At 42.1% G+C, this 67690-nt stretch overlaps 1 protein-coding gene across 1 annotated transcript; it reads right to left on the bottom strand.

Moving 5' to 3' along the window:
• Positions 1-26092: 26092 nt before the first annotated feature.
• Positions 26093-51970, bottom strand: ARG1 (arginase 1). Its single transcript, XM_073671252.1, has 8 exons — positions 51796-51970; positions 48223-48295; positions 39159-39333; positions 37873-38032; positions 37023-37117; positions 32759-32863; positions 30536-30672; positions 26093-28969 (listed from the first exon to the last, which is right to left on the bottom strand). The coding sequence occupies exons 1-8, from the start codon at positions 51853-51855 to the stop codon at positions 28803-28805; spliced, it is 972 nt and encodes a 323-aa protein (XP_073527353.1). The 5' UTR covers positions 51856-51970; the 3' UTR covers positions 26093-28802.
• Between the last annotated feature and the right edge of the window lie 15720 nt (positions 51971-67690).

Here is a 67690-nt window from a genome sequence, read left to right as displayed (position 1 = left end):
TACTGAAGGGAAGATGGATGAGGTCATGTATCGCGCAATTTTGGCCAACAACCTCCTTCCATCAGTAAGCGCATTGAAGATGGGTCATGGCTAGGTCTTCCAGCAAAACCATGACCCAAAACATACAGCCAAGGCAACAAAGGAGTGGCTCAAAAAGAAGCACAGTAAGGTCATTGAGTGGCCTAGGAAGTCTCCAGACCTTAATATCATAGAATACTTATGGAGGGAGTTGAAGCTCCGAGTTGCCAAGTGACAGACTGAAAATCTTAATGATTTAGAGATGATCTGCAAAGAGGAGTGGACCAAAATTCCTCCTGACATGTGCGCAAACCTCATCATCAACTACAAAAAACATCTGACTGCGGTTTTGCCACCAATTAAGTGTTGTTTGCCAGAGGGATCAAATACTTATTTCACACTGCAAAATACAAATAAATTTATCTAATTTATACAATGTGATTTTCTTGTATTTTTTTTTTTTTTGGGGATATTCTATCTCAATGTTAAAATGAACCTACCCTTAACCGCTTCCCGACCGACCACTGTAGATAAACGTCCGCGCTGCCTGGGCTCTGCAGCGCGGACGTTTAAAAACGGTGGGTGGTCGCAGCGCTCAGGACCCCCAGGGTCCTGCAAGCGGTGCAGAGCGATAGCTCTGACAGGGAACATCATCGGGACCTGATTGGATCAGGTCCCAGTGATGTTAACCCTTTGCGGTCTTCTATATGCCGCGATCTATAGTGATCGCGGCATATAGAAGACAGCAGGAGGAGAGGGGGTCGTCCACTTACCTCTACGACGACCCCTGATACCTTCCAGGACCTTGGGTTGCTATGGCAGCTGGAGGTCACATGACCGCCTCCAGCTCTGCCATATATGGTGTCCTGCCTGGCTCAGCCTGCAGCTGAAGCCTGGCAGGAGACTCTGACTGTGAAACAGTCAGTGAAGATCTCATGTAATGTGATATATGTCTATTACATTACATGAGATAAGGGATCAAAAAAATAAAAATTAATGTCCCATACAGGGACTAAGTAAAAATGTAAAAAAAAAAATGTTTTGCAACTGTTAAAAAAACAAAAAATAAAATAAATTAAAATAAATAAATAAAATATTAAACCGATAAATCCGTATATTTATGCAAAAATAAAAAAAGTACACATATTTGGTATTGCCGCGTCCGAAACAACCCGAGCTATAAAACTGTCACACTAACTCCTTCTGTGCACACCGTAATAAAAATAAATAAAAAACGGAGCAAAAAACTATGCTTTTTCCTCATATCGCCAAACAAAAAGTGGAAAAAAAATGCGATCAAAAAGCAAAATAGAAATAAAAATGGTACCGCTGAAAACGTCATCTAGTTCCGCAAAAAAAAAGCCGCCATACAGCTCCATCAGCCGAAAAATAAAAAAGTTATAGTGCTCAGAATAAAGCAATGCAAAAAAAATATTTTTTCTATAAAATTGTTTTATTGTGTAAAAGCGCCAAAACATAAAAAAAAATATACAGTAAGTGTAGTATCGCTGTAAACGTACTGACCCGTAGAATAACGCTGCCTGATCACTTTTACCACACGCAGAACGGCATAAAAAAAAACCTCAAAAAACAATTCCTGAATTGTTGGTTTTGTTAATTTTACCTCCCAAAAAACGGAATAGAAAGCGATCAAAAAATGTCCCGTACCCAAAAATGGTACCAATAAAAATGTCAACTCGTCCCGCAAAAAACAAGCCGTCACATGACTGTCGGCCGAAATATGGAAAAATTATAGCTCTCAAAATATGGCTAGATTTTGCAAAAAAAAAAGCGTCTTAGTGTGTGACAGCTGTCAGTCATAAAAACCCAATATAAATCTGGTATCTCTGTAATCGCACCGACCCGAAGAATAAAGTAATCTAATCAGTTATATCACACTAGGAACGGCGTAAAAAATAAATAAAACCAATTCTTCACCTGCTACTGATTTGTTTATTATGTCTCCCAAAGATCGCAGTATGGCTCGCCACACATTTATCCTGCGCTCTGCGCTGAGCACTTATGCCAGAGTTTCCGTGTAAATCTCTGAAATATGTGATTCAGCCGGAACCCATGACGGAAGATTCCCTGTAATGAGGCAGATATAGGCCACTGTGGATGCCGTCTGGCCTGTGATCCCACGGTGTCATTTGTTTTAGGCGTGCATAAAAGTGTGGTTGGCCACAGTTTTGTGCACTTCTGAAAAAAAGGACACCACTAAACAGAGGCCAGACGGAGTCCAGAGTAACTCTGCTGCCTCATTACAGTGAATGGATCCCGCAGGGGTTTCATCTGAATTACATCACTTGGAAATTTAGATGGAAACCCCGATGTAAGTGCTCAGCCTAGAGCGCCGGATAAATGTTACGTAAAATGTTCCCAATAAAAGCTTCAACTCGGTCCTCAAAAAAAGCTAGTCCCCACTCGGGTCCGTCATCTGTTAAAAATATAAGGGACTTCCAAGTTACTGGTAGCAGAAAGGCTCTGGAAAAGCAAAATGGCCCTTGACCCCCAAAAGAAATTCAGAAAATTTTGTGCTCCCAAATCCAAATGCCTATTCTACAATAATTTGTTCTCCAATTGTCAAATAGCGCTCCGTCCCCTCCAGATCTCGCCGTATGGCTGAGCGGTACGATACAGCCACATATGGGGTATTGCCACTTTTTGAAGAAATTGTGTGACACATTTCGGCACCATTTTTACCCATTGCCCTGTGTGAAAATGTAAAATCTGAGGGTAAAACATTTTTTTGTGGTAAAAATATAATTATGCTTTTTTCACTGCCCAATGGTATAAATTTAAAAATTAAAAAATACTCACTACTTCCCTAGATGAATTCCTTGAGAGGTGTAGTTTACAAAATGGGGTCACTTGTGGGGGTTTCTGCTGTTTCGGCATGTCAGCGACTCTTCAAATGTGACATGATGTCTGCTGCCTATCCCAGCCAACATAGCGCTCCTTTCTCTTCCGAACCCTGCCGTACACCAAAGCAGTGGTTTTCCCCCACATATGGGGTATCGGCGTACTCAGGAGAAATTGTACAACAAACTTCATGGTGCAATTTATCCTGTTACCCTTATGATAATGCAAAATTAGGGAATGAAAAACATTTTTTGTGGGAAAAATGTGAAAAAAATTGTATTTTTACAGCTGATTATTATAAACTTCTGTGAAGCACCTTGGGGTTCAAGGTGCTCACCACACATCTAGATAAGTTCCCTAAGGGGTCTAATTTCCAAAATGGTATCACTTGTGGGGGGTTTCCACTGTTTAGGCACATCAGGGGCTCCCCAAATGCAACATTGCGTCCGCTAATTATTCAGACAAATTTTACATTCAAAAAGTCTAATGGCGCTCCTTCCCTTCCGAGCCCTGCTGTGCGCCCAAACAGTGGTTTTCCCCTCACATATGGGGTATCAGCGCGCTCAAGAGAAATTGCACAAAAAATTTTGGGGTCCATTTTTTCCTGTTACTCCTGTAAAAATAAAAAAAATTGGGTCTAAAGTAACATTTTTGTGAAAAGGGTTAATAAAGTTCTTGAATGTGGTTTTGAGCACCTTGAGGGGTGCAGTTTTTAGAATGGTGTCACTTTTGGGGTATTTTCTGTCATAAAGACCCCTCAAAGTGACTTCAAATATGATATGGTCCCTAAAAAAAAAATGTTTTTGTAAATTTTGTTGGAAAAATGAGAAATCGCTGGTCAACTTTTAACCCTTATAGCTCCCTAACAAAAAAAAAATTTGGTTCCAAAATTGTGCTGATGTAACGTATACATGTGGGAAATGTTATTTATTAACTATTTTGTGTGACATATCTTTCTGATTTAAGGGCATGAAAATTCAAAGTTTGAAAATTGCAAAATTTTCAAAATTTTCGCCAAATTTCCGATTTTTTTCACAAATAAACGCAAGTGATATCAAAGAAATTTTACCGCTATCATGAAGTACAATATGTCACGAAAAAACAATCTCCGAATCAGGAGAATCCGTTGAAGCGTTCCAGAGTAATTACTTCATAAAGTGACAGTGGTCAGAATTGAAAAAATTGGCCCGGTCACGAAGGCAAAAACAGGCTCTGGTGCGAAGTGGTTAAAATTATAGACTTTTCATGTCTTTGTCAGTGGGCAAACTTACAAAAACAGCAAGGGATCAAATAATTATTTACTTCACGATATGTATATATTTGTATTTTCATTTTTTTTGTTTGGTTCTGTAAATATTCTATTTCTGATAGTGATAAGGTGGCTATGTGTCTGTATGTATGTCAATATATAATACATATTCAAACAATTTATTTGTCTATCACCCATGTAAATACACTGCTCAAAAAAATAAATGGAACACTTAAACAAGAGAATATAACTCCAAGTAAATCAAACTTCTATGAAATCAAACTGTCCACTTAGGAAGCAACACTGATTGACAATCAATTTCACATGCTGTTGTGCAAATGGAATAAACAATAGATGGAAATTATTGGCAATTATCAAAACACCCTCAATAAAGGAGTGGTTCTGCAGGTGGGGACCACAGACCACATCTCAGTACCAAAGCTTTCTGGCTGATGTTTTGGTCTCTTTTGAATGTTGGTTGTGCTTTCACACTCGTGGTAGCATGAGACGGACTCTACAACCCACAGAAGTTGCTCAGATAGTGCAGCTCATCCAATATAAGTTTCTCAATTGGTGCATATTAAAGATAATATATATACTGCTCAATGGCTAGCACCTAATGGTGGAAATATAGGTTAAGTCGCTCAACATAGATAAATACTTGAAGAAAGGAAATACGACCATGTCAACCGAAAATAATAACAAAAATTAACTTTTATTCATAAATAGTATAAAAAGTTTACTCCATAATCAGTATCGGGCACAGTGCAAAAATACAGAAAAGCACATATCATGTAGGATGACCATCTAACAAGGGACGATCCGGTCCACATGTTATAGGGTCCGAGGCACCACAGCAAAAAAGCATATATATAGTACTTCATATGACAGACCAATAAAGAGGATTACCAAATGACCACAGTACAATACCCATATGGTAGTGCATATAACAAGTATACATATAGAAATAATATCAAATACTTGGCAATACCTCATAGGGAACTCATAACCTATACTGTCAGGGTGCCATATATCAACAGCTAGGATATACATTCATCATATCAAATGCCACATAAGGGACACTAGTAATAGCCACTATAGCACTAGTATAGTCAAAGTATGACAGCTAGGAGGGTTCAACTAATAGAGCTATGTTGACAGAGTGTGTTCCAGGCAAGCATAACGATAGGTAAGTAAAAAGCAAGTGCTGCGTTATGTAGGGGAGAATTACCTGGGCCAAAAGCTGTGATGTCAGGGTACCCTCACGTGGACCGCTCGTCCACCCCAACGCACGTTTTGGCATTTGCCTTCTTCAGGGGGCGTCCAATATAACTCCAAGTAATTCAAACTTCTATGAAATCAAACTGTTCACTTAAGAAACAACACTGATTGACAATCAATTTCACATGCTGCTGTGCAAATGGAATAAACAATAGATGGAAATTATTGGCAATTATCAAGACACACTCAATAAAGGAGTGGTTCTGCAGGTGGGGACCACAGACCACATCTCAGTACCAATGCTTTCTGGCTGATGTTTTGGTCACTTTTGAATGTTGGTTGTGCTTTCACACTCGTGGTAGCATGAGACGGACTCTACAACCCACAGAAGTTGCTCAGATAGTGCAGCTCATCCAGAATGGCACATCAATGCGAGCTGTGGCAAGAAGGTTTGCGGTGTCTGTCAGTGTAGTGTCCAGAGGCTGGAGGCGCTACCAGGAGACAGGCCAGCACACCAGGAGACGTCGAGGGGGCCGTAGGAGGGCAACAGCCCAGCAGCAGGACCGCTACCTCCGCCTTTGTGCAAGAAGGAACAGGAGGAGCACTGCCAGAGCCCTGCAAAATGACCTCCAACAGACCACAAATGTGCATGTGTCTGCACAAACGGTTAGAAACCGACTCCTTGAGGGTGGTATGAGGGCCCGACGTCCACAGATGGGAGTTGTGCTCACAGCCCAACACCGTGCAGGACACTTGGCATTTGCCACAGAACACCAGGATTGGCAAAGTCGCCACTGGCGCCCTGTGCTCTTCACAGATGAAAGCCGGTTCACACTGAGCACGTGACAGACGTGACAGAGTCTGGAGATGCCGTGGAGAGCGATTTGCTGCCTGCAACATCCTTCAGCATGACCGGTTTGGCAGTGGGTCAGTAATGGTGTGGGGTGGCATTTCTTTGGAGGGCCACGCAGCCCTCCATGTGCTCTCCAGAGGTAGCCTGACTGCTATTAGGTATAGAGATGAGCTCCTCAGACCCCCTGTGAGACCATATGCTGGTGCGCAATTGCACTGTATTGCACAGTTAAATTTAGGACATGCTGCAGATAGATCCTAATTACTGGATGGTGCCCTCTTAATGTGTTAGTTGGTACCATATGCTGGTTCGGTTGACCCTGGGTTCCTCCTAATGCAGGACAATGCCAGACCTCATGTGGCTGGAGTGTGTCAGCAGTTCCTGCAAGATGAAGGCATTGAAGCTATGGACTGGCCCGCCTGGTCCCCAGACCTGAATCCGATTGAGCACATCTGGGACATCATGTCTCGCTCCATCCACCAACGTCACATTGCACCACAGACTGTCCAGGAGTTGGCGGATGCTTTAGTCCAGGTCTGGGAGGAGATCCCACAGGAGACCATCCGCAACCTCATCAGGAGCATGCCGAGGCATTGTAAGGAGGTCATACAGGCACGTGGAGGCCACACACAATACTGAGCCTCATTTTGACTTGTTTTAACCCCTTAAGCCCCGCGGGTGGTTTGCACGTTAATGACCGGGCCAATTTTTACAATTCTGACCACTGTCACTTTATGAGGTAATTACTCTGGAACGCTTCAACGGATCCCCCTGATTCTGAGATTGTTTTTTCGTGACATATTGTACTTCATGATTGTAGAAAAATTTCTTCGATATCTCTTGCGTTTATTTGTGAAAAAAACGGAAATTTGGCAAAAATTTTGAAAATTTTGCAATTTTCAAAATTTGAATTTTTAAGCCCTGAAATCAGAGCGATATGTCACACAAAAGAGTTAATAAATAACATTTCCCACATGTCTACTTTACATCAGCACAATTTTGGAACCAAAATTTTTTTTTGTTAGGGAGCTATAAGGGTTAAAAGTCGACCAGCGATTTCTCATTTTTCCAACAAAATTTACAAAACCATTTTTTTAGGGACCACATCACATTTGAAGTCACTTTGAGAGGTCTTTGTGACAGAAAATACCCAAAAGTGACACCATTCTAAAAACTGCACCCCTCAAGGTGCTCAAAACCACATTCAAGAACTTTATTAACCCTTCAGGTGCTTCATAGGAATTTTTTGAATGTGGAAGAAAAAAATGAACATTTAACTTTTTTCACAAAAATGTTACTTTAGACCCAATTTTTTTTATTTTCACAGGGGTAACAAGAAAAAATGGACCGCAAAATTTGTTGTGCAATTTCCCCTGGGCACGCAGATACCCAATATTTGGGGAAAAAACACTGTTTGGGCGCACTGTAGGGCTCGGAAGGGAAGGAGCGCCATTTGACTTTATGATTGTAAAATTTGCTTGAATAATTAGCGGACACCATGTTGCGTTTAGAGAGCCCCTGTGTGCCCAAACATTGGAGATCCCCCACAAGTGACCCCATTTTGGAAACTAGACCCCCCAAGCACCTTTATAGATGCATAGTGAGCACTTGGAACCCCCAGGTGCTTCACAAATTGATTCGTAATAATGAAAAAGTGAAAAAAAAACACTTTTTCATTTTTACGAATCAATTTGTGAAGCACCTAGGGGTTCCAAGTGCTCACTATGAATCTAGATAGGTGCCTTGGGGGGTCTAGTTTCCAAAATAGGGTCACTTGTGGGGGAGCTCCAATGTTTGGGTACACAGGGACTCTCTAAATGCAACATTGTATCCGCTAACAAATTGAATGGAAAATCGGCTCAAATTGTTAGCGGACACCACATTGCGTTTGGAGAGCCCCTCTGTGCCCAAACTTTGGAGCTCCCCCACAAGTGACCCCATTTTGGAAACTAGACCCCCCAAGGCACCTTTCTAGATGCATAGTGAGCACTTGGAACCCCCAGGTGCTTCACAAATTGATTCGTAATAATGAAAAAGTGAAAAAAAAAACACTTTTTCATTTTTACGAATCAATTTGTGAAGCACCTAGGGGTTCCAAGTGCTCACTATGAATCTAGATGGGTGCCTTGGGGGGTCTAGTTTCCAAAATGGGGTCACTTGTGGGGGAGCTCCAATGTTTGGGCACACAGGGACTCTCCAAATGCAACATGATATCCGCTAACAATTTGAGCCGACAATTTGTTAGCGGATATCATGTTGCATTTGGAGAGTCCCTGTGTGCCCAAACATTGGAGCTCCCCCACAAGTGACCCCATTTTGGAAACTAGACCCCCCAAGGCACCTATCTAGATTCATAGTGAGCACTTGGAACCCCAGGTGCTTCACAAATTGATTCATAAAAATGAAAAAGTGTTTTTTTTTTCACTTTTTCATTATTACGAATCAATTTGTGAAGCACCTGGGGGTTCCAAGTGCTCACTATGCATCTAGAAAGGTGCCTTGGGGGGTCTAGTTTCCAAAATGGGGTCACTTGTGGGGGAGCTCCAATGTTTGGGCACACAGGGGCTTTCCAAACTCAATGTGGTGTCCACTAACAATTTGAGCCGATTTTCCATTCAATTTGTTAGCGGACACCATGTCGCGTTTGGAGAGCCCGTGATGTGCCTAAACAGTGGAGCTCCCCCACAAGTGTCCAAACTATACCCCTCAAGGATTTTATTAAGGTGTATAGTGAACATTTTGAACCCAGAGGTACGGCACAGAATTTGTTTACATTAGGTCATCATATTGAATAAGTTGTCATTATTCTTGAGCGCAAGTGCTCGCTACTTGAGTTTGCATCGGGTACTCAGGTATGCACCATGTACAGCGTGTGCTCGAGTGACATGCTCGAGTCCCTGCTCCGCATGTTTCACGGTTATTAGACACCCAAAAAAAAACATGCGGGGATCGCTCGTGCATGGCAGGCAATCCCCGTAAAGTTTTTTGGCCGCGAAGCCTATGGGGCAGAGACTCGAGCATGTCACTCAAATACCCACGATACCCGATGCAAACTCAAGTAGCGAGCACTTGCTCTCAACACTAGTCGCCATATCGTCATCTTTTTTTTCTTATTTTTGAAAAAAATCCCAACCCCAGCCCTAGCCCCAGCACAACCCTAGCCCCAGCACAACCCTAGCCCCAGCACAACCCTAGCCCCAGCACAACCCTAGCCCCAGCACAACCCTAGCCCCAGCACAACCCTAGCCCCAAACCCAGCCCTAACCCAAGAGTTTATTTTTGACGCCGTTCCTTGTGCGGTATAAGTGATTAGACGACTTTATTCTTCGGGTTGATGTGATTACAGCAATGCCAGAATCATGTGGGGTTTTTATGACTGACAGCTGTCACACACTAAAAGACGCATTTTTTGTAAAATCTAGTTTTTGCATCGCCATATTTTGAGAGCTATAATTTTTCCAGATTTTGGCAGACAGTCATGTGACGGCTCGTTTTTTGTGGGATGAGTTGACGTTGTTATTGGTGCCATTTTCAGGCACGTGACATTTTTTGATCGCTTTCTATTCCGATTTTTGGGAGGCAGAATAAACAAAAACCAACAATTCACGAATTTTTTTTTTTTTTTTTTTATTCTGTTCCGCGTGTGGTAAAATTGATGAGGTAGCTTTATTCTTCGGGTCAGTACGTTTACAGCGGTACCACATTTGTATCATTTTTCTATGTTTTGGCGCTTATACACAATAAAAGCTATTTTATAGAAAAAAATATTTTTTAGTATCGCTTTATTCTGAGAGCTATGACTTTTTTATTTTTCGGCTGATGGAACTGTATGGCGGCTTGTTTTTTGCGGGACGAGATGACGTTTTCAGCGGTATCATTTTTATTTATATGCGTCTTTTTGATCGCGTGTTATTCCACTTTTTGTTTGGCGGTATGGTGATAAAGCATTGTTTTTTGCTTCGTTTTTTTTTTTTTTTTTTTTTACCGTGTTCACTGAAGGGGTTAACTAGTGGGACAGTTTTATAGGTCAGGTTGTTCCGGACGCGGCGATACCAAATATGTGTACTTTTATTGTTTTTTTTTAATTTTTTTTATAATAATATTTATTTATGGGTACATTATATTTTTATTTTTGGTGTATTATTTTTTTTATTTTTTTTATAATATTTTTGCACATTTTTTTTTTTTTTTTTTTTTCCATTTTCACACAGTTTATACACTTTATTACTTTGTCCCACTCTGGGACTTTCACTTTTTTTTTTCTGATCGCCTGCATGGCACAGGAATGGAGCACCATCCCTATGCCATGAAGGCTGTCAGAAGTGCACAGTGTGAAGATTGCTTGGAGATGCACTGCGCATGTCCAAGCAATCTTCCTGCTCTCTGGTGACCCGGATGTTGTCATGACGACATCGGGTCGTCATGGCAACACCCGGGAAGCCTTTTCAGACTGCGCTGGAAGCCGGAAGAGGAGGTGAGTATCGCCGATCACCTCCCCTTGCCCCCGCAATGCCGCGATCGACTTCGATCGCAGCATCGCTGGGGTTAATGTGCTGGGAGCGGTGCAGGACCGCTCCCTGCACATAGTACCGGGTGTCAGCTGTGACAATCAGCTGACACCCGGCGGCGATCGCGCCCGCACAGCCTGTGTGCGCGCGCGATCGCGATGACGTACTAATACGGGTCTGGCTCTTAAGTCCCAGGGCACAGACGCGTATTAGTACGTCAGATGTTATTAAGGGGTTAAGGACATTACATTAAAGTTGGATCTGCTTGTAGTGTGTTTTTCCACTTTAATTTTGGGGGCGACTCCAAATCCAGGCCTTCATTGGTTAATAAATTAAATTTCCATTGATAATTTTTGTGTGATTTTGTTGTCAGCACAATCAACTTTGTACAAAACAAAGTATTCAATGAGAATATTTCATTCATTCAGATCTAGGATGTGTTATTTGAGTGTTCCCTTTATTTTTTTTGATCAGTATATATATCAGGTTTTTTTGTAGGTTTGGCAAATGTCTTGTTTTATGACAGGAATGGAGACTGGCATATATGTCACATATATGAATCCACTGCTATCCTATTGATTTGTGTTGCACCCATCCCGTTTCCATGACTCAGGAATGTCAAATATATTTACCTGCCATAACCCTCCTGATTGCGCTCAGTCTACTGTACGCTTGCTCATCCCTGGGTGTGTCTTCCGGATTGCCGCTCCGATCATCTGACCTGACTTGGGCTCACGTGATTCATGTGGGCAGTGATTCGCATCCTGTGACTGGACCGCCCTCCTTGACGTGCTTTTGGTATGCACCCTCCATAGCTCGTCAATGTTACGTGCTCCGACATGGAACGGTGTCTCTGCCACACCCTGGGTGGACACCATAGGGTGATCTACTGTAGGTGTGTCTTGCACAAATATCAGCAGTGTGGGTCTTTATTGACTTGGGGTGCGGCTTCCTTTGATGAATAATCAACTGTGGGTGGGTTTCTGGACACCTAGGGACTTATGTCTCTGCCCTTGGAGGTATAATCTAATCTTAGCTTAGCTTATGGTCATGCCAGCAATATCCATATTTAACTGAGCCTGCCCTCTTTGGTTGTGTTGACTATAATTCATTTAAGTATCAAGTTCCTTCTGATTCCACCTACCTTTAGACATAGCCAAGTTAACTAATAATTAAAACCTTGTGTATCTTTTGTGCTCATTGATCTCATACATGTATAAGCACATGCTCCTGTTGGTGTGATGTCACCCCAGAAGGTAGTATGCCGAAATGTGCGTCGGGCCCTGCACCACATCCCACAGAAGGTAAGGTATTTCTTTGCATACATCTTTGGTTTTCTTCTTAGTTCCTTTGTTCCTGTTGGTTTTAAGCTGCTCTTGTCTGGTATGTTTTTGATATTACATGACTTAAATGCATATTACCTTCAGGGAACTTTTTTTTTCGTTTATAACAGTCATGTAATATAAATAAACAAACATATATGCTTTAACTTGCCTCCGTGTCACATATTTCATGTGGAATTATGGCGCCATCTTTTTATCAATTTTAAAGGTATGATTTTTTTAGTTTTGTTGTAACCAATCAAATTTGTCTTTGTTTTTGCTACATATGGTTCTCCTCGGGGCCAGATGGCCCGGTCCAGCTGTGGGCTGCATCAGTTGCGACTGTTGGCTTTATCGGCAGTACTGTTAACGGTTGTGACATAGCACAGAGCCGCCGGCTCCATACTCAGTCACCAACTCCGGAAGGCCGCAGGATGCTTCTGGCCTGCTGCCTGCAGGAGGCCGGCACCATGCTGGTGACAACACTGTATCGTGCTGTTGGTGTCCACTTCATTAAAGGATTGAGTATTGAATACCTGCTGCGGTGGATGCGAAGGCTGGATTAGGTGAGTAATAGTGTTTGTTTGTTTTTTTTTGAGTTGTACCGATAATCTGTGTGGAGGGACAATCATACTATATAGCTACCTGTAGGGGTACCATCATACTATATGGAGGGCTGTGTGGTGGGGGGAACCATCATACTGTCAGGTCTGTGAAGTAACTATTATAATGTGTGGGGAAACCATCATACTGTGTGGGGGTCAGTGGTGACCATCATGTGTGTGAGAGGCTTTTGTGGACACCATACTGGTGTGGTGAGGCTGCAGTGACCATCATTCTGTGTGGGGGAGCTGGGTGACCATGTTACTGTGTAGGGGCGGGGGTGACCATTTTACTGTGGGGCTTGTGTGGCCATCACACTGTAAGTGGAGAAATGTGGGAGGTTCATCCTTTTTTTTGCGGCATTATCTGTAGGGGCCATGGAAGGAGTATCGTAGTGGGCGGGAACACTAAGGGGCTTCAATAGGGGCAAAATAGCTGTGTAAGTGCCGCAGTAGATATCCCTCTGTGTCTTAAAGTTGGGAAGTGTCCTTCTGTGACTGCGCCTATATGCCATGATAAGACTTCTGCAAAGGGTTCCTATGATTTTCTATGTGCTCGCCTCTTCAGAAACATAATTATAAAGAGGCACAGTAGAGGGGGGCATTATTATAAGGAGGCACACTAGTTAATCTTTGTCATCAATTCCCTCCTCTGTCCCCCAGTGCCTCCTCCCTCTCCTCTTATTTCAGCCGAAGACTTTGCCTCATTCTTCAAGCAGAAGATTGACACCATCAGACAAAGCTTTTGCCTAAAGCCCCCACAGCCCCTCCCCACACCTACTCAACCCTCTTCCTCCAAAACCACTTTCTCCACCATTTCTGAAGATCAAGTTTCCTCTTTACTCTCCAAATCACACCTCGCCACCTGTAAACTTGACCCAATCCCGTCCCACCTCATCCCAAACCTTACCACTATCTTCATCCCAGCCCTAGCCCACGTCTTCAGCCTGTCCCTAAGAACTGGTGTCTTCCCCTCATGCTTCAAACATGCCTCAATCACACCCATCCTCAAAAAACCCTCCCTTGACCCATCCTCTCTGACTAGCTATCACCCCATATCACTTCTCCCCTATGCCTCAAAACTACTGGAACAACACGTCCATTCTGAACTGTCCTCCCACCTCTCCTCCTGCTCCCTCTTTGACCGTCTACAATCTGGTTTCCGACCGCACCATTCTACTGAAACTGCCCTGACTAAAGTCACCAACGACCTACTAACCGCCAAATCCAAGCGACACTACTGTCCTCCTCCTAGACCTGTCATCTGCCTTCGACACAGTGGACCATTCCCTCTTACTACAAACTCTCTCATCTCTCGGCATCACAGACTTGGCCCTATCCTGGATCTCCTCATACCTAACAGGACATTCAGTGTTTCCCACTCACGCACCACCTCCTCATCTCGTCCCCTATCTGTCGGTGTCCCCCAAGGTTCAGTCCTAGGACCTCTACTCTTCGCCACCTACACCTTAGGCCTGGGGTAGCTCATAGTCTCACGGCTTTCAGTATCACCTCTATGCTGATGACACACAGATCTACCTCTCTGGACCCGATATCTCCTCCCTACTAACCAAAATCCCACAATGTTTGTCCGCCATTTCATCCTTCTTCTCTGATAAGTTCTAGAAATCTATCATGGACAAAACAGAATTCATCATCTTTCCGCCATCCCATTCACCCCCGCCCCCCCCAACTGACCTATCGATCAATGTCAGACTGTCCACTCTCCCCAGTCCCCCAAGCTCGCTGCCTTGGAGTAACCCTGGACTCTGATCTCTCCTTCAAGCCACATATCCAAGGCCTTTCCACTTCCTGCCGACTCCAACTCAAAAATATCTCCCGGATCCGCACATTCCTCAACCATGAATCTTCAAAAACACTAGTGCATGCCCTCATCATCTCCCGCCTCGACTACTGCAACCTCCTGCTCTGTGGCCTCCCTTCTACCACTCTTACACCCCTCCAATCTATCCTAAACTCTGCTGCCCGACTAATCCACCTGTCCCCCCGCTATTACCCGGCCTCTCCTCTCTGTGAATCTCTTCACTGGCTCCCCATTGCTCAGAGACTCCAGTTCAAAACCCTAACCATGGCATACAAAGCCATTCACAACCTGTCTCCTCCATATATCTCTGACCTAGTCTCCCTTTACATACCCGCACGCAACTTCCGATCCTCACAAGATCTCCTTCTCTTCTCCCCTCTTATCTCCTCCTCCCACAATCGCATACAAGATTTCTCCCGTGCTTCCCCCCTACTCTGGAACTCTCTACCCCAACACATCAGACTCTCGTCGACCGTGGAAACCTTCAAAAGGAGCCTGAAGACCCACCTCTTCCGACAAGCCTACAACCTGCAGTAACCACCACTGCATGACCAGCTCTACCCTCACCTAATGTATCCTCACCCATCCCTAATAGATTGTGAGCCCTCGCGGGCAAGGTCCTCGCTCCTCCTGTACCAGTCGCTGTCACATTGCGTTCAAGATTATTGTACTTGTTTTTGCTATGTATACCCCTTTTCACATGTAAAGCGCCATGGAATAAATGGCACTATAACAATAAATAATAATAATAATTATAGGGAGAGAACACTAGTCATTATAAGAATGCATCGGGGTGGTTGTATTTTATAAGTAGGTTTGGTGTAATTATAAGGTGTCAAGGGCAATTATTATAAAGCACTGGAAACCTTATTACTATGAGGAAGTACAGAAAGAACCTTATTACGGTGATATTTCTGTACAGGGCACAGAGGAGCATTATTACATTCTGTGGCACTGGTTATAGAACTATATTGTTTCGACAGAGGTGGGTGAACGTGAGGAGGGGGCTGAAGAGTCAGGAATGTTTGTGTTACATTTTGCAGTTTTGAGTTATGGGTGGAAGACGTCATGGCGGTTTGGGCTGAATAAAAAAGAAAAGGGAAATTGTCATTCAAAGTACATGCATATATGGTCTACAGAGCACTGGTGTAGATCTAATATTACCATTATATGATCGCTACATGGTGGTGATATTAGTCCTAGTACAGAGGTTTTGGCTAAATTATAGTAAGGTGGTATCACCACTGTATATCTGATAAATGCTTGTTATATTGCAATGTTATCATATAGAGCTATTATTGGAAATATCAGTAGTAGTCTTGATTTATTCGTTCACCCATGACTGCACCACGAGAGAGGGGATCCGCCCCCCAAGGACAGGAAACCTACAGGTTAAAAAGGCAGCACCTCTCTCTCTCTCGCCTCAGTGTGGCTTCATGTACTTGATTGGAACCCTGCAGGCTTACCCAATGCTGAAGATTGAAGAAAGCCTCCTGTCCAAGGTCGGCCGGTCTAGGCAGGGATATCTTCTCTTCCTCCGTTGGTCTGGATTACCTGGAGATGCCACGGTAGAGCCCAGGGGGCTGCTCCGTGTGCGTTGGGTAGCAGCGGCGTCCCCTGCATGGGGTCGGCCGCTCGCGCGTGGCCCAAACTGTGGGATAAAGCGCGTGTCTGGAGACTGATTCCCCCCATCTACGCTAACAGGAAGTTAGAGTTTGGTTTATCCACCAGTACCCTGAAGGTCCAGGTCTCAGCTCTGGGAGCCTTATTCTTCCATGATTTAGCAGCTAATTACTGGATCTCCCATTTCATCAAAGCATCATTTAGATTTAGACCCATTGTAAAAACCAGACTAATGCCTTGGGACTTAAACCTGGTCCTGACTAAACTTACTAACCTGCCTTTCGAGCCCTTAGAGTCAGCGTTCCTAAAAATTGTTACCCTGAAAACAGCCCTATTGGTCACCTTATCAGCCAGAAGAGTAAGCGACATCCAAGCTCTGTCCACGGCCCCTCCATTTACCCAAATTTTAGAGGATAGGATAATCCTTAAACTAGACCCGGCCTCTCACTTTCACAGAACTGAGGAGATAGTCCTTCCCACCTTCTGTTCTTCCCAAAGGAACGAGAAGGAAGAAAAACTTCATACATTAGTGATGGAAAGATATGTCTCCATTGAGGATATATGTAAGGCTGCTACCTGGTCCTCACCTTCCACTTTTTATAAACACTACAGACTAGACATGGGTGTTTCCACTCACCTCACTTTTGGTAGGAGGGTGCTCCAGGCTGTGGTCCCTCCCTAGAAATTTCTTCTCTGCAATTCTCTCGTGGTGCTGTCATGGGTGAACTGGTAACGGGATTTTTCAGAACCCATGACAGCACCCTTATATTCCCTCCCTTCACATTGTGGAAGCACTCCTGTTAGGTTTCCTGTCCTTAGTGGGCGGATCCCCCGTCTCTCGTGGTGCTGTCATGGGTTCCGAATAATCCCGTTACCGGTAAGCAACTAAGACTTCCCTGCAGACAGAGTACTATAAGTAATAGAGATCCCCATCTGGGGAAGGGGGTGGGTACAGCATGGGACTGTGTACTTTCAAATGTCAGTGCTGAATTGTAGTCCCAGTCTGTCCCTGGTTCTCGTGTACAATTTTTTATATGATATATTCTAGCTGTACTGAACCTGTTATTTACTCCATGTAGAGTTCTTGGGACTGTAATACCAATTGTTGTTCTAATATGTGCTGTTACTGCTGACATTCTTTTTAAACTTTATTTTGCTGTGTATTTTTTAGAAAATTTGTTGCAGCCACCATGGATTTCATGGACTCATCCTGGCTTTCAAAACTTGAAAAGGTTTTTAACAGTGAGTCTCCAGTAGTGGGATCAGACATCCAGAGGAATATAAATGAACTCCAAGAAACCACCAAACATCTCTTGCAGAGATGTATGAAAATATGATGGAATAAAGCGTTTTTGGAAAATTATTTTATGCAAATGATTCCAGGTGGCCTTAGAATCCAGGTTTTCCCTTTGTTTCAACAGTTCTTTTAAGTTTATAGAGTTATTAATGAGCCGTAATCAGTTGGTTATTGAAAATACAGAAAAGGATCTTGTTGAAACATATTCACAATTAAAGAATTTAATTACCCTTGAAAAATGTTTTTTCATTTCACATAGAAGCAAGTTCTGACTAATGGGAGCAGCAAATCCATCTCCCTTGCACTACGGGAGCCTCATAATGGTTCCTTGAATTTCTATTCCACAGATATACAGGTGCATCTCACTAAATTAAAATATCATCAAAAAGTTAATTTATTTCAGTTCTTCAATTCAAAAAGTGAAACTCATATTATATAGTCATTACAAACAGAATGATCTATTTCAAGTGTTTATTTCTGTTAATGTTGATGATTATGGCTTACAGCCAATGAAAACACAAAAGTCATTATCTCGGTAAATTAAAATAATTAACAAAAAACACCTGCAAAGGCTTCCTAAGCATTTAAAAAGGTCCCTTAGTCTGTTTCAGTAGGCTCCACAATCATGGGGAAGACTGTTGACTTGACAGATGTCCAGAAGGAAGTCATTGACACACTCCACAAGGTCCTAGAGTTCCAATTTTCATTTGGAAATCAAGGTCCCAGAGTCTGGAGGAAGAGTGGAGAGGCACACAATTCAAGCTGCTTGAGGTCTAGTGTGAAGTTTCCACAATCAGTGATGGTTTAGGGAGCCATGTCATCTGCTGGTGTAGGTCCACTGTGTTTTATGAAGACCAAAGTCAGCGCAGCCATCTACCAGGAAATTTTAAAGGACTTCATGCTTCCCTCTGTCAACAAGCTTTTTGGAGATGGAAATTTTATTCTCCAGCAGGACTTGGAACCTGTCCACACTGCCAAAAGTACCAATACCTGGTTTAAAAACAACAGTATCACTGTGCTTGATTGGCCAACAAACTCGCCTGGCCTTAACCCCATAGAAAATCTATGGGCATTGTCAAGAGGAAGATGAGACACCAGACCTAACAATGCAGACGAGCTGAAGGCTGCTGTCAAAGCAACCTGAGCTTCCATAACACCTCAACAGTGCCACAGGCTGATTGCCTCCATGCCACGCCCCATTGATGCAATAATTGATGCAAAAGGAGCCCCCACCAAGTATTGAGTGCATTTACTGAACATACATTTCAGTAGGCCAACATTTCAGCTTTTAAAGACCTTTTTCAAGCTGTTGTTATAAAGTATTCTAATTTACTGAGATAATGACTTTTGTGTTTTCATTGGCTGTAAGCCATAATTATCATTAACAAATAAATACTTGAAATAGATCACTCTTTTTGTAATGACTCTACATAATGAGTTTCACTTTTTGTATTGAACTGAAATTAACTTTTTGATATTCTAATTTAGTGAGATGCACCTGTACCTTGACAAAGGCCTTAGATGGCCGAAACGTTGTCTCTATCTGTGAATATATGGATTTGAAAAGCAAATTCAAGACCTTTAGTCAAAAAAAACTGGGATATGACTGACTTTATTGACAAAAAAAAGTATACAGAAGGAGACGACAGACATTAGTCCAAAAATAAGTGATCAGAATCTATTTCATCCATCTCAGCAGGTGAAAACTCGATGTTTCACATTCGTCACATGCCTCTGAGTACCTGTTTTGGGAAAAATACGAAATGCAGTTGGGAACCTAAACAGACAGGAGACACATGTAAACAAACCAAAAATATGCACCAATCCAATGTACCAAAGGTAATCAATCTATCTGATCATTGTTTTTCTGAAGTTGATCTATCGTTGTCTAGAAGTCTTACTTTTTCACCCAGCTCATTCTTTGACCCTTTCACAGCTGCATAGGATCTCCACATCTTTGCAAGATCCCTCATGTTTAAGAAATTGCTTCATAATTAAGAATTACAAATGCTGTTTCCGACACCCACGGAACAATTGGCGTTGCAGAACCTGGGGGAACTCTCTCGACAGAGAGAGAGCAGTAGACCACCTGTCTGGGTAAGATACTTTCTTGTACAGAAAATCGCAGAAGGTCCCACCCTTAACTGCATGTCCTAATATTGTGCTATTTGTACAGCTGATTTCTGAATAATGAGGTTATCCCAAGTGGGATTTACATGGATAACCTCACATCTGAAGAACATAGCAATCTCAATAAACTGAAAAAAAAAATAAAGAATGTGGTATATACACCTGCGGACAAGGGTGGGGGATACATTGTGGTCTGGCCTTGTAAGATGTGCGAGGCAGAGGTCTACCACCAGCTCAGAGATAAGCAATGTAATTGCAAGTTGATGTTTAATCCATTGTCTTCATATAGTGATCTACTTCTAAGTATCCTTGCCTCAGCTTGTAAAAGGAAAATTGTATTTAAACAAATGCACGATGCTCTAATAGTGTTGGAACCTATGGTCTATATCTACTCCCTGAAGTACACAAGGACTGTAAGACACCACCAGGCAGGCCAATTGTGTCCAGAGTGGGAAACTTCCAGGAAAATGTCTGTAAACATATAGATGGTACAGTTAATACCTTTGGTTGAAACCCTGCCGTCAAACACCCGTCACACAGCGGATTTTTTTTTACAACAAATCTATTCCCTACATGTGGAGGAAGATGCAATATTAGTGACCTGTGATGTCGAGTCACTTTATACGAGTATTCAACATCGGTAATGGTTGATTGTTAGCGAGACATTTTGTTTCTCAGATCGGCAGTGACATATCGACATTGACATATCGAAGTGTGTATATAGATGTCTTGCTGCTATCTGTGTTACCTTACCCAGAGTGATTTTTCTAATTCTTGATCACTAGTGCATGGTGGACCAGGATCTGAACTCTTTTGACTCTTACATTTTATGAGAAAAGGGTGGGCCTCCATCTTGTGACAAATGTTATATATACCTTAGAAGTCGCCCTTTTTCCCTTTTTTAGGCAGCACTTCTGTTTCATTTTAGTGACCCATTAAAATTTACATTTTAATTTTGCGCACATATTGCTTTACTGTACTTAACACTGAGGTTCTGTGAATTTTGAGATGAGCATTACTTCCCACTCTACTTCTTTTCCTCTGAGACTCGATAGTGCCTAAACAGCAGAAACCCCCCTGACAAGTGACCCCATTTTGGAAACCACAACCCCTAAAAAATTATCTAGGGTTGTGGTGATTAAGTTGCTTCGCAAAAGTTTATAATATTGTGGCGCACAAATAGAGAAACTGGACCACACAATTTGTTACACAATTTCCCCAGAACGAGGAAATACCTCCTATTTTAGTTGCAAACTACTGGTTTGGCATGGCATGGAAGGAAAGGTGCATGATTTTGACTTTTCCCTTCACCCATGACAGTACACCTGAGAGAGGGATCCGCCCTGCAAGAACGCCACATCAATTTCTTCCCTTTCCTTGATGTGAACCTTGTGCTGAGATACGGCGGTAAACATTAAAGAAAAAGTTACCCAGCTCTTTCCTGGTGTCCAAAGCAGCAGGCTGCATGCCTGTGGCACCAGCCTTCAGGTACCTGGAAGCGTCGTTCACGGGTCACATGAGGGCTCTGGGCGCGAGGCAGCAGAGACAGATGCAGGGCTTGTCTCGGACTGCCGCGCTGCACTTCTCGTGCCTGCTCTCTCCGCTGGTCTCAGCATGATGGAGCGTCCGGGAAGCAAATCTGGTAGCGTGCACCACTGATGTCACGAGCGCAAGGCACGCTGGGAATGGCCGTGCCCGAATGACATTAAGGGATTTTATTCCCCCCTTCTTTTTGTTAAAAAAAAAAAAAACAACGGATGGCACATTCAGGACCATCATCAATCTGAACAGGCTCAATCCCTGGATAAAAATATCACACTTTCAAGATGGAGTCTGTGAATTCAGCCATAAAATTTCTTCACCACAATTGTTTTATGGTGGTTGTCAATTTAAAGGATGCTTACTATCACATTCTGATTCATCCAGACCATCAGAGATACCTAAGAGTAGCCCTATACATACAAGGAAAGATCAGACATTTTCAATTCAGAGCCCTTCCATTCGGGTTGTCAGTAGCTCCGAGGGTATTCACCAAGTTAGTAGCCGAGATGACAGCATTTCAACTTATCCGAAACTGTCATCATTCCTTACCTAGACTACTTCCTCTTAATAGGAAAACTGGAGAACCACTGTGCTACACAGTTGAAAGAGGCGACAGTCGTCTTACAAAATCTGGGCTGGGTGGGGAACACTCAGAAATCAAGGCTAAAACTAGTAAGCGTTCAGACCTTCCTGTGCCTTGCTCAGAACTCCGAGCTTAAGACTTGTTTCTTACCCGAGGTCAAGGAGAACAAGGTTGTAAACCTGGCCTCTGCAGCCATAGAGCTTCCAAATATGACCTTAAGGGAAGCCAAGTCCCTGTTAGTAAACCTAACATCCTGCATCCCAGCAGTCAGATGAGTTCAGTTCCACACGAGACCGCTTCAGTGAGAAATCCTGTCTGCGCAAAGATTGCTAAAAGGGCATTTAGAAGGAAAGGTTGCACTTTCTTTAGAGGTCAGAGACTCCCTCTCATGGTGGACACAGGGCAAATTTAGCTTCAGGGGTCCAATGATTGAGGCCAGTAAACAACATAACAACTAATGCAAGCAACTCTGGTTGGGGGAACACGCCTGAGGAGTCCTACAATTCAGGGGTCTTGGACACTCCCCGAGAAAGGAAGGTCATCAAACGTAAAAGAATTGTGGGCAGTGGGAAAGGCTCTAGAAGGCTTTCTTCCTCTCCTCCTGGGTCGCCATGTCCGAGTTATGTCGGACAACCGAGCTACGGTGGCATATATCAACCACCAGGGGAAAAGAAGGTCCCACTCCCTAATGGAAGCAGTGAACAGACTTTCAGGTAGCAGAGCAACATTTTTTGTCCCTTCCAGCACTACACATCAGGGAAGCAGAAAACACCAAGGCAGACTTCCTAAGCTGCAACAAGCTGAAATGGGGAATGGTTCCTAAACTCCTGTTCATCTATGGGGGTTGCTGGAAATAGATTTGTTTGCCAAAAACACAACATAAAGGTAAAAAAAAATTCTGTTCACTAGACCCAAGGGAAAACCTGTATGCAGTAGATGGCCTCCAGATTCCCTGGGACTTCAATATTGCTTATGCCTTCCCTCCGATAGCGATGATTCCAGCAGTTGTGAAAAAGATCAGAGAGGATCAGGCGAGAGTGATTGATTGCCCCTTTCTGGCCAAAGAGACCATGGTTCTCTCTACTGAGAATGTCACGGTCAGATCCATAGATCCTGCTGTAGATCGCAGACCTTCTTACACAGGGGCCAATATTTCACACTCAAGTAAAGGGCTTCAATCTAGCAGTGTGGAATTTGAAAGGGCAATATTGAGTAACAAAGGGTTTTCACCAGGCTTAGTTTCTGCTTTGCTAGGAAGTAGAAAACATATAACAACAAGAATTTACAGCAGGACATGGAAAAAATTCTTAGAGTTTTTAGGGAAGCCATTGGGTCCAAAGCCTCCTGTCAGTCCCATCCTGGAGTTCCTTCAAATGGGGTTCGAACTGGGGTTAGCTACTAGTACTTTCAAGCTCCATGTATCAGCTTTGGGGGCATTATATAGTTGTAATCTCATGGCCAATAAGTGGATATCAAGGTTTATAAACTCCTGTGATAGGTCCAGGCCAGTCACATTCCCTAGGGTCCCCCATGGGATCTAAACCTAGTGCTAGAAGCATTGACCAAAGACCCATTTGAACCCGTGCAAGAGTTGTTGGCCAAGTATCTTACCCTCAAAACAATCATATTGGTAGCTTTGACCTCAGCCCGTAGGGTGAGTGATATACAGGCCCTTTCTACAAACACTCCTTATACACAGATATGAGGATAGTCGTGTTAAGACCTGATTCGGCTTATCTTCCTAAAGTCGCGTTAATTTTTCAGATGAAATATTATCCTGCCCTCCTTTTGTAATAACCCTAAGAATTCAGGGGAGGTATAATTTCATAATCTTGATGTTAGAAGGGCACTGCTACAGTATGTCTATCACCAGCCAGTGGAGGAAGGCCCAGTCCCTGTTTGTAGCCTTCAGAGTAATAGGAAGGGTTACGGGGTAACAGAAGGCACCATTGCAAGATGTATTAGGGAGGCCATTAGTTTAACCCACTCTTCTAGTGGTGCTCCGATCCCAGACAGCATCAAGGCTCACTCCACCAGAGCTATGGCGACCTCCTGGTTTGAGAAAACGGAGGTATCAATTGATCAAATTTGTAAGACCGCTACCTGGCCTCACCATCTACATTCTTTAAACACTACAGGCTGAATCTGTCCTCCTGTGCTGACTTAACCTTTGCTAGAAGGGTGCTGCAAGTAGTGGTTCCTCCCTAAGATGTCTTAAATTCTCCAGAAATCTCTCAGGTGTGCTGTCATGGATGAAGGGAAAACATTGAGGTTACTTACTGGTAGGCTGTTTTTCCAGAACCCTTGACAGCACCCGTATATAATCCCCCTTTCTCACCATATGGGTGTGCACTATAGATTGGTTGATTGTGATGTGGGATATATATATATATATATATATATATATATATATATATATATATATATATATATATATATATATATATATATATATATATATATATATATATATATATATATATATATATATATATATATATATATATATATATATATATATAATAAATATATATATATATAATAAATATATATATATATATATATATATATATATATATATATATATATAATAAATATATATATATATATATATATATATAATATATATATATATAATATATATAATATTTTGGCTGTCCTCTCATGCTCTCTAACTCAACTGATGCAGGGTAGAGGTACCGCCCTTTTAGTGCAGAAGGTTTCCTGTCCTTGCGGGGTGGTTCCCTCTCTCGGGTGTGCTGTCATGGGTTCTGGAAAAAACGGCTACTGATAAGTAACTTCGGTGTTTTGAGCGCAAATTTGACAGTAGTACATTTCAACTGTCATATTTGTAGAGACCCGGAGGGATTGAAGCAGCAGAAACCCTAACCCACCTGCACAAGTGATCCCATTTTGGAAATTACACCTCTCATTGAACTCCTCTAGGGTTGTAGTGATCATTTTGGACCAAAAGGTGTTTCACAAACGTTTGTAACATTGGGATGCAAAACAAGAAAAAAAAAATGTTCCCCTTAAAATGATTTAGCCCCCATTTTTTTTTTTTTTTTTCACAAAGGGTAATAGGAAAAAATGGACCCCAAGGCTGTACCCAATAATTTAATTAAACTATATACAGATATATGAACACGAATATTAGCATTAGAATAACGGGTTCACCTTGTCGTGGTGGGATAGCTTTCATACTATTTTTGATCAAAAACAGTGTTACTAAGAACCCTATTTTATTTAAATGCACTTGCATTTTATTTATTTACAGCAGGGTTTATGTTCATTTTGCTTTATGTAGGTTTTTCTGATTCATGGCCATTGTGAAACATGCATTTATGTGCTGCATGTATACCATTTTAAACCAAGCTCAAATTTTGTTTTTTCTTTAGATGTATGAACATGTTGCTCTTGCAAAGACAAACCTAGCCATACCTTTACCTAGTCATTCCATCCCTCCATTACTGAGAAATTGGTGTTTGAGTAGATATCCAAATGAGGCTAAAATGCTTTTGGCTATGTGGAAGCACATCTCAAGTCTGTCCCTCTAGCTCTATTCCCTGCCCACCATTGCCTCCTCCTGCTTGACTTAAGCCCCCGTCTCACATAGCGAGATCGCTGCTGAGTCACGGTTTTGGTGACGCAACAGCGACCTCATCAGCGATGTCGCTATGTGTGACACTTTGCAGCGATCAGGCCCCTGCTGTGAGGTCGCTGATCGCTGCAGAATGTCCTGGACCTTTTTTTGGTCGTTGCCCTCCCGCTGGTCAGCACACATCGCTGTGTGTGACCAGCGGGAGCAGCGATCAGGCTGGTAACCATGATAAACATCGGGTTACTAGGGGCACACGCGCACTTAGTAACCCGCTGTTTATCATGGTTACCACTCTGCTACGGTGAGCGGTAACCTCCCGCTCACCGTAGCAGATTGGTAACCGTGATAAACAGCAGGTTACTAAGTGCGCGTGTGCCCCTAGTAACGCGCTGTTTATCATGGTTACCAGCCTGCTCCTGCTTCAGCAGACTGGTAACCAGGAGCAGGACATCGTGGAAAGATTCTTTCCACGATGTCTCTGCTACCCTGATCATTGGTGAGCCTGCCTGTTTGACAGCTCACCAGCGATCACATAGCGACGCAGCAATGATCCCTGACAGGTCGTATCGTTGTCGGGATCGCTGCAGTGTCGGTAAGTGTGACGGGGCCTTTACAGCTCCGTTGTTGTGAAACTTCAAGCCTTGTTTGCATATAGATTCAAACACCATTGTGGTTTTTACTGATGAAGTGTGACACTTCGAAATGCATAGACTAATAAACTGCATTCCTGGATTTCCCACTCATCACAATCCTTATTAGCCGGCAGTGCAGAGTTACCCCATTTTACTCCAGTCTTTTGAGAGTATTAGACCTGTCAGGTTACTGATGAAAATAAGGCATCATAACATGAGAAATCTTTTTAAAAGTAAATATTTAATCTGATCTATATTAACAAACACACATAAAAATAAGAAACATTTAAACAGACATAGACAGTAAATGGTTAGGTTGTAAGCGGCCTAAAAAGTAAATGCCAGTAAAAATTCACCTTGAAACACCATTTGGTTTACACATATCATTTTGACTGTGTTGCATTTATGTTGAACAGATTATGCTATGCATGTGTTATAGTCAAGAGCAGCATTCACAATTCTTCACACCTCAGACATGAAATATTGCGCCACTCCTTGCTGATCTACTGTATGTGCAGAACATGCTATAGTTTTTTTTCCTCTTTTTGGGAAGTGTCCTCTTTACTTTAAGGCACTGTATATAAAAACCAAGTTCCTTCCCAGCTTGAAACTAGTCTAAAAATCCACACCAGAGTCTCAAATGCATTAATATTTTGACATGGATTTTACCTTTTAGGATTTATTCACACATCAGTATTTGGTCCTTATTTTGCCTGTTTGTATGCCAAAAGCAGGAGTGGCACTTATAGATAAAAACTATAATTGAAAGATTGAAACCGGAGTTGCGTTTGGGAGCCACTCCTGGTTTTGGCATAGAATTACTGATGTGTGAATAAAGCCTTACCCATAATCAAATTATTACTCTGCACAGTATCCAAGTTGTTTGACATTGTAATACAGAACCCAATGAAATGCATGGTTGCTTACTGTACCCACATATACCTCACATTTTAGGCTGATGCAAGGGATGGACAATTATATTTTAACATGGCCACGTGACCATTTTTGTGCAGGACCTGAAGCAAAGAGGACAGAGCTGAAGGAAAATAAGAGTCCCTATGTAAGTTGCCGTGTGTATAGGGTCTATATTTGTTTAAAGACTTTAGTCTAGGATCTGTAGGATGGTCTTGTCGAAGTCTAAATGTATTTAAGGGTTTTCTTTTTTAGGTCACCTGTATTTATTCTAGGGTTTGGTCTCAGTTCTGTAATTTTTGGTTTAAAATCTGTATGTTTGGGTTGTGGTTTGCAATCTCTATTTATTTAGTACTCAGGAGTCTGTATTTTTAATGGGTTCAGGTGTATGAATTTATTTTTAAGTCTAAGTTCCAGGTGTGTTACTTGTCTTTGATGAAGGAGTCATTAGCACTGCTTGTGATGCAAATGCATTTGCAGAGTTTGAAGGTATGGTGTATGTAAATTGGTATTCACATGATAAAAAAGTGCATTGCTATAAGATTTCTTTTTGGAATGTCCTTGATGCCCACAATCCAATGTAGAAGAGCATGGTGTGTGAATAAGCTGTATTGGTGTGCAAACCTGTCTTTATGTAAGGACTCATTCACACAGCAGTATTCTGCTACTAATTATGCATGACGATTTGTGGCAAAATTAGGCAAAAATTCAATCTATGTTTTGTTTCATATGTCTAATTACAGGAGTTGGCTTAGTCCATTTTCTACCATGTTGGATACCTTCTTTTTAGCTCTTGCAGTGGGAATTATTTACTACATTGTTTAAATATGTGATTTGACTTTGAATTATTTTTGGTCTCGCTGTATATGTTGTTTTTATTGTATGTCACTTATATCTGGAAAATGGGGTCGCTCCAGCTTATAACACTGGTGATTTTAATGTTGTCTGTGATTACAACAAAGAATATTATTGTGTGCTTCATTTATTTGTGTGTTTCCATATTCCTCCCTAGTCTTTTTCTTTGTGGTCTTGCAAAATATTGTGTGAAAGCAACCTATTAATCACCGCGTTCCTGGCTACATTCACACATCCATGTGACACATTCGTGTGTAGTCCATTTTTTTTTTTTGGACAGCCCACAGACCCATGGAATTTCCTTTATTCCATACATACATCCGTTTTAAAAACCAAGTGTCTGATCCATGGGACTCAGAGTATTTCCTATTCTCATCCATTTTGCAGATCAGACTCTGCCATATAAAGATCTGTATAAAACAGGTGAAACATGGAAGACAAACTTTGTACTTCAGCATTCCATCTGTTTTTTAATGATCCATTGTCAAGAGTCCATGGGTAAATAAAAGTTAGGCTTACCTACAATGTGCCTCCTTCACTTTTTAAAAATGGATTCGAAAAATAGACGCAATACAGATGACACGTGGGAAAAAAATAGTCCATCTTTTTCACTTCTACAAGCCTAGATGTGAAGAGCAGTGCTGGAGCTTGAGGATGTGAGTAAACCAATGGACGACCACTACTTGACTTTGAAAAGTTCCTATTAATTCCTCGGATACTAATAACCCAATTATTGCCACTCTGAATTTCTGCTGTATCAAGGTTGGGGGAGGGTATAATTCGCCTTATCTATTTAGTATATTAAAGTGTCTTGTTGCAGTACTACTCTGATTTAATTCGCTATATCCCTGTAGAAGCAAGGTAACTCAGGAGAGATACAGAAGTATTGCGATGCCTTTACACAAGCTCAATCTTTTATGTATATTAAATCTCCATATATCTGCCCTGTAAAACGGTGAGCATAAGTTTTCTTCCAGTTTATGCAGTCAATTTTCAAAAATGAATACAATTGCCATGATGTAAAAATAAGCTGCAGGTTGGTTTCACATCATTGTTTCAGCTAAAGTCTATTATTATGCAATATGTGTCTTGTATTGGATGCGTCTTATTGATTTGTAAGCAGAAAATGATTAGAGTATGATGTGAAAATAGCGGATGGTTAAGGGTCTAGCAGATATCTGGGAGATAAAGTGTTGATGCATGAAATCCTTCCCGTGCTTTTCCAAAGCAGGATAATATCATATTGAGAGCGGTGTTTACAGTCAGCTGAGTATCCCTTTCTGTTTCCCCACGAGTTGGGTTGACTTCCATCATATCCACAGCAGACAATAAACCTGAATTACATACATTTTCAGAATTTAGTTTCAAGTTAAGACAATTTCACAAAATTAAATTTTTCTTTTTAGAAAAAGCATTTGCAGTAATTATGTCTATCCAACACATAGTAAAATCAGAGGCACAGTGTGTATGTGCGGAGCCCTACATCAAAAGCTTTCCTGGTGACCTGCAAATGACCTCCCATGCCACTGTTTCCAATGCTGATATTACATATATTAATTTTTTTTTAAGGCTGGGTGGAATGGAATGACTGATGCTGATTAATCCTCTTTAACCCATGAGTGAAATTATGTTTTACATATAAATTCAGTTTAAAGTGGCTTTCATTATATTTTTCTATCTAATGGATTACTTACTATAACAGTAACATCGCAATCACTATGGGGCACTTGGAGAAAGGGGTGCCTAGCCCTGATTGGTATCACTGTCTTTGGTACTGGATGGCAAAACTTATAGAAGACAGATTGGAGTCTTGGGCCATGGCCCCACTATCAGTATGCAGTCAGTATTTTTTCTCAGGAGTGGGAGCCAAAACCAGATGAGGAGCAATCAGGGAAAAGGTATAATAGAAACAAGTCACCAATTCTGCATTTATCACCCACTCCTGGTTTTGTCTCCCACTCCTGAGAAAAAATGCTGACCGAATACTGACCAAATACTGATAGTGGGGCCGTGGCCTTATACAGGTTCTCATAACCCAGTAGTAAAGAGATTGATGCCAACCAGGATTGGGCACAGGTCTGTATTTAAAGTTCATGCTGCTCTCTGCATTATTTGTGCTTGCATGGCTATTGATGATTTGAGCAAATGCCAGTTTTACACATCCATGTAAAGTTGGCAATGTACAGCCTGGCTTTGGGATTCCTGAACCAAATTCGACAGGTATGACGCTGTCAAATTCTTGACCTAAATTCATCAGCCTTGAGGCTATTAAGTTCTGTTTAGTAGACCAGGGGCCAGTATTCATTGTCTGTTCGCAGATGCACAGATGAGTGAAACCAGCCTTAAAATTGCATGTGGTGTTATGGGAAGGGTGGAGGGTGATTGAGACAAAACAGACACCAAACCACTCAAATGCAGCCATCAGTATTCCTCATAAACTGACCTGCACTTCTGTCCATAAATGACTTCTGGTGGAGGAGCTTGTGACCAGACCTGTCCATCAGCCGCCTCCAATAGAAAATCAGCTTTCCCATGGGAGGTGTTTTTCAAATTGAGGAGGCTGATGGATTTATCTGGTCACATGCTCCTCCATCAGCAGCCATTTTCTGGACAGAAGGGCTGGTCAGTTTGTGTAGAAAACTGCACAAACAAGAGAAAGAGGTCATGCCCTTTAAGTGGCAAACAGCAAGGACTGGAGCTTACTATATAAAACAGCCGACAGTTACTGTATATGGAGCGGGCTCGGCTCCTGAGGCTGTAATCTTGTAGCAGCTGGAGTGCCACAGGTTGGTGACCAATAATCTGATGTTTTTGACTTCATGTATAAAATAATCTTAGCAAAATAAAAAAAATATATATTTTGCCAGTAGAAACCAATGAGAGCAGAGCTATTAGTTTACCTGTGTTATAAACTTGTTCTGTAATGTACATGCCCTCCCTGTAAGTCAGTCCACCATGGACAGGTGTGCCAGTAGCTGGTGCCACGCTGGGGTCCAGACCATCTATATCAAAGCTTAAATGGATTGGTCTTTTCTTCCTTAAAAGATGGAAAAAAGAATTGTTAATGTTTTATAATGGTGGAAAAGTAAAAAATGTAACCATAACAATTGTAATATTCATTCAAGAGGGAATTCATGCTTAGGTTGCCCTTGACTTAGCATGCACACCCAGATATAAAATAACGTTAAACTAAATAACATTTCATCTTTAAGTCATGTAAAATGTATCATCGCAAAAATGCAGAGAAATATATCTACCATGTCTCAGCGAATGTCTGGATCATAAATTACATTGCCAAGGAATATAACACAACAGTAACTAACATCGATTGAATGTGATTTTACTACAATTTTGTTCTTTTATTTTATCTCTCCGTTCACCTATTTTGTATAATATACGATGCTTCTTGTATATTATTATATATTATAGCTCCATTTATTCCATGGCGCTTAACATGTGAAAAATGGGGCATACATAGCAAAAACAATTCCAAAAATCTTGAACAAAAATGCAATGGCAAACCGGTACAGGAGCAGAGAGGACCCTGCTCGCGAGGGCTCACAATATATACGTGCAAATAGATTCCAGCATTCACTTGATGAGAAATAAAGTCACAGTTTCATTAAATCCCTGCTCATCTGATGGCCAATATTAAAATGTGCTTCATTTGCCTAAAATAATGTTTTCAGCATGAAAAATAATTCAGCGGAGAGGTTCTCCTAGGTGTCTGCCTTCTGTCTAACTTACTGTCCACTGACTGCTTATACAAGTAATCTGGCTCTAGACGTAAAGTCAGATTACAGGTAGTGGGGTGGATCTTTATCTTTCTCCTGCTCTTTTATTGCTCAAAACTGCATACAGTCACAACAAAGAGGAGGTCATTAACTTTGGTGCAAACATGCCATTGGACAATGACAGGCGTAATGCATGCTGGGAATTAAGGGAAAGGATATCCCAGCACATATAATGCTGGCAGAATGTAGATAAATAGGAATTGCCCACACAGGATGGCAAATAACACTACATGAAAAGTGAGACAATTTCTGGACATTATTAGACTGGAACATGCACCAAAAGCAGTACTAAATTGTTATAGGGGAATGAATGCAGCACGGCCACAGTTTTTGTATGAAATGAACGGTACACTTTATAGTTAATTTGTCCCAATGTTGTCAAACCTCTAATAATTATTTTTAGAAGTACAACTTATCCATATGTGTTGATCATAGAGGGCCACATGTGCAACAGTAGAGACTCCGTGTGCCCTTCTCTAATATTTGCACGAGGCCCAATACAGTAAGGCTCCAAGACCTCTTGCCTTGTCTTAGTCAATGACATCTGAAAACTACACACCAAGATTTTAGAACTCTTATAATTATACCACTTTCACCTTTTGTAGGTGCAATTAGTTGTAACAAAACCTTTTCCATCGGATTATTTGCTTTTCTGTTTATTTTATGTTGCTGCATTTATTGGACATGATGTGATATTTTAAACTGATTCCACACCACGTTCTACTGTGTATGTTACCTACAATAGGAAACAAGGAAATGTTATATATATGGTATTTAAGGAAACCTGCCTGCATATTGAAGAGGTGGTCTAGCTGTATAGGAGCTTGTCCCCCAATAAAAGTACCTTTTTGGTAGAAATCCGATATGCCATTCATAAGAAATCAAGCACAGAACCAGTATGTAAATCACACTGAGTGTGTACTAGGGGTGTGTCAATGCCTATAGAATACCTCCTCCAAGAGCACTGACCCACCCCCAGTGTAACTTCGGCCTGATTTGCATATCACTTCACTAAATTTTTCTTGACTAGCATGTTGGATCTCAACAAAAAAAAATTAAAATTTTTATTGGTAAGCAAATGCCTACACAACCACACCACTGCTTCCTTATATAAAAACGTGCTGACAGGTTGCCTTTAAACCCCAAATACTCAAAGTTAATGCTTGTTTGTGCAGGATATGAAGTATCCCCATGTTAACTCTATTCAAGCCAGACAAGTTCATTGGCGGTTTTTCATTTCTTTAACATAGACCTTGACTTAGGTTAATTGCATGACAAAACTATTGAAATTATCTTTCCCACCCACCTATTCATTATTTGCATACTTACTTTCCCACTAAGTATTCAATAGTTTCATCCATCACTTTGTTAATTGTCAGTCTATCCACATCAGACATTGAATAGGCCTTTATACCCAATGTCGTCAGAATCAAACTATAAAAAAAGACAAGTACGTTATCGCATGTCATACTTTATAGGATGCATTCAGTTGGTATCTTTTTTTTTTTTTTTTTTGCTGGATAGTAATGGTTAATATGTCTTTCAAATTTTTTTCTTAAGAAGCTTTCATTATTCCTGTGATATTTTGTCATTTACTGCAATAGGGACAACCAACACCAAGGGAATATATAATAAAAAAAAAATTAAGAAATTCTGTATTCTGTCACTGTTTGTTGCCATTTCCTCCTTATTCTTCTAGTCTAACTTCTGACAACAAGTCTGTGCATCATGGAGATGAAGTCTTTTGTACAGCAATGACCAATTACCAAGTATGTAAACACAAACCACCAGTGGAAAATGTGAAGGGGTGTTGTATATACAAAACTGTAGCTCACAATACTTTAAACTGTAATGATATTTTCTGATATACATCTTATTTGAGGGGGCTCACCTACTCTGACACAGCCTCTCCAGCTGCACTTTCATATAGCAGATTCCACCTTTCCCACCCACCCTGCCCCAGTGGCAAACATGGTGGAGGAGTTGGTTTTCTCCTGTCAGACAATTACTCCTTCTCATATATCCCAGTGACACCCTCCCTTACCCCCCTCCCCTCTTTTGAAGTGCACTGCATGTGCACTTACTCCCCCTCCAACTAGCTGTCATTTATCGCCCCCCAGGGCCAGCCACCACCTTCTTAGACCATTTCACCACCTGGCTACTTCACTTCTTTTCTGCTGACATCCTTATTACCATCATGGGCGATTTCAACATCCCAATTGACACTTTCCACTCATTTGTCTCTAGGCTTCCATCCCTCACTTGCTCCTTTGGCCTTGCTTAATGGTATTCAGACCACACTCACAAAGATGGCCACACACTGGACCTCATCTTCACCCGCCTCTGTCACCTACACTCACTCTCTGAATCCCTCCTCCCTCTTACAGACATAAACACCACAACAGCTGCAGGTCTTGAATCGGTCGCCCCCCTCACACATACCAAAGCTCGCACAATCAACAGGAAACCCTGGCACACCAGTCTGACTAAAGAACTGAGACGGGCTTCCAGGGTTGTTGAATGGAGATGGGAAAGGTCCCACTCCAATGAGCACTTCATCACATTCCAACAAGCCCTCACTACTTTCAGGTCCACACTCACTGCAGCAAAACAAACATACTTCTCATCTCTCATATCTTCCCTGTCTCACGACCTTAAACAGCTATTCAGTACTTTCAATTCTCTCCTGCATCCCCCAGTTCCCCCTCCCTCTCCACTCATCTCAGCTGAAGACTTTGCCTCATTCTTCAAGCAGAAGATTGACAACATAAGGCAAAGCTTTTGCCATAGGTCCCCACAGTCCCTCCTCATGACTATTCAACTCTCCTTCTCCAAAACCAACTTCTCCACCATCACGGAAGATCAACTTTCCTCTTTACTCTCTCTAAGACACATCTCACCACCTGTGAACTTGACCCAATCCCATCCCACCTCATCCCTAACCTTACCACAGTCTTCATCCCAACACTAACCCACCTCTTCAACCTGTCACTAACAACTGGTGTCTTCCCCTCATGCTTCAAACATACCTCAATCACACCCATCCTCAAAAAGCCATTCCTTGATCCATTCTCTGTCTAGCTATCGCCCCATATCACTTCTGCCCTATGCCTAAAAACTACGGAACAACACGTCTATCTTGAGCTTTCCTCCCACCTCTCCTCCTGCTCCCTCTTTGATCACCTCCAATCTGACTTCTGACCGCACCATTCTACTGAAACTGTCCTGACTAAAGTCACCAATGACCTACTAACCGTCAAATCCAAGCGACACTACTCTGTCCTTCTCTTTCTGGACTTGTCATCTGCCTTTGACACAGTAGACCATTCCCTCTTACTACAGCCTCTCTCGTCTCTCTGCATCACAGACTTGGCCCTATCTTGGATCTCCTCATACCTAAATGACAGGACATTCGGTGTCTCCCACTCACACACCACCTCCCCATCTCGCCCCCCTATCTGTCGGTGTCCCCCAAGGCTCAGTTCTAGGACCCCTGCTCTTCTCCATCTACACCTTCGGCCTTGGACTGCTCATAGTCTCACAGATTTCAATATCACTTCTATGCTGGTGACACACTGATCTACCTCTCCGGACCTGATATCACCTCCTTACTAACCAGAATCCCACAATGTCTGTCCACTATTTCATCTTTCTTCTCTGCTAGATTCCTGAAACTTAATATGGATAAAACTGAATTCATCATCTTTCCACCATATCGCTCAACCCCCCCACCTGACCTATCAATCAAAGTCCATGGCTGTCCACTCTCCCCAGTCCCGCAAGCTCGCTGCCTCAGGGTAACGCTCGACTCTGATCTCTCCTACAAACTTCACATCCAAGCCCTTTCCACTTCCTGCCAACGCCAACTCAAAAATATTTCCCGGATCAGCACATTCCTCAACCATGAATCTGCAAAAACACTAGTGCACACCCTCATCATCTCACTCCTCGACTACTGCAACTCCTTCTAACACTCTCGCACCCCTGCAACCTATCCTAAACTCTGCTGCCCGACTAATCCATCTGTTCCCCTGCTATTCCCTGGCCTCTCCTCTCTGTCAATCCTTTCACTGGCTTCCCATTACCCAGAGACTCCAGTTAAAAATTCTAACTATGGCATATAAAGCCATCCACAACCTGTCTCCTCCATACATCTGTGACCTAGTCTCCCAGTACATATCTGCACTCAACCTCTGATCCTCACAAGATCTCCTTCTCTACTCCCCTCTTATCTCCTCTTCCCACAATCACATACAAGATATTTCCCATGCTTCCCCCCCCCCCCCCCCTACTCTGGAACGCTCTACCCCAACACATCAGATTCTCGCCTGCCATGGAAACTTTCAAAAGGAACCTAAAGGCCTACCTCTTCCGACAAGCCTACAGCCTTTAGTAACTCTTGCTCCACCATACCGCTGAACAACCAGCTCTACCCTCACCTACTGCATCCTCATCCATCCCTTGCAGATTGTGAGCCCTCGCGGGCAGGGTCCTCTCTCCTCCTGTACCAGTCACTGACTCGTTTTTGTTCAAATTATTGTACTTGTTGTTTGCTATGTATATCCCTTTTAAGCATGTAAAGATGGAATTAATGGCGCTATAATAATAATAATTTTATTTCTCTCCTCGAATTCTTAATGTAAATGTTACTAGCACTGGGGTTGCCATGAAAGCATTTGCGCACCCAGGGTGAATAAACACGATTTTCAAAGCTTGCATTGTTAAATACTATGTCTCATGAATGGATAATGAAAGGCTAGCAATCAGCCAAAAGAAGATAAATAATCATAAACAATTACCGCATTGTGTGATTTGTGTATGTAATTGATTAATAGCTGCTGTAAAAAAAAAGATTATATTTGGTGACAAGTGAGAAAAGAATTGCCCCACTTTTCTGTTGAAACGCTGAATGATTTTTTTATACACTCGTAGGAACCTACCCTTAATGAAGCACTGGAATAAGTTGCACAAAATTCATCAAGTAAGTGTCCACCTCGTTAATGATTTTGATGCATCTTTCAGCTGCCATGTGCCACCGCCAGAAATGTACGCCATCCTCTTTGGGATGTAAATTAGAATGAACTTGTTGGGCGTGCTTGCTGTTCCGCTTTGTTTCCCAAATGGTGGAATTGGCCAAGATTGACATAAAAATGTCAAAATTACTCAAACTTTTGCAAAACTTTTAGTTACCTCAAAATTGTTTTGATTTCAAGCAGTTTTTCGCCAGAATGTTGATAAAAACTCCTTGATTAATCGGGCTTATATCTACTGTTATGAATGTATTTTTATGAGAAGTGGTCACTTTACAGGATGATAGGGCCGCAGTGATACCCTGGGAAAACTATGAGCATTAAATAAATAACATAAACTAATATTTAGCAAGTGGACATTAGTAAGTGTTAATTTCAATAAAAATCTTTTGGGTTTCTTCTAAAAATCAATAACACTTTAACTAAAACTGCACTAGGGCACGATAATTTTGGACTTTGCACAGGTATGTAAATGTGGATTCTATGTATACAAGCTATCAAATATTACTAAATAGAGAAAGTAGTTAAAGAAACTGGATGTTCTGACAGGAAGATGAACTTACTGCTCTCCAGGGTCCACGTCTCTCAGTCCTATGTAGACTATGTCTTTAGCAGACAGGCATGGTCTCACCCAAGAAAATCCTGGGATGTCTGGGACCTAAGAGACAAATGTTTTGTAAGAATTTAAACTAACTAAAGAACTAAAATGTATTCTACTAAACTGCTTATTGTGTAGTAAGAAGTTTACATTCAGCATCCTGTAGTCCAACAATGTCATATGTCTAGCACAAAACGGTAAAATAATTGTATCTTTCTGGACAGGATACTGACAAGCGAACAAAAATGATCTATGGATCCCATTTTAAATCTCAATATTTTTAAATTCACACAAAATATTGGGGAAACTAGAGTTTCATCTAGAGATGAGCGAGTCAATTCACAGGACCCTGGTCCAACAACAACAGTAGCAGTCCATGGCCACCGGACGGGAGTCATTACAACTGCCTTATACCTGCTGGAATCCCCAGTGTAAGTTGTGATTTGTAGGCCCAGAACAATGTCCTGCTGGGCCTAAAAATCAGATGAGGTGCTGGAGATTAAGGCAGGTAGAAGGCGGTATGTAGGTATCCTGTCCGGTAGTTCGGGTCCACTGACTTGGCTATTTAGCTCATCTCTAGTCAGATCCATTGCAGTACACTATTATGCTATTTGTGCTGTAAGCATAGAAGTCTGAATTCTGCACTGGGACTGGGAGAAGCTATACCAGTTGCGCAAGTGCCCATGAAATAAGTGATGATAGTGTACATATATTTTGTTTTCAAAAGGATGGTGGTGTAAAAAAAAAAGCTAGATAAACCTCTATCAGTACTGTAACTTGAAAATTAGGACATCATGACCAAAGTTATAATTCACCTTATTTTGCAGTTCTTTTATTAGGAAAGAGACAGGCTGTCCATGAAGGTTGCCACTTGGTGATGTCAATGGAGTGTTGATATCAGCATGGGCGTCCACCCAAACTACACACAGATCAGGGTGAACCTTAGCATGACCTGCGATGGTCCCAACTGCCAAGCTGCATCAGCACAAACAAAAGGTATGGGTAAACAATCAGAATTTCACAATCTTCTCATTCAGGACATCTAGTCCATGTGTGACTAAAATTCTACTGTTGGAACATCATGTGATTGCTTATGAATGTGCTTATATTACATTTCTACTATGTCCCTTACATCAGCACAACAGATATCATCCGCCCTGCGAGGTGATTGGACAGGTGGAAATTGACCCCCTAACACCATATAAAGTGCCCCAAATTCTGCTTCCTTTCTATATATTGTATATATACACATACAAAGTCGTGATACTTTTAAAAAGCCATGTGTGCAAAGGCAACGTTTCGGAAACGTTACAAATAGAAATTTTAATTGCCACCTTATCAGCTCTCAGGGCAGAGAATGTCCCCAAGGGTTGTGCTGCTGACGGGACTCTGGGAAACAGAATTACTTTCTCAATCATCACTTTTACAGGGTTAGACATTAAGGATAACTATAAGCAGTCCATTTTATAATATAATTTTGTAGATCTTGGTGTAGTTGTAAGATGTAGTGCTTGAGGAAGATTATATATGAGGCACATTAGCACCCTCTGATATATTCTGGCAGAGTGTGATAATAGCTGCACTTGTCTGTATGATACAGACTGCTGGGCATAAGAACATTTTCATTTTTTTAACACCACTTTGTACTAAGTTTGCAGCTACCTTAAATGGGTATTCCCATCTCCAACAACCTTTCCCAATATGTAGTAGGTGTAATAATAATAATATTAGCAAATACCTCCAATTAGAAATGTAGTATAGTTTTTCTGATAAGCTATGTCTCTTTCCTCATGTGCAGGCATTGCAGGACCTTGGGTATCCATGTTTACGACCACTAGCAGCTAACTAACTGTGACTTTATCATGGACGTAACCATGGATACCCAAGGTCCTGCGATGCCTGCACATGAGGAAAGAGACATGGCAAATCAGAAAAACTATACTACATTTCTAATTGGAGGTATTTGCTAATATTACTATTATTACACCTACTACATATTAGGATAGGATCTTGGAGATGGAAATACCCCTTTAAGGTAAATAATACTGTTTTCCAAATTAAAAATTTCAGTTAATATATAAAAAATCCAACAAAGCCAGACCTGTGGTCACCACCGAGGGTCAGGCACACTCTGCCTGTCTTCTTGACGTCAGCAACTACATTAGCAACCTTCTCAGTAGCTTGACCAACAGTTCTGGGGTTTTTCACATTTTGAAATTGTTCATCATTGGGTAACTCAGGAAAATGCAGATCACCAAAATCCTTCACATCATATTCTGCAAGAAAACAAAAGAAACTTCAGATTAATACTTTATTGGAGATATTATGGAAGACATTTAGGGGATTTTCCAAATTTTTTTTAATGCATGGAACATAGCTGCATTTGCTAGTCAGATTTATGTCTTAATATGTAGGACGTTCTTGACTTTAATACGGAATGAACTGTCTCAAACCTATTTGCATTCACTGCTTCTGATGTATGTAAAAATGGTTTGGAAACAGTTGTGTTTCACAGCTTTGCACAAGATCATTTTATCAGTACATTCATGAATTTTTTCATTAGTTTTATTTAAAGGGGTTGTCCAGTATTTTTATATTGAAGGCTTATCTTTAGGATACAGTATGACATCTGGAACCCCTTCTAATCAGCTGTTCCCGGTGCCAACTGGTGACTAGATATGATCAGTTGCAGAGCTGCACAGCAACGTCAACTATAATAGTGGCTGCGGCCAGGTACTGCACATATGCCCCTATTTGAATGAATGGGAGTGGATCTACAGTACCCACTATGGCCACTGTACAGTAGTCAGAGCTGTGTTGTTTCATGCCACAACTGATCAAATTCACCGCTGGCATCGGGAACAGCTTATCTGTGAGGATGCCATGTTATGCACCCCAACTACAGATGGAGCAGCATGAGAACAGGTTCGGGCAGTATATGTCAAGCTGCCCGACCTATTCTCACCGCTGGAAAAAGTCACTGTTGCATCACTGGTGCCCAACCTGATGTCACGCTCACAGCTACTTAGTGTTCAGAGCACAGCAGTCACATTATACCCAGCTGCTGCGCTCTTCATATTGAACATACTGTAAAATTTGCAATGTCTACCATATAGAGCCATAAGGAATTTCTCCAACCTAACTGTATTTCTTATGCCCTGCTCTATGTTACATGTTAATACCTGTGCCCTGTGTTATGTTATCTGGTAATACCTGTGTCCTGTGTTCTGTTCTGTATTACCTGTGCCATGTGCTATATTATCTGGTATTATCGGTGTCCTGTTTTATGTACCAGGTATAACCTGAGCCCTGTGTTAGGATATCTGGTATTACCTATGTCCTGTGTTTTGTACCTGGTATAACCTGTGCCCTGTGCTTGGGTATCACCTGTGTCCTGTACCTGCGATTACCTATACTCTGTGCTATGTTATCTGGTAATACCTGTGTCTTGTGCTGTATTACCTGTGCCAGGTGCTATATTATCCAGTATTAACTGTGCTTTGATACCTGGTATTACCTCTGTCCTCTGTTATGTACCTGGTATAACCTGTGCCCTGTGCTATGATACTTGGTATTACCTGTGCTGTTATCTGGTAATACTTGTGTCCTGTCCTGTATTACCTGTGCCAGGTGCTATATTATCTCACATTACCTGTGCTGTATTACCTGTGTCCTGTGTTGTGTACCTGGTATAACCTGTACCCTGTGCTATGACAATTGGTATTACGTGGGATTACCTGTGCCCTGTTTTTTGTACCTGGTATTACCTGTGCTATGTGCTATGTTACCTGGTATTACCTGTCTCCTCTGTTATGTACCTGGTATAACCTGTGCCCTGTGCTATAATACTTGATATTACCTGTGTTGTGTACCTGGTATAACCTGTGCCCTGTGCTGATACTTGGTATTACTTGTTCCAAGTGCCATATTGGCTCATATTACCTGTGCTATGTTACCTGGTATTACTTGTGCTGTGGTACCTGGTATTACCTGTGTTCTGTGTTGTATACCTGGTATCACTTGTGCCCCGTTTATGATACCTGGTATTACCTGTGTCCTTTGTTGTATACCTGGTATAACCTGTGCTATGTTACCTGTTTTATGTTACTTAGTTATTTATGTTATTACCTGTGGCCTTTGTTTTGTTGCTTAGTATTACCTACGCCCTATGCTACAGTATTTTATCAGGTTTTACCTTTATGTAAAAATAAATAATTAAAAAAATGTAAATGTACAAGATAAACATAGTTTGTGTCACTGCATCCAGAAAAATCTGTTCAGTTAAAATAAAACATTAATTATCCCCTAAGATTAATGCCATAAACAGAAAAATAATTGAAATGTCAGAATGGGGTTGGAATAAAAAGCCACAAAAACATCATATGTATGCCAAACTATTATCAATAAAACATCACTAAACGAGACAATAAACAAGCCAATACACATCTCTATCAATGGAAAAATAAAAATGTTACAAGTGTTGGAAAATGGTGACACAAACCTTTTTTTTTTTTGTTAAAACAAACGACTGCCTTTTTTTCAGAGGTTCCCAGTGACACTGTCTAAACATCAAAATTACATTGCAGTCACCAGTTCTAAAGTTTATCCTCTCTGGTCCTTTTGCAAACACCCAGAAGAATGACATCATACAATTGTGAGCAGATCCTGCCCACATTTACAGCAACTGTAATCCGAGCTAGCACTCCTATTGGTTTTCATGTTAAATGTGAGCAGCTTAAAAGTTGAAAATATTAAAACATTTTTCAAATTTTATGCCATTTAAATGTTTTTGAATTGTTTTGCAGTTTTTTAGGATTATTCTCTTTAAACAACAATAAACCTGTTACAGCAGTTATCACAGCAACTTACTAATGAAGAGCCACATCTTAAGATAATCATTAACCCTTAACAAAATAGAAAAGTTTGCAAGGACTGTTGCCACGTCCATCACATCTTACATACTGTAAATATCCATGATGCAGTCAGTCTTTCAACAAAATAAATATTTTGCAAAATACTATTTTTTTATTTTTCTTCTCTCATCATGCAGCATAGACATTTTTCAAGTTCTTTTTCCATAGTGGGTACTTTCCCCCTGCTGTGTTAGTACTGAGTATGAGCACATTTCTCATTCAGAATAGTTAGCTCCAATTCAAGCAGTTTCCACTTTTGTTTGCAGAAAGTTTAAAGCACCCCATGATGGGGTATGGAGAGAGCAGCATAATAATGGAGGACTCTTAATAGATGGTTCTATACATAATAAAGAAGGGACATTACGTAACAATGGACAGGGTTATGCCTAATGAAAGGGCACACAAGGCAATAAGGAACATGGCACTATACATAATAAAGGAGAACACTATGCAATAAGAGACCACACTATGAATAGTAAAGGAGGTTGTTTTGTAAATAAGACGGTTATGTTCATCATATCTCTGAAGGCCATACAGCATAAATAACAGAATAAATATTTATATCCAGTAACCTCTGTAAAATCTCACATGATGTGTCCACGTCACCCATCTTCTCATTCAATTCATTATGAATCCCTTTAATCTGTCATCTCCACTCACTGTGCTCTTCTTTCCCACCAATTCACTACAAGTCCCTGTCTTTTCCTCACTCTGTCTCCCTACCCAGGGTTATCTTTCAATTCAACCCAATTCACTACAAGTCCATGTCCTGTTTCATCTTCCCCCAACTGTGCTCCTCTCCCTTCAATTCATTACAAGCTCCTGTACTGAGTCATTGCTACACCTCCCATTGTTCTCCTTAACCCCAAATCATTTTCAAGTCCCTGTACGGTGTTCTTTTGCTTCCACTGTCCTCTCCAAGGAAAAGTCGTGGAGTTATGGAAATCACAGGATCAATAGATATGTTAATGGTATGAAAATGATGAAAAAAAGGAAACTAAATGTTGAAAACATGTCAAGTTATTCAGTATCAAGTATACGCACCATGCACAGAAATACATGCACTTACACACCTTGGAATGCTATCTGTGAGGTTATTAACGGTTGTCTGATGACATTTCTGCCATACTGAATGCACTTGGGAACACAAATCATCAAGATCTGCTGCTGGCAGCTCCCATCGCAATTGCTGACCATTGACGTTCCAGATGTGAAGATGGGAGACAAGTCTGGCGAGACTGCAGGCCATTGTAGCACGTATTGAACAAGTAAGCTGCTCACAGTAGCACTATTAATTTGACAACTGTCAAAATAGCAAAAATATTCCAAAAATAGCAAGCTGTCCCCTAGCTGCAGCATAGGAATAACTTGTTGATCTAAGGAGTCCAACCGCTGTGACTCAGTAATTCAGAGAATAGGTCTGTGGAACTTGGGAACTGGGCCCTACCTTGAATAAGGTGGAGTTGCTCATGGCCTTCATACAATCCATTGTCAATAGAACTGCTGGAAATAGTTGAACATTGTACTCTGCTTTCTCTGGCAGTCCCATAGACAATGAATTTTATGAAAGTCAATCATGTGCAACTCCACTCCATTCAACATAAAGCTCTACAGAGCCCTATTATTGTGTAAGCATGCCATCCCCTATACTATGTATGGGGGATATTTTGCGGTCTAGTGAAAACCCCCTTAACTCTTACTCAAATAAATTAGAAGTGTATAAACACATTTCTAGTGCAGACTAGATTTAGCTTTTAAATGTAGCCATAAAATACATTTTTACATCTCACTGAATACTCTTTAATTCAGAGGCAGACATATCATTGGTGCAATCTGTGCAGCCACACACGGGCCCAAGAGGTAAGAGGGCCCACATCCAGCCCAAAAGCCGGTGGAATTTTGCATTCTGATGGCCCCATATATTATTATAGTACAGGGGCTCTTCTGTTTGTGTCCGCCAGTGCTTTATTCTGTATTATAATAAATCAGCTTAAACCTAAAAGCACAAAGACCTCATTGCCCAAACAGTGCTGAAGGTCACCGAGGAGCTTGCACAATGTTGAAGGTTGCTGTCATTTGTTTAACAAGAAATAACATCACTAATGTGCATCACAGCAGTGTAAATCTACATATATCATACTACTATGAGGTAAGCATGAAATAGGAAGTTCATTTCACAATATAAACTTACTATACATACACTATGCATCAGCACGCTGCGGCTAATGAATACATGAACTCCAATATTGTTGTAAACATTAAAAACCTAATGCACTTGGTTAGTGTTTTTTGATCAAAGAGTGCAAAAGCCATCTAACCATGTCAAGGTGACCTTTTAATACAGATGGTCTCTAACCACTATATGTCCTACCTCTTAATGTTCCAAACAGGCCTGTTGAACCTGTGAGCTGTGCTCTGTATAGCCCATCCTTGAATAAAGTTGAGTTGCACATGATTGACTTTCATACAATTCGTTGCCTATGGAACTGCTGGAAATAGCCGAATACTCTATTTTGCTTTCTCCCGACAGTGCCATAGAAAATGTGCAACTGTACTTTCTTCAACATAAAGCTCTAAAGAGCCCTTTTCTTGGTTTTGCAGAGCCCTATTTTTGTGTTTACTGGGGTGCCAGTGGTTTGACATCACGCTGATAAGCATGTCATCTCCTATATTATGCTTAGGGGATATCTTGCGGTCTTGAGACTAACCCCTTAACTCTTAATCAAACAAATTAGAAGTGTATAAACAAAATTCTTGTTTAGACTAGAATCAGCTTTTAAATGTAAAAGAAAGATCATTTTTTTTTATATCTAACTGAATACTCTTTAAAGTGTATTATAATAAATCAGCTTAAACCTACAATCACAAAGACCTTATTGCCCAAACAGTGCTGAAGGTTTTCGAGGAGCCTGCACAATGTTGAAAGCTGCTGTTATGTATTAGTCAAGAAATAACATCACTGATTTGAATCGCAACAGTGTAAATCTACATGTATCACACTAGGAGGTAAACCTGAAATAGAGAGGAAGTTTGTTTCACAACAAAAACTTACTGGTCATATATATGTGCAGTCAATCAGAATAAGGAACTCGTACTTTACAGATTAAATTACTGTAGTTACTGACCTTTACAAGACATTGAGTCATTTTATACTTTGGAAATATATATATATATATCTTTTTCCTTTTAATTTTGTGATTTGCACAAAAACCCACAAAAATTATAAAAGGGATTTTCCACTACTATTTGACCCCTTTTCATATGTGCTAACTCTTCTTGTCAATCGCTATTCAAATATACTTTTATTGCCTGTGCTGCTTCTATGAGCGCATCTCAGTGATGGTTATGGTACATAATTTTGCTGTCATGCAGGCACTGCTTCCTGTCTATTACTTTCGATCTGGGCACCGGAATTGAACAAAATGATGGGGGCTGAGTTACCTTTCAATGATTGACAGGGTGTCCGAGTGCGTATGCTCAGATCAGTCTTTGCTCTCCTCTGCACTGATCCTGATGATTTTTTGGAGCGCTGACAAGTGCTGCTTGTTAGTTGAAAGCATATTGCAGAGCTTGGCAATTGAAGTGGTCGGCACTACAAAGCATTGGGAGAGTTGGTCTGCACTACACATCCGCAAGCTCTGATCACTGTCGTCACTCTCCTCAGCACTTTGACCCTGCCATTGCTTTGGAGTGCAAGTGCAGGCCCCTTCAATAAACAAGCACTGCAATATGCATTTTAATGTCAAGCATATCGCAGTGCTTGTCAGCTGAAGGCGCTGGCACTCCAAAGCATCGACAGGATCTGTGCAGAGACTGAAGACTGTGAGTATGCGTGCTCGGACACCCTGTCAATTATTGAAAAGCAGCTCCAGCCCCCATCAGTGCCTGCATGACAACAAAGGGTTACGTGACCCACACAAAGATGCGCTCATAGAAGCAGCACAGGTAATTAAAGCATATTAGAAAGGCGATTTATGAGAAATATTAGGACACATGAGAAGAGGCTCAAATAGTTGTGGAAAACACCTTTAAGAATCTGTGTGTTTTTTTTGTCCAAGCCACAATATTAAAAGAAGAACAATCCTAAAATCTTGCTGTTTTTACTCTGACCACAAAGTCTGATATTAGGAAGATACTTCCTGTGAGGGTTGCCAGCTTGATTTCTTATTTTTTTCTGGCCAGTTTCTCAAAAAATCACGGACAACCAACTTTTTTTTATGGACACATTAGATGACCCTAATAAGGCATTATGATTATAAGTGTTACTTGTCTACAGCCCAGAATTCCTATATGAAGACATCCACTGCATTCACTGTGAACTGTAAAATGCAATAAATACAGTCATACAAATCTGTACAATCTCTCCAGCTTCAAAAAAAATCATGGACATGTCAACTTTTTTTATGAATGGGAAAAAAGTGCTCTATTTTTATGGACTGTCCAGTAGTTTCTTGACTGTTGGCAACCCTGCTTCCTTTTCTGTAGATCACTCTTGAGCAGTCATCTAAGTGCCATCACAGTCAGAATTACAATGAAAGTATCGCCTAGATTTAGATAACACGGGACTACACCTTGACAATTGGCGATGGTCACAGATCAATCCCTCCTGTCCTTGCGTGATGAACTTTTCAGAGTGCCTAGAAAACTCTCCTATATAAGTCAGAGTCAGAGTTGGTCATTTGGCTACCCTTCTAATCACCACACAGAGGATTTTAGTGAATTACTAAAACAATATAGGTGACATATTGCCTTTGAAACAGCATTGGACAGATTGTTAGAGCCCATGACTTGGTTTCTACTTACAGTATGCCAAGTACGTTCTAATGACCAAAGCCCCATGAACCTCTTGCCTTACGAAAGTAGACCACTTGTTGTAACACCATAGTAACAAAGTATGAATTGAGATATTTGTCATATGCCTTGTGACATTTTATTAAATATGTCTCAGTTATTAATGAAATGAAAGGCATTTGTATCTCAGAATTTACTACATGTGTCTGTAATTCTCCCCATTGTTTTACAAAAAATATTGTATTTTGTTTTACAAAAACCACAAATGTTTAGACCATGTTCTCATTTTTGGATATATTGTCTTTTTTCCCAGCTCTTTTTTATGCTTGTTTTTTGCAGATGTCCACACCAAAATGTAAAATAGCAATCTGGTCTGTTTACTGTTTTTTTTTTGTTACTTTTTTACGCATTTTTCATCTTTTTCATTTGTTTTGGGTGCATATTTGACACAAGGGAGTTAATTAATTTTTAGTGTAAAATCTCTATGCACTTGAAAACGCAGTTGTGGTTTTACCTTTTTTTTCAGGCTTCGTATAGAAGTATATAAGGACAAAATGCATCAAAACACTCAAAATACAAACACAGTTTCTACTTTGCTTCGGTTAAATGCAATATATTTTATGCACACGAAGTGCCTATTTGATTAAAGGGAGCCTGCCCCCCCAAATTTGGCCCCTATTTAAATCCTACTAGGCATGTATAGTTTAACTTAATATTTAGTTAAAAGTCAACTTTTATTTTATATGCAAATGAGGGCACTTCAGTGCACTCTTGGTGTGGCCTATGCCATGGTGCACCATCACGCCATCCTATTTGCATAATAAAGCCGTTACCTTATATTGATTGATAGGTCTCCAAATCCGAGAATGAATGCTGCGTCTCCTGTCTGCGCCTGCGCATTGACACTGGATGATCGCTGCAGCATGCTCATAGTGTCAATGCAGACCCGGCAAAACAATGTGGCTGTAGGCATGCTCAGACACATGACGCATGCCAGTCTGTGGCCGCCACTCAATGCACCCGGAAGTGTAGTGAGCAGTGGCCATAAAGAGGCAGGAGCCAAGCATCAGAGAATGTCCATAGCCATATTGTGTGTGTGGTCACACTGAAACTAGGAGTGCACCACCAAAATAATCCAGTGTCAGTGTGCATGCGCAGACAGCAGACACAGCGTTCGCTCTCATATATAAAACCTACTGTATACGACTGGAGCTTTTCCTGACTTAGAGTGTAACATTCCCATAAGACTCCATTCATCAGATGGAGACCAAAAGTGTGTTCTTTTCGCCATTTAACTGTACAGGAAAGTGCAGGAGATTCCAATAGAGGACTACTGCAGTGCACGTGTCTTTGGTGGACGGATACTTCTGACTGTTCTTACAATCAGGCACCTACCTCCTGATCGTATGCATCTGACAGTGTGCACAAATGTAGTGTGAACTGAGCCTTACAAAGTCTTACCAAGGTCTTTCAGTTTTTCAATTAAGCCAGCTCTTCTTATATATATTGGTCCTTCTTCCACCCCTCCTCTTGGCTAATGTAAAAAAAAAAAAAAAAAAAAAAGAAAAAAGAAAAAAAGCAAAGAGGAAACTAAGATATTTTATAAGGTCATATACTTTATTGTAATGGTTACGCGCTAATTCTATATATACATAAATATATATTATAATATACTCATGCATATAGACATACATATAGACTCTCATACATACATACATATATATATATAGATATATATAGATATATATAGATATATAGATGTATAGACACACACACATGACACATGAAGAAGTTATTTATAAGAAAGTTAAAAGTTATTAGTGATATAAACAAGATAAAATGTAGCTCTCCTCTAATTACAAATCCAGGTATACTGTATGTGTGTATTTTGGGTCTGGTTTTGTAACATGCTTAAATGGATACATCACAAGTCCAAATACGTATTTTCTTATTATTGTGTTTGGGGTTGTTTCTTAGGAAGTGATGCTGTAGTTCATGATTAAAAAAAACACAAAAAGTAAAATGATAGTTGGTTCGAATTATCTACTTTCCTTTTGAAGAATGCTGTGGTGGAGGTAGATGTAGAATGGGGTTGTCCGTATGGGACTGTTAGTTTTTAGTTTCTCTTTAGTGTATTCTGATCATTTTTGTGTGACCAGTACCACTATTTTTCCAAATTCTATGGAGGCTGTCAGTACTCAAATGTTTAGTGTTGGAGGAGACATAGATTGGAGTGGTTGCATTTTGCTTTTTCTACACTATTGTTCTCCATAGAGAAAGTATTTCACTGCCACTCATCTCCAAATACTTTATTCACACACAGCTAGGGCAGACACCGACAAAAGAGGGTGCCTGTGCCAGAGCAAAATATGGGCCCATTGCAGTCCTATAGCTCATCGTAATACACAATTCCATCTGCTTTGAAGGTGGAAATGGACCCCTCATCTCTTTGGCCCTTGTGTGGTTGCACTAATCATATGTCCGCCCCTGGCTGACCGTTATCTACTTTCAGTGAGCTTGACATTCATGCAGTACAGACATAATCCATGATTGAGGATTTATATTATGTATACATGCATATAAAAAACCCTACCAAATTCTTAGTAGGTGGTTCTGTGCTTTGTGCTGGCATCTTAAGTGTTCACCTCACCGTTCAACCAGCCACAGAACCATGGCAGCTTGTGATGGGATACAGTGGTCAGGTGACATGAACAGCCTGTAATGCTACAAGTCACCTGACTGCTGCAGTCTATCACAAGCCGCAGCGGTCCAGTGGCTGCTTGAATGGTGCAGTCATCTCTTTTGGTGCCAAAAGCCCTTAAAGAGGTGTTAATGTATAAGTGAGTGATGTTAATGTTTTAGACTTGATCTTGATTGCTTCAGTTGCAGGCTGCAATCAGTCATAATATTGCTCTAAAGATAAATTGTATATTCGGTGCAAAAACTGGATCATCAATTATAAGCAAATATCTTTAATATTTTTTTTTTTGTGTAAACACTTTTTTGATTGCACATGGGGGGATGTGAGTCTATGAGTGCAAGATCTGTTCGCATTTTCATTAGGGTCTGATCCAGCTAGTAAGGAAAGCTATGAAGCCGGTGTACACAGGTTTATTCTTATTTAATGAGGTTTGTCTACACTTTTCAATTGGGTGTTTTGCTATTGGGGTAAATGACATGGAAATATATATTAAATCATAAGATATATTCATTAATGTGGGTATTCAGCAAATTACTTGGTGTCATTTTTTTGCGGAAATCTTTTTTCCATGTATGGATTTTTAATCTATTTTGAATTAAGTTAGCAAATTCTAGCTGTTTCCCATAAATTCTTACTAAACCTATAAATATGAACACGCATATATTAAAATAACTTTTATTGTATGAAAACATAAAATATCAAGAAAGACAAGTGGTGATATAAAAAAGGAAAAGGTATTACCCCAAAAAAGGTACATAAAATGTACATCATCTACAGATGACAATTAACCAATGGGTACAGAGAATGCATAATCAAAGTGAATATAGTATGTAGTGTTAGAAAATAATGTCTGAAAGAGTTGATAAGGGCGATATAATTGCAAATCCTAATATATGGTATGATATATACCAAATATATATGTTATAATATATAAAAAAAATGATATATACCATAACAAAATTAGAGGTCAATTGAACACTAACAAGAATAAGTAGTGAGCGTAGTGCATATATATTATAGTGATTAAATAAGTCACACCATATATCATAGCAGTGTCATACCTAACAATGTATATTGTATACCATACAGAGGTAACAGTAAGCTGAACCAAAATAAGTAAAGTGAGCATAAGGATAGTGGTCACTGAATTGGTCATACATTGTGTATCACAGCAATGTCAAACTTGACAAAAGTACAGTACTCTTATGTATAAAGCTAAGCATGGTGCATGATATATGATATCTTTTTGATACCCAACTGTGCTACCTTTGTCAAGTTTGATATTGCTGTGATATACGATGTGTTAGTTATGACACTGCTATGATATATGGTGTGGGACTTATTTAATGACTATGATATATATGCACTACACTCACTCTACTAATTTCATTATGGTATACCGGTATATCATATTTTTTTATATATCGTAACATTTTTTATGTTTGGTATATATCATGTCATATATTAGGATTTACAATTCTATTGCCTTCATCATCTCTTTCAGTCATTTTTTCTGAACACTACATACTATAATTATCTTGATTATGTATTCCCTGTACCCATTGGTTAATTGTCATCTGTATATGATGTGCATTTTATGCACCTTTTTGGGATAATACCTTTTCTGTGTTGAAATCTCCACTTTAATCTTTTTCTTTCTTTAAATTTTATGTTTTCATACAATAAACGTTATTATTTTAATATATGTGTGGTCATATTTATAGGTTTAGTACTTATATGCAGTTCATGACTGACTACTATCTCTATTCACATTTGTTACATTGGCCCCTTGGCTTGCTGCCAAATTGTGTAGGTTATATACAAATACTTCTCAATATTTTACTAGAATAGCAAACATCCCAAATTTGAACATTATTGCTACAACATGCATAAATGGTGATCCTAGAAGGAATATCTTCATGAAGAATTCCAGATTAATAATTTTCCATGATTAGAACATCCCTCTAAATACGTATGTTGACAAATTAACCCAGATTGTTGAATGAAAAATAATACATGTGTAATATATGCAGCCTCTATCTAGACAGGTTTGAATGAGATTCAATTTCAAAAATATCCTGAAAAACTCTTATAATTTCATGTAATTAAAAAGTAAAAACAAGATTCCATGGGAAATCTAGTAGGAATCATTAAAAAATAAAATAACTATAATATTTAGTATTTATTTTATAACGGTGCAAATTATAAAATAAACTAATTAAACAGACATAATTTACCACTGGGGACAAGATATGTTTAGTAAATTATTAATATAATCAGTTTAGCTTCTATTCCTAAATAGAAATAAGCGATAATTGTGGGAATATGCTCACCTGGCCCTTGGAGAAAGGAGCTCCAACAAGTCCCACTGATCTTTTAGTCCGTCCACTCATTGTGCCTGGTTACTCTTTTGTGTAGTTCTGATTGCAAACATTCTCCCTTTTGTACATTTCTACTCTGCATTACTACGAGATCAAGAGGTGTAACATCTCCACCCAGGAACAAAAATTATGCAATGTGTTCTCATGAAAAGCATCAGCTGCTGCAATTCTGTATTCCCCCTTGATGCACTTATCAAAAAGCAGATTGGTCCATTTTAACTAACCCATGTCTGAAATCACAAGATTATACATTATAACTAAACCATATCTGAATTCACAGGATTAAACACTATAACCCATATCTGAAATCACAGGGTTATACATTATAACTAACTCCTGTCTAAAACCAAGGGATTATACATTATAACTAACCCATGTATGAAACCAAGGGATTATACAGTACAGACCAAAAGTTTGGACATACCTTCTCATTTAAAGACTTTTCTGTATTTTCATGACTATGAAAATTGTACATTCACACTGAAGGCATCAAAACTATGAATTAACACATGTGGAATTATATACTTAACAAAAAAGTGTGAAACAACTGAAAATATGTCTTATATTCTAGGTTCTTCAAAGTAGCCACCTTTTGCTTTGATGACTACTTTGCACACTCTTGGCATTCTCTTGATGAGCTTCAAGAGGTAGTCACCGGAAATGGTCTTCCAACAATCTTGATGGAGTTCCCTGAGATGCTTAGCACTTGTTGGCCCTTTTGCCTTCACTCTGCTGTCCAGCTCACCCCAAATCGTCTCGATTGGGTTCAGGTCTGGTGACTGTGGAGGCCAGGTCATCTGGCGTAGCACCCCATCACTCTCCCTCTTGGTCAAATAGCCCTTACACAGCCTGGAGGTGTGTTTGGGGTCATTGTCCTGTTGAAAAATAAATGATGGTCAAACTAAACGCAAACCGGATGGAATAGCATGCCGCTGCAAGATGCTGTGGTAGCCATGCTGGTTCAGTATGCCTTCAATTTTGAATAAATCCCCAACAGTGTCACCAGCAAAGCACCCCCACACCATCACACCTCCTCCTCCTCCATGCTTCACGGTGGGAACCAGGCATGTAGAGTCCATCAGTTCACCTTTTCTGCGTCGCACAGACACGGTGGTTGGAACCAAAGATCTCAAATTTGGACTCATCAGACCAAAGCACAGATTTCCACTGGTCTAATGTCCATTCCTTGTGTTCTTTAGCCCAAACAAGTCTTTTCTGCTTGTTGCCTGTCCTTAGCAGTGGTTTCCTAGCAGCTATTTTACCATGAAGGCCTGCTGCACAAAGTCTCCTCTTAACAGTTCTTGTAGAGATGTGTCTGCTGCTAGAACTCTGTGTGGCATTGACCTGGTCTCTAATCTGAACTGCTGTTAACCTGCGATTTCTGAGGCTGGTGAGTCGGATAAACTTATCCTCAGAAGCAGAAGTGACTCTTGGTCTTCCTTTCCTGGGGTGGTCCTCATGTGAGACAGTTTCTTTGCAACGCTTGATGGTTTTTGCAACTGCACTTGGGGATACTTTCAAAGTTTTCCCAATTTTTCGCACTGACTGACCTTCATTTCTTAAAATAATGATGGCCACTCATTTTTCTTTACTTAGCTGCTTTTTTCTTGCCATAATACAAATTCTAACAGTCTATTCAGTAGGACTATCATCTGTGTATCCACCAGACTTCTGCACAACACAACTGATGGTCCCAACCCCTTTTATAAGGCAAGAAATCCCACTTATTAAACCTGACGGGGCACACCTGTGAAGTGAAAACAATTTCCGGTGACTACCTCTTGAAGCTCATCAAGAGAATGCCAAGAGTGTGCAAGCAGTCATCAAAGCAAAAGGTGGCTACTTTGAAGAAGCTAGAATATAAGACATATTTTCAGTTGTTTCACACTTTTTTGTTAAGTATATAATTCCACATGTGTTAATTCATAGTTCTGATGCCTTTAGTGTGAATGTACAATTTTCATAGTCATGAAAATACAGAAAAATCTTTAAATGAGTAGGTGTGTCCAAACTTTTGGTCTGTACTGTATATGTAACCCATGTCTGAAACCAAGGGATTATATATAAGTAACCCATGTCTGAAACCAAGGGATTGTATATAAGTAACCCATGTCAGAAACCAAGGGATTATACATTACAACTAACCCATGTATGTAACCAAGGGATTATACAGTATGTTATAACTAGTGTTGAGCGAGCACTAAAATGCTTGGGTGCTCGACCCGAGCAACGAGCCCAATGTTAGTCTATGGGAGACCCGAGCATTTTTGCGGCGGCACCCCCGGCAGTCTGTAGAAAGCCTAAAAAGTGCCCAAAATGGTACAGTGCTTAAAAGACATGCGGGCAGCATGGGCATCGCCCCAGGAAGCATTTCTGACCCCCAGGTCACTGCTGTCAACAACGTGGTCAGAGGTATTAAGCCACTTTTACGGGCTCACAATAAAACGTTCAAAAACGAAACTGAAATGGTTTTCCTACGAAATTTGTTAAGGAACTTCCTTTCCAGGGTAAAGACTTGTGTATTCGGTAAAATAAATAACCAAAAACAAAAATACTCCTCCACACCTTGGGCTATGTTAACAAGTAGCATTTTTTATGCGTTTTTGCACTTTTGTATTGCTTTCAATCGTGACAAATGCATTCACCGGGAAATGTCATTTTAACCTTTTACAATCTTATCTGGCCATGTGCTGTGTGACACATGCATACAGTGCTGAAAAGACATGGGAACAGCATGGGGAAGACCCCTGGAAGCATCTCTGACACCCAGGTCACTGCCTAAAAGTGTGCCCATCAGAAGTGATCCTTTCCGCATCAGAAGATGCAGACTTCCAACTATCCCTGTGCAAGTCCTTGTCCCAGGGCAGTGTTCAATTGTACCTCCCCCATTCCTTGCAATTCAAGCGCAAGTATGCAGCCTGCCATCCACCCACCCCTAGGCTGTAATACCATACTGCTAGCTTGCACTTGAAATGGGGCCTTTTAGGTTGGAGGAGACCGAAGCTGGCCATGACCTCATGGCTGCTTTGGCAGCGAGGTATCCATACTCAGTCCCCAGCCGCCCGGCGGCAGGGTGTCCAAACACGGTCCCCAGCCGCCTGGGGGCGGCCGGGTGTCCATAAACGTTCCGCAGCCTCCCCTATTTCTCCTTGGAAGTTCCCCCATACTTTTCTTAGCCTGGCCTGCTTTAGGGCAGCATTGGACGAGCCCACCAGAGAACCAGACTCCTCTGGTGGGCCCTGGCTTCTCCATCAGGGGAGTTGAGAGTGCCAAAGTGAGGAGCATGATGATGATAGAAGTTAGCATCTTCTTTGTTTTCTTGGAATGCACGCGTAAGTGTGCAACCTGCCACCCACCCACCCCCAGGCTGCAATACCATACTGCTAGCTTGCACTTGAAATGGGGCCTTTTAGTTTGGAGGAGGCCGAAGCTGGCCACTACCTCACGGCTGCTTCAGCAGCGAGGTATCCATACTCAGTCCCCAGCCGCCCGGCGGCCGGGTGTCCACGCTCGGTCCCCAGCCGCCTGGGGGCCGGGTGTCCACGCTCGGTCCCCAGCCGCCAGGGGGCGGCCGGGTGTCCACGCTCGGTCCCCAGCCGCCAGGGGGCGGCCGGGTGTCCACGCTCGGTCCCCAGCCGCCCCGCTGCCGGGTGTCCACACACGGTCCCCAGCCGCCTGGGGGCGGCCGGGTGTCCATAAACGATCCCCGGCCACCCCTATTTCTCCTTGGAAGTTCCCCCACACTTTTCTTAGCCTGGCCTGCTTTAGGGCAGCATTGGACGAGCCCACCAGAGAACCAGACTCCTCCGGTGGGCCCTGGCTTCTCAATCAGGGGAGTTGAGAGTGCCAAGGTGAGGAGCATGATGATGATGATAGAAGTTAGCGTCTGCTTTGTTTTCTTGGAATGCAAGCCCATGTATGTAGTAGCAGCTAGGCCTGAGGTGGTCAGCGTTTTGGCGCATATCCTACCTCCTCCAAGGATTGCTGGATGTTTTCCTGCTACTATCCCAGTTCTATGACTCCCGATAAAACAAAGCTTCAGGTGATGAATGATGGATGAGGTGGTGGCAAAGGAGAAAGAGCAGGAGGAACAGGGACCATTCACATCAATATCAGGCCAGTCAACCACACATGTCTTGTAGGATATGTTTCTGTGCCAAAAGGAGCGGTTCGGCTACACAGTTATAGGGCATACATTAAGTGCAATGCTTACCAAAAATTTCGAGGCACTCCAATGCCCCTTGGAAGTGACATGGAGGTCAGAGGGCCTTAACTAAACCTTTTTTTCCATTTATAGCAACTGGGTCTCCTTTGCACTGTTGGCCTAAGCAGTGAATGGAAGGCTTTCCAAAAATTATGAGGAACTGCAATGCCCCTTGAAACAGACGTGGATTACAGCATACTAAAAACCTTCTACCCATTATTGGGGAGTGGGTCTCCCTTAGTGTTCGCCTTTGCATTGAAAAGCAAAAGCTGACTAAAATTAGGAGGAAATGCAATGCCCGTTGGAAGAATGGTGGAGGTCGCAGAGGAATAAAAAGACAATATCAATGCCCCTTGAAAAAGTGGTGGAGGTCGCAGTAGCTCAACAAGATGGTTTTAATGCCCCTTGGAAGAGACGTGGAGGTCACAGTGGAATAAAAAGACAATATCAATGCGCCTGGGAAAAGTGGTGGAGGTCGCAGTAGCTTAACAAGAAGGTTTTAATGCCCCTAGGGGGAATGGTGGAGGTCGCAGTGGAATAAAAAGACAATATCCATGCCTCTGGGAAAAGTGGTGGAGGTCGCAGTAGCTTAACAAGATGGTTTTAATGCCCCTTGGAAGAGACTTGGAGGTCACAGTGGAATAAAAAGACCATATCAATGCCCCTTGGAAAAGTGGTGGAGGTTGCAGTAGCTTAACAAGACGGTTTTCATGCCCCTTACAAGAGCCATGCAGTACAGCATATTAAAAACATTATTCCTATTATTGGGGAGTGGGTCTCCTATAGTCTTTGCCTATGCCTTCCAAGCAAAAGCTGCCAAAAATTAGGACGGAGGAACTTGCAATGCTGGCAACACGGACCATGGTCACCCTGGTGGTATAGTGGTGGTGGAGGCTGAGGATAAGGAGAAGAGCAAAATACAGCCGAAATGAGGAAGCGTATATCCATGTGTGGGTGTGAAGCGGTCCATGGGAATACACCTCCCGAAATAACACAGTGGATTTGACTTTGTTACTCTGCTGTCATTTGGTGGTGATGAGAAGTCTGGCCCAATCCAGCCCTTGTTCATTTTGATAAGGGTCAGCTTTTCAGCATTGTTAGTTGACAGGCGAGTGCGCTTATCGGTTATAATTCCCCAAGCGGCACTAAAAATTAGCTCCAATAACACGCTAGCGGCAGGGCAGGCCAGGTCCTCCAAGGCGTACAGAGCGAGTTCATTCCAAGTGTCCAGCTTGGATATCCTATAATTAAAAGGCACAGAGGAATCACGGAGGACACTGGTACGGTCGGCAAGGTACTCCCTCACCATCTTTTGAAACTTTCCACTCCTTGTGAGAGTACCCCGCGCCTCAGGGCCTGTAAGCTGGGCAGGTCTCAGAAAACTATCCCAGAATGTTGACAGTGTTCCCCTGCCTCTGCTGGATTGGAGTTGCATCTCTCTAGCCTGTACGCCTTGGTTGGTCAACGAACTGTGACCTCTGCCGCTAGCGTGTTCAGATGGGAATTTTTTTTAACAGTTCTGCAGCAAGGGCCTTCTGGTACTGCCCCATTTTTGTAGACCTCTCCACCTCAGGAATAAGAGAGTGAAAGTTCTCCTTGTAGCAGGGGTCTAAAAGTGTCACCAATCAGTAATGACTGTCACCCAACATTTTGACAACGCGAGGGTCACGGTTAAGGCAGCGTAACATAAAGTCAGCCATGCGTGCCATACTGGTAACGGGCAAGACTTCCTTGTCCTCACTAAGATGACGACTGACCATGCTCTCCTCATCCTCCTCCTCCTCCTTGGCTGAGGCAGTACTGCAGTTCTTCCAGCTTGTAACTAATGTGGTGATATCTGAGATGGAGGCTGAACATGAGGAGGAGGAGGATGATGCGCAGGAGCTGTACACTGTGGGGGCAACTCTGACTGACATAGGGCCCGCAATCTTCGGTGTGGGAAGGATGTGTTCCCTCTCAAGGTCCGACTGGGTCCCGGCTTCCAGTATGTTTACCCATTGTGCCGTCAGGGAGATGTACCGTCCCTGGCCACAAGCACTTGTCCACGTGTCCGTTGTCAGGTGGACTCTCCCAGTAACTGCGTTGTTGAGGGCACGGCAGATGTTTTTGGATACGTGCTTGTGTAGTGCAGGGATGGCACACCGGGCAAAATAGTGTCGGCTGGGGACCGAGTACCGAGGGACGGCCACCGCCATAAGGTTGCGGAAGGATTCCGTCTCCACCAGCCTAAAAGGCAGCATTTCCAACGCAAGCAGTCGTGAAATGTGCGAATTTAGGACTGTGGCCTGTGGGGCGTTGGCTGCGAATTTGCGCTTTCGTTCAAAGCTTTGGGATATGGACTTATCTAGATGAGTGGTGAGCACTTTGAACCCCCAGGTGCTTCACAGAAGTTTCTAACGTTGAGCCGTGAAAATAAAGAAATCTAATTTTTCCACAAAAATATTTTTTTCAGCCCCAAATTTTGCATTTTCACTAGGGTAACAGGAAAAATTGCACCATACAATTTGTTGTGAAATTTCTCCTGAGTACGCAGATACCCAATATGTGGCTTGGAACTAAAGGAGCGCCATTTGACTTTTTGCATTTAATATTTGCTGGAATAATTAGCGGATGCCCTGTCGCGTTTGGGGAGCCCCTGATGTGCCTAAACAGTAGAAACACCCCACAAGTGACACCATTTTGGAAACTAGACCCCTCAGGGAACTTATCTAGATGTGTGGTGAGCAACTTGAACCCCCAGGTGCTTCACAGAAGTTTATAACATTGAGCCGTAAAAATAAAATTTTCACATTTTTCCCACAAAAATGTTTTTCAGCCCCAAATTTTGTGTTTTCATAAGAGTAACAGGAGAAATTGCCCCATACCATTTGTTGTGCAATTTCTCATGAGTAAGCCGATACCCCATATGTGGGGAAAAAACACTGTTTGGGCGTACGGCAGGGCTTGGAAGGGAATGAGTGCCATTTGACTTTTTGAATGTAAAATTTCCTGAAATAATTAGCGGATGCCCTGTCGCGTTTGGGGAGCCACTGATGTGCCTAAACAGTGGAAACCCCCGACAAGTGACACCATTTTGGAAACTAGACCCCTCAGGGAACTTATCTAGATGGGTGGTGAGCACCTTGAACCCCCACGTGCTTCACAGAAGTTAACAACATTGAGCCATGAAAATAAAAAAAAAAAATTTTTCCCCCAAAGAATGTTTAGCACAAAATTTTGCATTTTCACAAGGGTAACAGGAGAAAATGGACCCCCAAAATTTGTTGTGCAATTTCTTTTGAGTATGCAGATACCCAGTATGAGATCAAAAACTACTTTTGAGGCATAGTGCAAAGCTCGGAAGGGGAGAAGCACCATATTGCGGTTCAGATTTTGTTGGACTGGTTTGAGGGTGCCATGTCACATTGGTAGAGCCCCTGAGGTGCCAGATCAGCTGAACCTCCCAATAAGTGACCTCATTTTACAAACTACACCTCTCAATAAATTAATCTAGGGGTGCAGTGATCATATTGACACCGCAGGTGTCACATAATTTTATACCATTGGGCAGTGAAGAAAAAATAATTACATTTTTACCACGAAAATTTTGTTTTAGCCCCAGATTTTACATTTTCACACGGGGAAATGAGTAAAAATGGCACCAAAATTTGTCCCACAATTTCTGCTGAATGTAGAAATACCCCATATGTGGCTGTACAGTACTGCTTAGCCACACGGCGAGTCTCGGGAGGGATTTAGCGCTTTTTGCCTCCTGGAGCACAGATTTTCCTAGAATAGTTTGCTGACTCCATATACGGAGACCCTACGTGCTAGAAGAGCAGAATGCCCCTCAAGTGACCCCATTTTGGAAATTATAACCCTTTGTGAATTTATCTACAGGTGTAGTGACTATTTTGACTCCATGGGTGTTTTCCAGAAACAAGCAGCAGTGGATGTTACTAAGTGAAGATTGTAAACTGCCGCTGTAGTGACCAGTACACTGTAGTGACCAGTACGTTGTAGTGACCAGTACATTATGCCCAGCTCATTCTTCTGGAGAGATGCACCCATAAATTAGGCAGGCTTTCATTGCCACAGGAATGCCAAACATGTGGATGTTCACTGCGGTTTAGACACACACTGGAGTGAAGAATGGAGGGGGACATTTGGATTTGAGAGTGCAGAATTCATTGGATTTCTTTTGGAGGGCTAGGAGCCATTTAGTTTTTCCAAAGCCTTTGTGCTCCCTAAGGGATCCATTCACTATAATGAGGCAGCAGAGTTAATCTGGACTCCCTCTGGCCTCTGTTCAGTGTCGTCCTTCTTTTCACAAGTGCACAGAACTGTGGCCGAAGGCACTTTTTTGCACACCTAATATAAAGACAGACACCGTGGGATCATAGGCCTCCATCTGCCTCATTACAAGGAATCTTCCACCAGGGGCCCCGTCTGAATCACATATTTCAGAGATTTACACAGAAACCCCGGTGTAAGCGCTCAGCGCAGAGCACCGGATAAATGTTAGCCGAGCCTTACTGCAATCTTTGGGAGGCACAAAAAAACAATCAACAGCATGTGAAGAATTGGTTTTATATATTTTTTACGCCTTTCCTCATGCGGTATAAGTGATTAGACGACTTTATTCTTCGGGTCGGTGCGATTACAGCGATACCAGATTTATATCTGGTTTTTATGACTGGCTGCAGTCAGAAGACGCTTTTTATTGTAAAAACAAGTTTTTGTATCGCCATATTTTAAGAGCTATAATTTTTCTATACTTTGGCCGACAGAGTCATTTAAGGGCTTGTTTTTTGCGGGACGAGTTGACGTATTTATTGGTACCATTTTCGGGCATGTAACATTTTTTTATTCGCTTTCTATTCCATTTTTTGGGAGGCAGAATGAACAAAATCCAGCAATTCAAGAATTGTTTTTTGGGGATTTCTTTATGCCTTTCCGTGTGTGGTAAAATTGATAAGGTTGCCGCAGTGATGTCACATCAACAGCACGCATCGCCGCTCTTGCCCATCACTGAGCTCTCTTATGTATGAGATAGCCAAGATGATTGTCTATAAATAGTGTTGAGCGAGCATGCTCGACACTGCTCGGTACTCGCCCGAGCATCACGCTACTCGGGATGTTCGGCGAGCACCGAGCATTTCCGGGTTACTCGGGCTGGAGCTCGGGTCTCCGCCCTGCATGTTTGGTGCTCTTTACAGAGCCAATGAACATGCACGGATTGCCAGCCAGTCACTGTAATGCCGCAGCCATGTTGTTTGTGGGCATTACAGTGATTCGCTGGCCGCACAGCGTCACCTCGAGTATTTAAAACCGGGCGCCGCCATCTTGGACACAGTCGCTCCGGATTAGACAGTGTAGGGACAGAGATGCTGAGCTAGGGAGAGATTTTTCCTGCAAAATAGTTAGTGTAGGGTCTGTAAAGGCTGCCAGAACAAACAAACAGTCCTTCTCAGGACTAATATCCATCCCAGATATCAGGCAGGCAGGCTGTATAGCAGATGCAGTGGTTATACCAGCAAACGCTGCATTACAGTCCTGTGTGCTCCTGTTTCTGAAATTGCTGGACTTAGCTCCAGGTCTTGGGGGCCAGTAAAAATCCTTTTTTTTCATCTAAATCCTCTTCTTTTTTTCCTCCTTCACACTGTTCAAATACCCGTCTTATTAACCTATTGCTGTCCCCCTGCCCCCCCCCCCCAAAAAAAAAGTGTGTCTCTGATTTTTCAGACACCAATATATCTGTTGAAAAGAGCATGGTATAGGCCACAGAAACAGAAGTGTGGTTTTGCATTTCCACGGGTCAAATCTCTTTAGTATCCATTTTTGGGCCTTTTGTATCGAAAAAAAAACAGTCTGAGTGTGTCGCTCACTGTTCAGCCGCAAATCTATATATTTAAAAAAGTCTGGTATACACCAGTAAATTATAACTGTGGGTTTGCTGTTCCACGGTAAAAAAATCTCTATTATCCTGCTTTTCGCTTTTTTAGCCTTAAAAAAAAAAAACAGTGTCTCCTGACTGTTCTGACACAAAAATATATCTGTTGAAAATAGTCTGTTGTAGGCCCGACAAATCCCAGTGTGGTTTTGCATTTCCACGGGTCAAATCTCCGTAGTATCCAGTTGTGGGCCTTTTGTATCTAAAAAAAAAACAAAAACAGTTTGAGTGTGTCGCTCGCTGTTTTTCCACAAATATATATATTTAAAATTTTATGGTATACCCCAGTAAACAATAACTGTGGTTTTGCCATTCCACGGTAAAAAATCTCTATTATTCAGGTTTTGGTATTTTTTACGTAAAGAAAAACAGTAATAGTTTATCCCTGATTGTTCTGATTGTTTAAAAGAGTCGGGTGTAGGCCAGAGAAATAGAACTGTGGTTTTCCTCTTCCACGGTTCTAATCTCCTTTTTATTACCCTTTTTCCATTGATAGTGCGAGTGTAAGCTATTTTACTTCCTTTACAATGGGCAAGGCACGTGGAAGTGGACGTTCTGGTGATGGTGCGTGCAGAGGACGGGGCCGTGGCCAAGGTGAAAATGTGCCACAACCAACAGCCACATCTTCTCGCTCCCACTTCTTGACCGAATTACTAGGGAAGCACAGAACAACACCAGTATTGCAAACTGATCAATGTGAACAGGTTATTAATTGGATAACAGATAATACTTCCAGTTACCTGAGCACCACCACCTCCGGTCTGTCTTCCACACGGTCAAATCTTAGTAGTCGTGAGTCTCGACCGCATACTCCTCCTCACCCTGATGCTCCTTCCTCCCACCATGCCGAGTGTCGTCAGACAGCAACTGATCCCACACTTGGACACTCTGAAGAGCTGTTCACTGGTCCATTTCCATATTTGGGCCCCTCGCCTGATACGCTTGAAGTGGTGGAAGCGGAGATCCCATGTAGCGATGCTCAAATATTTGAACAGCCACGGCCACAGGAAGTCGACGCTGGCAATTTGTCACAAGAGGTGGACGATGACGAGACACAATTGCCAGGAAGTGAGGAGGAGGTGGTGGATGATCTAGTAACTGACCCAACGTGGCAGGAGGACATGCAGAGTGAGGCCAACAGCACACGGGGAGGGAGGCAGAGTACCCCAACAGGCAGGAAGAAGCAGTGTGGTGGCCGCAGACAGAAGGCGGGTAACCATTCCCCGTAACACCAACACGAAGGACGTTGCCAGTACAAGCGGTAGGTCTTCCAGAGTCTGGATTTTTTTTAAAGACTCTGCTGATAACCCCAAAAAGGCCATTTGTACCACCTGCCATGCCAGCATCAGCAGGGGTGACAAAACTACCAGCCTGACCACCACCAGCATGATCAGGCACATGGCAGCAAAGCCCCCGACTTTGTGGGGCGAACCCCAGGGTCCACGACCAGTGTCAGAGGGTGTCACCACTGCTTCTTCCGCTGTTGTGCGTGCAATAGAACCCCCTGTTGTGTGTGCAAGGCAATCCCCTGTCTATACTGCATGTAAAGATACCCCCTCCTCTCAGTCTTCACTTGTTATGGCAGTTTCTCAAGAAACAGCATCCACGTCCACGTCTCACCGCAGCTTTCAATTGTCCATATCCCAGACCTTTGAACGAAAGCGGAAATTCGCAGCTAACGCCCCACAGGCCACAGTCCTAAATTCGCACATTTCACGACTGCTTGCTTTGGAAATGCTGCCATTTAGGCTTGTGGAGACGGAATCCTTCCGCAACCTTATGGCAGTGGCTGTCCCTCGGTACTCGGTCCCCAGCCGACACTATTTTGCCCGGTGTGCCATCCCCGCACTACACAAGCACGTGTCCCAAAGCATCTGCCGTGCCCTCAACAACGCAGTTACTGGGAGAGTCCACCTGACAACGGACACGTGGACAAGTGCTTGTGGCCAGGGATGGTACATCTCCCTGACGGCACACTGGGTAAACATAGTGGAAGCCGGGACCCAGTCGGACCTTGGGATGGAACACATCCTCCCCACACCGAGGATTGCGGGCCATATGTCAGTCAGAGTTGCCCCCACAGTGTACAGCTCCTGCGCATCATCCTCCTCCTCCTCTTGCTCAGCCTCCATCTCAGATATCACCACATCAGTTACAAGCTGGAAGCACTGCAGTACTGCCTCCGCCATGCGGCAACAGGCTGTGCTGAAACTCCTAAGCTTAGGTGATAAACCTCACACTGCTTGTGAGTTGTGGACAGCTGTGAAAGAGCAGGCAGATCTGTCCCCGAGACCGCTGAACCCCCATCCAGGCATGGTCGTGTGTGACAATGGCCGTAGCCTGGTGGCGGCTCTGAGGTGAGGCGAGGTCACACACGTACCATGCCTGGCTCATGTGCTTAACCTCGTGGTTCAGTGGTTTCTTAAATCGTACCATGAGTTGCCAGATCTGCTCGTGAAAGTACGCCGCCTGTCAGCTCATTTTCACAAGTCGGCTACAGCTTCCGCCGCCCTTGCTGTATTGCAGCAGCGTTTGCAGCTTCCGACACACTGACTGGTGTGTGATGTCCCTACACGTTGGAACTCTACCCTCCACATGTTGCTAAGGATTTGTGAGCAGAAGAGAGCAGTTGTGGAGTACCAGCTGCAACAAGGCCGTCGATATTCAGGTCAGACTCCACACATAAGACCTCAGAAGTGGACCTGGATGTCTGACATATGTACCATCCTGACAAACTTTGAGGATGCCACCAAGATGGTGAGTGGCGATGACGCCATCATTAGTGTCAGCATCCCACTTGTCTGTCTTTTGCAACGCTCTCTGCAGAGAATTAAAGAGGAGGCATTGCAGCCAGAGTATGATGAGATGGATCAAGAAGCCGTAGCGGGCGATTACACACAGCCCAGCCTTATCTCATCCCAACGTGCATTGGGGGACAATGAGGGAGAGGAGGAGGAGGAGGAGGAAGAACAGGAGCTGGTATCATGCGCTGTAGACGGTAGTACCTCTACAACTGTCATACTGTCGGTTCAGCGTGGGTGGCCTGAGGACGGGGGGGGGACGGGGTTTATGTTCTTCTCCTTATCCTCAGCCTCCATCACCACTATACCACCAGGGTGACCGTGGTCCGTGTTGCCATTATTGAACGTTCCTCCATCCTGATTTTTGTCAGCTTTAGCTTGGAAGGCATAAGCAAAGACTGTGGGAGACCCATTGCCCAATAATGGGAATAATATTTTTAAGATGCTGTACTGTATGGCTCTTCCAAGGGGCATTAAAAGCGTCTTGTTATACCACTCTGACCTCCACGTCTCTTGTAAGGGGCATTTAAAAGCGTCTTGTTATACCACTCTGACCTCCATGTCTCTTCTGAGGGGCATTAAAAGCGTCTTGTTATACATAGTTTATAGTTACATAGTTACATAGTTTATAAGGCCGAAAAAAGACAAGTGTCCATCCAGTTCAGCCTATTTCTTGTGCACTGCAGCTATTCCGCAGCGTTGGTCCAGGGGAAGGCAAAAAAAAACAATGCGGTATAGGCCAATTTACATCATTGAGGAAAAATTCACTTCCCGACACCAATCTGGCAGTCAGATTAAATCCCTGGATTAATTAACTATCACTAAGCATAAGATGTAATTTTATTGTTCTCAAGAAAGGCGTCCAGGCCTCTCTTAAACTCATTAAGTGAGTTGGACATCACCACTTCCTCTCCCAGAGAGTTCCAGAGTCTCACGGCTCTGACCGTAAAGAATCCCCTTCTATGGTTGTGCAGGAACCTCCTTTCCTCCAGACGCATAGTGTGCCCCCTTGTCTTTGTCACCATCCTTGGTATAAACAGGTCATGGGAGAGATCTCTGTACTGACCCCGGATGTTATACCACTCTGACCTCCACGTCTCTTGTAAGGGGCATTTAAAGCGTCTTGTTATACCACTCTGACCTCCACGTCTCTTCTGAGGGGCATTAAAAGCGTCTTGTTATACCACTCTGACCTTTACATCTCTTGTAAAGGGGCATTAAAAGCGTCTTGTTATACCACTCGGACCTCCACATCTCTTCTGAGGGGCATTAAAAGCGTCTTGTTATACCACTCTGACCTCCACGTCTCTTGTAAGGGGCATTAAAAGAGTCTTGTTATACCACTCTGACCTCCACGTCTCTTGTAAGGGGCATTAAAAGCGTCTTGTTATACCACTCGGACCTCCACATCTCTTCTGAGGGGCATTAAAAGCGTCTTGTTATACCACTCTGACCTCCACGTCTCTTGTCAGGGGCATTAAAAGCGTCTTGTTAAGCTACTGGGACCTCCATGACTCTTCGAACGAGCATTGCATTTCCTCAAAATTTTTGGAAGCTTTTGCTTGGAAGGCATAAGCAAATACTATGGGAGACCCACTCCCCAATAATGGGACTAATGTTTGTAATATGCTGTACTGCATGGCTCTTGTAAGAGGCATTGCAAGTTGCTCCATCCTAATTTTTGGAAGCTTTTGCTTGGAAGGCATAAGCAAATACTATGGGAGACCCACTCCCCAATAATGGGACTAATGTTTGTACTGCAAGACTCTTGTAAGGGGCATTAAAACCATATTTTTAAGCTACTGTGACCTCAACATCTATTCCACAGGGCATTGATATTGTCTTTTTATTCCACTGTAACTTCCACCACTCTTCCAAGGGGTCATTAAAACCGTCTTGTTAAGCTACTGTGACCTCCACGTCTCTTCCAAGGGGCATTAAAACCATCTGGTTAAGCTACTGTGACCTCCACGACTCTTCCAACGGGCATTGCATTTCCTCCTAATTTTAGTCAGCTTTTGCTTTTCAATGCAAAGGTGAAAACTAAGGGAGACACACTCCCCAATAATGGGTAGAAGGTTTTTAGTACGCTGTAATCCACGTCTATTTCAAGGGGCATTGCAGTTCCTCATAATTTTTGGAAAGCCTTCCATTCACTGCTTAGGCCAACAGTGCACAGGAGACCCAGTTGCTATAAATGGAAAAAAGGTTTAGTTAAGGCCCTCTGACCTCCATGTCATTTCCAAGGGGCATTGGAGTACCTCAAAATTTTTGGTAGGCATTGCACTCCCTGTATGCCCTATAATTGTGTAGCCGAACCGCTCTTTTTGTTACAGAAACATATCCTACAAGACATATGTGGTTGACTGGCCTGATATTGATGTGAATGGTCCCTGTTCCTCTTGCTCTTTCTCCTTTGCCACTACCTCATCCATCATTTATCACGTGAAGCTTTGTTTTAACGGGAGTCATAGAACTTGGATAGTAGCAGGAAAACATCCAGCAATCCTCGGAGGAGGTAGGATATGTGCCAAAACATTGACCACCTCAGGCCTAGCCGCTACTATATACATGCGCTTGCATTCCTTGAAAACAAAGCAGATGCTAACTTCTATCATCCTCATCATGCTCCTCACCTTGGCACTCTCAACTCCCCTGATGGAGAAGCCAGGGCCCACCTGAGGAGTCTGGTTCTCTGGTGGGCTCGTCCAATGCTGCCCAAAAGCAGGCCAGTCTAAGAAAAGTGTGTGGGGATGTTCCGTGGAGAAATCGGGGCGGCTGGGGACCGTTTATGGACACCCGGCCGCCCCTAGGCGGCTGGGGACCGTGTGTGGACACCCGGCCGCGGGGCAGCTGGGGAGCAAGTGTGGACACCCGGCCGCCCCCGGGCGGCTGGGGACTGTGTGTGGA

Source organism: Phyllobates terribilis, unplaced genomic scaffold, assembly GCF_046119375.1.
Source record: "Phyllobates terribilis strain yellow unplaced genomic scaffold, ASM4611937v1 Scaffold_3__8_contigs__length_932513732, whole genome shotgun sequence".
Lineage (NCBI taxonomy): Eukaryota > Metazoa > Chordata > Amphibia > Anura > Dendrobatidae > Phyllobates > Phyllobates terribilis.
This window is presented reverse-complemented; position numbering and strand designations above follow the sequence as displayed.

Excerpts from the sequence above, each read along its gene's own strand:
- ARG1 (XM_073671252.1), bottom strand. The coding sequence starts at position 51,855 with ATGAGTGGACGGACTAAAAGATCAGTGGGACTTGTTGGAGCTCCTTTC. Across the intron at positions 37,118-37,872 it reads TAAAAGAACTGCAAAATAAG|GTCCCAGACATCCCAGGATT; the intron begins GTGAATTATAAC and ends TTTGTCTCTTAG. Across the intron at positions 30,673-32,758 it reads ATTGAATACTTAGTGGGAAA|GAAGAAAAGACCAATCCATT; the intron begins GTAAGTATGCAA and ends CCATCTTTTAAG.